Here is a 72,089-nt window from a genome sequence, read left to right as displayed (position 1 = left end):
TTGATAATTCTGCCTGTATGCTTTGAAGTTCGGGTTGCTGACCTCTTTCCCCTGAACAAGGTAAACGATATATGTCTGACTGATTAAAGTAAGCTTGTTAACCCATTTTGAGTTGCTTTCCTTTAACAAAGCAGATCCAAGAACCTGTGGTAGCTGCAAACCCTGAGGACGCTTGGGGTACTTGCTGCTACAATACATAAAAAATTCATGCACAGACCCTAGGTTAAAAGCATATGTAAATACTCTTCTAAATGCATAAAATCATGATTCTTTCTTGCTATTGTAAAGATCATTAATGGGAGAATTCCTTTGCCTAAGCTTTGGTCTAAAAAGTTCAAAAAATATGTAAGGGTTGTTGATGTTGGGATATACTTGTAAGACCCTGACAAAAGACCATTTATTTTCCCCTCTGTTCTTCTCCAGAAACTTTGGTCACTGGTCTCTGTCCTTCTATGAAGAGGAAGAATGATCTGGTAATTTTCTAGCAAAGCTAAAGCAAGCTTAAGGCATGCAAATGGGGAGGAAGAACAGTGTTGGGAGAAAGTGTTGGTTATGGGGGGAAGATGGGAACTGATTTTGCTAGACTGCTTAATTTATGCCCCATTCTGTGTTCAAGTGAGCCCAAAATGGATGTGTGGATTCAGTGCCTAAACCAAAAAAGGAAGCTACATATCCCTCTTTAAATCAATTTTTTCTCTTTTGCATTTAACACACCTCCAAAAGCTTCAGGAAACATGCATAAGACATGCATTTTATTTTAACTACCCATAATCTGGGTAATAAATGTTGCCCTCAGGAGGAAGAGCAAGAGACTGGAGGTCCAAAATTCATTCAGCTTAAAGATCATAAATTTAGAACTGGAATGGGCCTTAGAGATCACCTCCTTTCATTTTACAGATGAGGAAGTGACTTGCCCAAAGTTACACAGGGAGCAAGGAACAAGAAAACAAAGGAAAGATTTTATCCCAGATGTCTCTGACTCCAAAGCAAGACATCTTCATACTATATCACGTGGTCTCCCTAAGGTTAAAAACTCATGATTTCATGCTTGACAAAACGTGAGTCCTTAGTGGAAAGTGTCTGGGGAGGGATGGAGAGTATGCAGGTAGGAGTATGGGTGTCCTATTGGTTAAAACCTACAAGAGATTGGGGCAACTAGGTGGCACAGTGAATAGAGAACTGGCCCTGGAGTCAGAAGGACCTGAGTTCAAATTTGACCCCAGACACTTAACACTTACTAGCTGTGTGACCTTGGGCAAGTCACTTAGCCCCAACTGCCCTTCATTCTCCCCTCCAAAAAGAAAAAAAAACAACAAGAAGAAATTTACTAGTTAGTATGGCTTTGAGACAGATCAACTTGTATTCAATGAACCAATTGTATGCTTGTCTCTGCACCTGTCCCTGACTGACTGGTGTCTTAGAGATGGGTGGGGCAACTCTGACTGCTGGTGGACAAAGGACAGCTAGTATTTTATGATGTCAAGGACAACTCAGCTCCCTTACCTGGGATAGAGGCACCTAAAGGCTCAGTCTAACTATAAGTAACTGGGGAAGCCTCTTTCTCTTTCCTTGCACCCTAGGACCCAAACATCTTAGGAGACAGTGCTAGTATTTCTTCATTGACTGATTATACTTTTAGCTATTTTTGTATCAGGGGATGTAGTCCCTTTGCTTTCCTCTCTTGGGAAAGCTTATTGCCACCAAGGACCAAAAGCTGCAAAAAGGACCTAGTCTGTTTCTAGCTCTTCCTGAAGTTCTTAACTGGTAAGAGGTCTTGTGGTGCTTGCTCTATGTGCTGGGAAGAATTTTTTTTTTCAGGTGTAAAAGCGATAAAATTTTCTTGTAGCCAGAAATGGAAATAGGAAAGGACTGAAGGTCTATCTGTGCTCAACAGAGAAAAGAACATGCTTATCATCTTGGCAAACCTAGATCAGGAAGCCCCTGTTGATGATCCCTCAGCAGAGAAGCAGCTGAGAAGCAAATGCAAGGCTCTGTAGAGTTGGGAGGCTTTGAAAGGATGGATTAGGCACTGAAAAGAGCTCTGCCTGACTTTCTGGAGTCAAGGGGATAGCAGGTGGGTTCAAATCCTAAAGGGTTCAAATGGACCTTGGGCAAGTCACTTAACAGTTTCCTCAATGAACAATGAGGACAGTGTGTAGTGTAATAGAGACGATAGTTAAATTGGACAGGGAGTCACGAAGATCTGGGTTCTTAATAACGATGACAGTGAGCAAATCTGTTAACTTCTCTGTGCCTCAGTTTCCTCATCTGTAAAATGAGGATCTGAATTCAATGGCCTCTAATGTCCTTTCCTGCTCTAAACTGAGGTAATCAAGGTCATTGATCCTAATCCTGATTGTGGTATCCCAAAGTGGTTTCAACAGTTTTCCAAATAATTCTCTCCCCTGCCAGAAAATATCACCATCATGATATCTTTAAATACAAATGACAATTTTAAGTATCTTGAGAAGATAATGAATTGGCATCAGGGAATTCAGGTTGGGGAGGAGAGATTTGGTACAAGATAAACACAAACTCTCAAAGATGGCTTTAAGAATTATGTTTTCTGTCTTCATTCTCACTGAGATTGTGTGAAGACATTCAAGTAAGTGTTTAGTGAGAGATTGCTAAGCAGAGATCATAAGATAAAATCTGTTGAAGTTTATGTCTGACCCACACGGGCAGTCTTGGGTTTCCCAGAGATTGTCCCTGGGCACCATAAGCCAAGATTTGCTCAGATGATAAATGTTATATATATGAAGGCTCTTTGCCAGGGTAGATATCACAAATATCAGGGAAGCTTTCTGGGGTAGAAATGTCGAAAAGGAATAAACTCAACAAGCATTTACTACAATACAAAAGCAAAAAAAAAAAAAAAACAAATCCAAGCCCCAAACCAAATAGTTTCCTCAAGAAGTTTAAATTATATTGCAGGAGTTAATATCCTCGGACCTCTGAGTTTGGGTTTTTTTTTCTCAATATTCTGATAGCTGCATTTCAGTATAATTGGTTTCCCTCATGATCCTATGCATTATTTTACCGTTAAAGACATTATTCTGAGAAGGGGTCCATAGGTTTCACGGGACCACCAAAAAGAGGCACAGGCTACCAGAAAAGGAAGAGGAAGTAGACCTTCCTCAGGAGTCACATGATCCAGCCCTGAACTTTGGGTGTCATTTTGGTGGATGCATATTGCATAGACTAGAGGTGAGAGAAAAGCCCCTCTGTGTTGGGTCAGAACTCCTAGAGCAGCCATGCTATAGATGTCTATAAGAGGACATCTATTCTTCCAAGCTTTCCAGGCTATACTGCTCTCTGGAGGAGCTCGGGAAGAAAAAGAAACTGATTTATTTATTCAGTTCTTCTCCAGACTTATTCCCTTAGTCTCTACTAGGATCTTCTTTGGTTTTTCCATTACTTAAAGGTTCAACATCATTTTGGAGATCTCTTCATTTATGTCATTGTAGTTATTGTATGTGTTGGGGTTTTTTTTTCACTCAGGCTTATTTCATCAGTTCACATATATTTTCTTCCCACATTCCTCTGGTTTCTTCATATTCATGTTTTCTTTGTCCTCACATTCTGTTACATGCATAGACTGCATTTCTTTTTTCAGTCATTCCCTAGTTAATTGGCATCTACTTTATTTTTTGTTCTTTGGTACAACAAAGAGAATCACCATGAACGTTTTGGCAAATGTCAGAATGTTTGTTTCTTTCACTTTCTTGAGGTATTAATATGTCCATTAGTGGGATTTCCAGGTCAAAGAGACAGTTTTACTCACTTTTCCTTGAATAATGCCAAGCTGACCACTTTATAGCTTTATTGACAGTAAAACAGTGTGTGCTGCCTAAAGCAATAGTTCCTGCAGCACTAATTGCCCCTATCTTTGACTTCTCTTTGTCAATCTTCAGGAAATGAGGTGTAACCTTTTAAACAGTTTGGTTAAAGGAGACAAGCAACTAGTAATACACAGTTACAGTATTATTCCCTTAAAGCTAGAGAACTTGTACAAGGAGTTAGAAGTTAATTTCTAACTGATGAACAGAGAGATCAAAAGACTTAAATATGTTTTAGAGCCATCCCAATTCAGGGTAAAAATTATGATTACAAGGAATTGACGAGGTGTCAACCTAGGACATCTGTGTTTTCTTTATCATTAACATGCCATAACATAATACATGTCCCACTAAATATTTAGATAAGAAAAGGTCCCATTATTCAAGATAGTACCTTAGGTTCAAGGTCTTATTCTTAGAAGAAAGAATGCTCCCAAGTTAGCCCTGTCTGGGGGAAGAGATACTCTCTGAGTTTACCAGGAGAACAAAGAAGCTGTTGGGTCTGTTTGGCTGTTCCCGCAAGGAGTATGTCCCAAGATAAGGGGAAATCCCACTTTTAGCCTTATCTGGTCTCTAGAGTTGCTGACATAGAAAGAGGCATTTTAAAGTAAGGCAAAGCAGTCTATTTGATTATTTCAGACTGGTCGAAAATATGATATTAAATGATTATCAGTATAACCTGAGAGTTGTTTAAATTTGCATTTCTCTCACTATAAGTGATTTGAAACATATTCTTATAATTAATGACTTACAAAACATGTTTTATTATTCATGATTTATGGAACATATTTTCATAAATCACTTATAGTTTATTAATTCTTTTTTGAAAATTGTCTTTTGGAAATTTTTGTCTTGGGTGATGGCTACTGGCTTTAGATTGACCAGACCCGTGATTTTCAGCAAGCTAGATTGCTTACATTCTCAAAAAGGACCAATAACAACAGTAAGGTGGTGTCTTCACTTGCAAGTGAATGGGATTTCAGTGAGGCAGAGCTGTGCAAAGTCATCAACCTCACTCTCTCCTCCAGAAGTCATCAGAGACCAGTGGCAAGACATAGGTCAAGATAACTGATAGTGACCCAGGATACAATGGGGGACCTTGGCCTTTTAAGCTAAAAGCAAGGGTGGGAAACCTGCAGCCTCTAGGCCACATGCGACCCTCTACGTCCTCAAATGTGGCTCTTTGACTGAATCCAAACTTCACAGAAGAAATCCACACTTAAGGCCCTAGAGGGTCACATGTGGCCTTGAGGCTTCTTTCCCAGGTCTCAGTTTGTCTGAGTAATTAAAAGCTAGGTAAGAATTGAGGCAAAAGATGGCCTAGTTTGCATTAATAAGGAGTCAGTCTGGGAGAAGACTCTCATTGTTTCTAGTCAGAACAGAAACAGTTGCTGTCTATACTCACTCTGAGCAACATAGATAGGCCTGGTAAGAGGAAATTTCACTGTCTCTGTCTCTGTCTTTTTGACTCTGTCTCTGTCCCTATCTCTCTGTTTCTTTCTTCCTCCCTCTCTCTGTCTCTCTCCTCATTCCCTCCCTCCACCCCCCCTCTCCTTCCCCCACACACACATACAGACATACAAACACACACATACACACACACAGAGTAACCTAGCTTTAATAGCTTAAATATATCTATAATGGCTTAAATATACATATATTTAATATAAACCACATATGTGTACATACGTATATGCCAATCAGTTAGTAAACATTTACTAAGTTTCTACTACATACTAGGTACTATGCTAAGAACTGGGGACCAAAAAATATGCAAAGGGCAGACCCTGAAGGAACTCAGAATCCAGTAGAGGGGACCACATGCAAATAAATACATACAAAGCAAGCTATGCACAGAATAGATGGGAAATAATGAACAGAGGGAAGGCATTAGAATTAAGAGGGGCTTGTTTCCAGTAAAAGATGGGATTTTCATTGGGATTTAAGGGAAGTCAGTAGACAGAGTGAGAAAGGAGAGTGCCCCAGACAGGGGGATAGCCAGAGAAAACTCCCAGAGCCAAGAGATGGAGTGTTTTGTTCACTGAACTGCCAGGAGAGCAGTGTCACTATAATAGAGACTATGTGTCAGGACTAAAGTGTAAGAAGACTGGAGAGGGAGGAGGGATCTAGGTGTTGAAGGGCTTTGAATGCTAAACAAAGCATTTTGTATTTGTTCCTAAAAGCAATAGGAAGCCACTGGGGTTTTTCTAGTGGAAGAGGAGAATGACATGGTCAGACCTGTACTTTAGGAAAATCACTTTAATGGCTAAATGGAGGATGGATTGGGGTGAGGAGAGACTTGAGGCAGGCAGACCCACCAGTGGGCTATTGTGATAGTCCAGGAGAAAGATGATAAGGGCCTACACTAGAGTGGTGGCAGTGTCAGAGAGGAAAAGGGAATGTATTCAAGAGATAGGACAGAGGTGAAATCAACAGGCCTTGGCAACAAATTGGATGGGGAGGGAGGTGAGACAGTGAAGAGTCTGGGTTGCCTCCTGGGTTGTGAGCCTGAGTAACTAGAAGGATGGTGGCACTCTCTACAGTGACAGGGAAGGTGAGGGGTGGGGAGTGGAAGGGAAGGGAGAGTTTAGGCAGAGAGATAATGAGTTCTATTTTGTACAGAATGAGTTTAAGATGTCTGATGGACATCCAGTTTGAGATGTCTGAAAGGCAGTTGGAGATTGGAGGTCAGGATAGAGTTTGGGGTAGGAAAGGTACATTTGAGATTCATCAGCATAGAGATGGCAATTCAATCCATGGGAGCTGATAAGATCATCAACTGAAGTAGTATAGAGGGAGAAGAGAAGAGGACCCAGGATAGAGCCCTGAAGGACATCTGTGATTAGAAGGCATGATCTGGAGGAGAATCCAGCAAAGGAGACCAAGAAAGAGTGATCAGATAGGCAGGAGAAAAACCAAGAGAGAATGGTGTCCCAAATACCTGGAAAGAAGAATGTATCAGGGAGGAGAGAGTGATCAATAAGGTCAAAGGCCACAGAGAAGTCAAGGAGAATAAGGATTTACCGATTGAGAGATCATTAGTAACTTTGGAGAGAGCAGTTATGGTGGAATGATAAGGTAAGGAGGTAAGTGAGAGGAGAAAAAGTGGAGGCACCTATGGTAGACAGTCTTTTCCAGGGATAAAGCTACAAAGGGCAAAAGAGAAGTACAATGATAGTTAGCAGGGATGGAAAGATAAAGTAAGGACTTTTTGAGGATGGGGGAGACACGGCATGTTTGTAGGGAATGAGCCAGGAGATAAGGGAATGTTTGGAAATAAGTGAAAGAGTGGAGATAACGGAGAAGACAATCTGTTGGAATGAGATCACTTGTACAGATAGAGGGATTAGCCTTTGGAGGCTAATTAGAGGAGAAAACCTGCCTCATCATGTAAGACAAGGGTGATGGAGGAAAATGTGGTAGAAGGCACCTGAGTGACAGGAAATGAAGAAAAGGGGAGAAGAGGAAGTGCATGGTTAAACGACCTCATTTTTTTCCTGTAAAATATGAGGTGAGGATCTCAGCTAAAAGAGTAGGGAGAAGGGAAAGCCACAGGAGGTTTGAGGAGGGACAAAAAACTTTGGAAGAGATGTGGTGGAGAATGTGATAATGAGTTGATAAGGGAGGTATCATAGGATTTCCTAGCCATAGTGAGGGCCCAGTTGAGGTTGTGTAACATAAATTTGTACTGTACCCAATCAGAATGGCTGTATGATTTTCTCCACTTTCATTGTGCATCTGGTGTATAGAAGCAAAGGTGGCCAAGTATGGGAGTGATCCAAACCTAAGGCCTGAAGGAGAACAAGATAGAGTTAAATTGGTTCACCAAGGAGTCAATGTGAAAAGAAGAGGAAACAGTGGCTAGTGCAAGAGAGATGGCCTGGGAGAGACTCAGTACATACAGATGTGTGCATGTGTGTATGGAGTGTCCCAAAAATCATTACATTATTTTAAACTTTAATAACAAATATATAAATTTAATATATAATAACTTAAATACATTATATATATCCATGTATGTGCATATATATATATATGTATATACATGTGTGGGTATATATACACCAGGTTGTATTGGTCAGTCCCCTGTATGTGTGTCAATTCTCTGCAAAATTTTATATATCAGACTTTTACCAGTGATGTCACATGCAAATATCGCTCCTACTTTATTATTTCTCTTTTAATCAGTTCCTTTCTTTAGAATAGATTTTACCAATGTTAGCAGCTAGATGGCACAGTGAATAGAGCACTAGGCCTGGAATCAGAAAGATTCATCTTCCTGAGTTCAAATCTATCCTCAGACTCTTACTAGCTGTGTGACCCTGGGTAAGTCACTTAACCCTGTTTGGCTCGGTTTCCTGGAGAATGAGCCAGAGAAGGAAATGGCAAACTACTCCATTATCTTTGCCAAGAAAACCCCAAAATGGGGTTACAAAGAGTCATACATGACTGAAATGACTGAACATCCCTAAATATACCAATGTTATGAGCCAACATGGGGTAGGAAAAGGGGTAGAGAAGAGGGAAGGCCTGGAAGACAGCCACTAACCTCGATTTTATTTTTTAAAGAGGTTAACCCTAAGGTAAGGAGACAATTTATCCTTAGGTTATCAGTGACTGTAGAATGAGAAATTAGGTTTAGAAAAGAAATGACCCTGGCAGGTGTAATGTTAACGGAATAGGAAGATCTTCCTTGCCCGTTAATAGGCCTGTGTGACCTGCTTTGAGCTCTGGCCACAGATATCTGTATCACAGCTGTGATACAGCCTGAGTCACGTGGAACCCAATGTGTGGGAGGAGCTTGCCCAATCCAGCAGAGAGGGAGCCTGAAACAGAGAAGGAGAGGCAGAGCAGAGAGGGAGGAATGCACTTGCCTAGGGGGACTTGTTTGTGGGGAGGCCTGACACAGAGAATGCTTGAGATGTGGGCACTTCCTGGATTGGGGATGAGTACTTTGCTAAATCTTACCTCCTGGTATCCTAATGATGTTCCAAATAAATATTTTGGTTTCACCTTTGAGGAAGAGAGAGTTTATTATATTTTGCAAATCTAGCCTGGAAATATGCATGCATATTTATAGTAGCTGCTATGTCTATTGCACTGGTCTTACAGCAGGGGAGGGTCAATTTTCATGGCAGCCAATTATTTGATTGTTACTTTTCAAAGCCCATTGGGAGGGGAAAGGGACATTAAGAGCCAGAGTACTTGCCACTTATTTGTTAACAAATTATTCCCCCCCCCCAGGAAATCCTTTAGTACCCAAATGGGGAGAAGACACAGGATGTTTCCCAAAGGTGAGAACTTTGTTTTTCGATGATCTCAAATGCCCACTTCCACATTCCACACATACATATATGTATATATATATATATATATATATATATACACATATATATACAGTTACACACACAATCACAATCTCATCTCTCTTTTTTTTTTTATCATTTTGGGTAGCATTTCTCCATTCTGTCATGATTCTATGAATCCTGAGAACCAATGAGATATAGTGAGTAGAAAGAACATTCATCTAAAAATCAGAAGATTTTTGTTCTGGTCCTGCCATGTGCTCTGGTCTTACACATGTAAACTTGGGCTATGTCACTTTAAGATCTCTGAACTTCAATGTCCTATATTTCAGTTCTGGATGTCCATCTTTTGGGTAGCTTTTGGGTAAATCACTTAATCAACTATCTGTGCCTCATTTAGTCTCATCAGTAAAATAGGAATAATATTCACACTCTGCCTAAAAAGGTTGTTGTCAGCAAGACCTGAGTTCAAATCTGGCCTTAGACACTTACTAGTCATATGACACTGGGCAGTCTAGTGACACATAACTAGTGTCATAACCTCTGTTTATCTCAGTTTTCTTATCTGTAAAATGGAGAGAAAAATAGCCCCTGGCTCCCAGGACTATTGTGAGGATAAGATGAGATAATATTTGTACAACATTTTGGAACTCTTAAAGCACTATATAAACATTAGCTATTATATTTTTACTATTATTATTACTTTATGAAGGGTTTAAGGGCAACACTCTCATTATATACTATTATATTATAATTATAATTCATGTATAAAATATATTAATTAATATCAACAATTAATTATATACAATACAATTATAATTATACATAAATAATGCTATTATTATATAAATACAATCTCCTTCATTTATCACGTAGAGTTAATGATATCTCAGAAATCATGTGAGATCAAAGGAGGCAATATGTGTAGAAACAGTTTTAAAATTGTCAAGTACTTACAGAAATGTTAGTTGTTACTGTGCTTAGAAAAGCCCATTCATTTGGTCTATTCCTTCTCTCTCTCCATGCTTCTGCCCCAGATGTTGCATATGTAAGTAGTTTTTGGCTACCCTCACTCACGCAGTATCTTCTTCATCAGCAGAACTGGTCCAGTTCCCTCAAAATAGCCTCTATCACCAGGCCTCATCAGTGCTGTTACCATGTCCCCCACATCGGATTTCACCATTCTGGGAAAAAAAATACCAGTCAAGAGCTGAACGGATGTCCCTCCTCAACAAGTCCTCTAGTAACTCCCAGCCACCACACCTTCACTTCCACAAGAATGTACAAGAGCCTCCACCTTGGCTCAAACATCCAGCTATTGTTTCCAAGACACCCCAACTTGATCATAGAGCAATGGCGGTGCCATTGCCCCACCTTCATCACCTGGCCAAACCATCCCCTCATCACAAGCACCGTACAGTGGCTGCAGTCTTACCTTTATCCAGGACTGATATCCCAACCAAAAAAACTAGTGGGGCTTTGAGTACCATTGAACAATGCCTTATACCTCCTCTTGATCCCAAACACCAGCATGATTCTCCTTCAGATCCCGACCACCGGTTGGAGAATCCTTCCGGCTCCGATCACCTTCCCAAGATTTTTCCAGCCTGCGACCATCCAAGTATTGAAGATCTAACACTTATCAACCAAAAGGACCCAACTCCACCTTATCAGACTGAGGTTCCATTAGGTGAGACCCATAGGTCCAGGGCTACTACAGTAGGCAGAGTAGTTTCTGACACCCAGGCCAAGACCAATGGGCCCTTGGCAAGAACCACTACTCAGGGGACCAGAGCTTTGCCAAGACCCAGGCGCCGGATCAAGGCTACTAATGCACTGTTAGGACTTTTCAACTTGGACCCTGTACTCCATCCACTTATAAAATCAATACCTTGTACCCTCTGGACCAGGGTCCCACATTTCAGAACATCAGTCCTAAACTATTGGGTACAGACCCAAGCTCTGAAGGCATCGCGTTATGACGTCCAGCCCAAGGAAACAGTGTCCCTTGTACAATACTTTGACCGCCATCCTAGACCCTTAGCTGTACCTACATCACATCTGAATCAGAGAAAGAGGTCTACAGCTGTATGCAGGTACAATCCTCACCTGCTACCTGCACCATGCTCTACTGCCCATGTTTCAGTTCAAACAGAGGAAGACAACTGGGAAACCACGCTGCTGAGAAAGTACCTCCTGGAAACATGTTCATCCAGTAGTGATGCGGAGCCTTCAATTACACCACCAGAGCCTTCCATTTCAGTTAAAATTGACAAAGAGCCCTGGGAAACAATATCCCAAGGAACAGACATCCAGGACACACCTCCATCTAGTCCTGACCTGGAAATCGACATGACCCCAGAGCCTACTACTGTCCATGTGGCCATCCAAACAGAGCTGGACACCTGGGACAAAACATCCCCAACAACAGACCTCCAGGAAATACTTCCATCCACTCCTGACACAGAAATTGACTTGATCCCAGAGCCTACTGTCCATGTGGCCATCCAAACAGAGCCAGACCCCTGGGAAACAATATTCCCAGAGACAGAAATGAACGAAGTCTCTTCAGCAGGCCAGGATGATATGAGAATGCCACTGGCCTCAAACCCCCAGGACAAAACTCTATCTGCCCCTCCTCAGTGGACCCCACCTCCATCCAGCCCTGACCCCTGGGCTGAGCATATGCCAGACTCCAATGCCCTGATCACACTTCATCTAGGATTAGAACAAAGGGAAACAACGCCACAGGAAACAGATCACCTGGCTATACTTCCATCCAGCCCAGATCTAGACACTAAGAATATATCAGAACCTGTCATCCATGAGTCAGTTCCAATAACACAAGAGTATTGGGAAACAATACCGCCAATACTATCGGGAATATCCAATCAGCAGGAAATAAAATTAATAGATGGGGATCATGAGACAACACCTCCACTGGGCTTGGATGACCAGGAGAGAATACTTTCTAGCCCCGGTGAGATAATGACACCTCCATCCAGCCCTTACCACCATGCTGAGGATATATCAAATCCTAATGCCCAGGCTACACTTCAACAAAAACTGCAACAGTGGGCAACACTATCAGAGGAATCAAGCCTCTGGAATACATTAATACTTAGTGAAGAGTCAGAAACTGAGAATACTCCAGTCCTCACCGATCCTATCCCAGATGTGATAGAGCAAGAAAAATTTGAAATCATAGATATAATGCCACTGAGAATAGAGCACGAGGAATCAAATCAAATAGTCGAGGATGACTGGGCAACACCACTTTTCATGGGCAATGATGACCAAGAAAATGCTCTACCTGGGCCTGACCACCAGGTCACACCACCCCTCAGCCCTGACCAGAAGCAAGAGACTGAGTATACAGCACATGACCTTGCCCAAGATTTAATTCAAACAAGCCAAGAGTCTGGGGAAACGATACCACCCAGAACAGATCTAAAGACCACAGTTCTAACAGACCAGGATGAGGAGGTAATGCCTCCAGTGGACTTAGACCCTGAAGACCCAGCTCAACTTGTCCTCGAACCCCAGGTCACATCTCCACCCAGCCCTGACCAGCAGGCTGAGGATATACCAGACCCAAGTGCCCAGGTGTCACCTCAGCCAGAACCATCTGACCCCTCTGATATAATGTCAGCAGGAACAGAGTTTCAAGACAACATTCTAGGAGACCAGGGTCAAAGCGTAACACCACCATTGAGCTTAGACCATGAGGAAATGACTCTATCTAGCCCTGACCCAGTGGTAACACACCCATCCAGCCCTGACAGGCAGTCAGAAGCTGCTGAAGATCTCAATCCTCAGGCTGGGTCTCCAACAGATAGAGAACATTCATCAAAATTGTCCAAGGGTCAAGAGCAGGTCACATGCCCACCTAGTTCTAACCCTTCAGTTACTCTTCCATCCACCTCAAAAAACGAGACTGAAGCTGGAACAGAAGTCACCAACGTGCCAAGCATACCACCAGAAAATTTGGATGATGAGAAAGCAGTCCCTCTGAGCCCTGACAAGACCATATCGCCATCAAGTTCCCACCACCAGACTGAGGGTCCAACAGGTTGTGACCACCAGCCTGAGACTGAGCTGAGCTCCGACCACCAAGATGAGGTTGAATCTGGGCTCCCACATCAGCTCCTAGTGCAAAAGAGACAGAGTGAATTGCGTTTAAATTATATAGAACCATACACCATCGAGGCAGGAGCTGTCTCTGACAAAACTGTGCAATCCATCATCAATTCCATCCCTCAGGAGAAAATAAAAAATGACATCTGTGAGCAGATTCTCCTCCCTCCGAGTCTTGATGGTTATAGCCCATGTGATTATATGGTCTGCTTAATTTGTGCCTCTTGGATCCCAGATGGCTGCCCACATGAGGGGATGAAATATCCATGTGAAGCACAGCTGCTGGCCATTCCAATACCTATGCCCATGTCTGAGGAGGAGATGAATGTGAAATTTGTCCTCAAATGCCCCCAGGCAACAGTCTCCTCCCTTTTCAACTCCTCAAACACCCATAGCCATTTGAAAAAGTCATCAGAAGGTGCAGAATCATCTCACTCAGACCCTGTGGTCCCTGTTCTTTCAAGGCCAAAGTGGTTTCACTTCATACTAGGCAAGTCTCTCCCACAAGGGAAGAGGGACATCACCAGAAGCCCAGAGCTGTCCACAGACAAGGTCCTTGAGGAGGAAAGCAGCAGCAAAGATGGGGAGAAGGCCAAGGAACATCGGACGTCTTTCAGTTCTCTCCTGGAGAGATTTCAGTGGAGGCAAAAGGAAACTAAATGACTCTTTATTTTGAAAGGAATTGATCCCCCTGTGTATTTTTGATATTTGTGTCTTATTTTTATTGTTATTTGAGGTGTTGCAAAGGGAAATGATAAAACCTGTCTCTTCAGTTTAAGAGGGGACAGACTGCAGGGAGTAAATTTTCTATATCTGCTTCTCTTTCTCATTCCATAGTCTATGGGGCCCCCTGTCATATGCCTGGGAGGACATGAACAGTAGTCATATGGGATGGGCATGCATGGATGGATTGCAACCTGCATCTTTGGTAGAACTATTCAAATCAATGAAATCATATGTATAATTGAGTATTGAGCCAGACAAATTGTACTTAGAATTAATGGCTCCCCATAGGTCAGAAAAACTTCATTCTTTGCCTTCCTCACACTCTATCTTATAGCAATTTAGTGAATGTTTTCCTAGGTTAAACTATGACTGTATGTAAAATCTGTAAACCTCTTTATCCTAGATCACTTCTTCACCTAAGTCCCACCTTCAAAGGAAACACATACATTACAAAATCACAGGATTTTAGAGTTGGGAAAGGGACCTCAGTAACCACCTAATCTGATCCATTTCCACAAAATTCTCCACTATGATATACTCCAAAATTGATGGTCTTCTAGAAAGGAACTCATGACTTCATATGGCAGCCCATTCTATTTTGGGAGAGTTGTAACTATTAGAAAGTTTTTCCTTGCATCAAGACTCTCTCTGGCTCTGATCTACTCTTTACTCCTGTTTTTACCCACTTGGGGGTGAACAGAAAAAGTAAAATATCTTTTCAAATGTTTGAGGAAAGCTTCCCCCACTCACCCCTGCCCCACCCCCAGACCAAAGACTTTGTCTTCTCTTGTCCAGTCTAAACATTTTCAGTTCCTTGAAGGGGTCCTCAATGGCATAGATTCCAGCCTCTTCATCATCCTGGTTGCCTTCTTTTGGACATTCTCAAGGCCACCAATCTCCTTCCTTAAATTGAGATACCCCAACCTGAACCCTGTACTGCAGAATGTAGTATGACCAGAATAGGACTCAACAAAATTGATCAGATCTCTCTTTATTCATAGAAATTATACTTCTGAATGCAGTCCAAGATAATATTCATTTTTTGAATATCATACCATACTGTTGAATCATTTTGAGCTTGCAATCCCCTGAAATCCCACAGATCTTTTACATTTTTTTGACAAACTGATTTTTAACCATGCCTCTCCCATTCTGTGCTTCTAAAGTTGAATTATTTTTTTGAACCTAAGTATAAGGCTTTATTTTATTTGTCCCTATTAAATTTCATCTTGTTAGATTTTTGCACTAAGTCGTAGCTTGTCAAGCTCTTTTTGAACCCTGAAATGTCATCCAGTATGTCAGCCATCCCTCTCAGCTTCGGGTATTTGAAAATTTGATAAAAATGCCACCTATGCCTTTGTGTAAGTCATTGACAAAAATAGTGACCAGCACACACAAGCACAGATCCCTGGGACACTACACTAGAGACCCTTCAGGTTCAATTCCATTTCAATTCCATTCATTACAAGTGTCTACTATGGGCCACACACTGGGCTAAGAGCTAGAGATATAAATAAGGAAAAAGAAAGTTCTTCCCTTCAAGGAGCTTACGATTTAATACAGGAAGACAATACACAAAAGGAAGTAAAAAAGGCAAGAAAGGCCACCAGAGGTCCAGCTGCAAAGTAATGTCAAATTGACATTGGACCATTAGAGCCATTGTTTGAGTCCTACCATTCAACATCTGAATACATCTATTTGTACTATATTTCTCTACTGTTAACATAAGAAAAGTATGACATTTTATCAAAAATTTCACTTAGAATCAAGGTGATATCATGGCCATAGTTTCGTACTTCTAATGTATTAGTATTTCAAAAGATCTGTCATTTTATCAGTATGAATAATTCTTCAACCTTCTAATAAGATGAAAGACAAATTCATCCTGTTGTTAACCTTCTGGCGGGGAGCATGTCCGAACACAGGTCAACCAAGAATTTATTAAGCACCTACTATGTGCCAAGCACTGTGCTAGGCACTGGGGATACAAATACAAAGAAACAATCTCTTCACAAGAAATGTGTGTCCTATGCCTTCTAATGGAGAAGACAAGTACTATACACACACATTTATACATATAGACACACTATATATACATATGTGTGTGTGTGTATAAAACATAAAAAGAATAACTACAAATGCCAAGCTGGTTGGAAGGGCACTAAGCAGTTGGGATCAGGGAAGACAATGTAGACAGTGGTGCTTAAGCTACATCTTGAAGAAAAAGAGGGAGATGATGAGGTGGAGGTGAGGAAGGAAGGTATTTCAAACCTGGTGGATAGTATAAGAATGGGAGATGGAGCATCATATATAAGAAGTAATAAGGTGGTCGTTTTGGCCAGGTCATAAAGTACAGAATGAGGAGAAACCAATGAGGCTGGAGAAATGAGTTGGATTGGGTAGTAAAAAATTTTAAAAACTAAATACAGAAATATAAATTTTATCCTAAGGGCAAAAAGGAGTCACTGCAGTTTACTGACTCAGGGAATGACATGGTCAAATCTGAGCTTAAGGAAAATCACTATGTGACCACCCCAGCACTTAGCATAGTGTTGGGCACATAGTAGGCACTTAATAAATGTTTATTAATCGATTGATTGCCTAGAATGGGGAGAAACTTGAGCCAGGAAGACCAATTAGAAATCTGTTGCAAAAATTCAGGTCAGATTAGATGAGTGTTTGAACCAAGATGGTAGCTGTATGAATAGAAGGGATCAGATTCAAGAGATGCTATGAAGATAAAAATGGCAAGATTATCAATTAATTGGCTATGTGGAATGAGAGAAAGTAAAGAGTTGAGGATCTTTTGATGGAAATGAGGTTTGGGAAAGGGTAGGGTTTGGGGGGAAAGATAATGAGTTCAGTCTAGGATATATTGAGTGTGATATCTCTCTGGGATATTAAATTTATTTTTTAAATTATATATTTAGTATTTTTTTTCCTAATCACATATAAAAACAATTTTTAGCATTTATTTTTAAAATTTTGAGTTCCAAATTCTCTCCCTCCCCCCAGTCCCCATCATTGAGAAGGTAAGCAATTTGATATAGGTTATACATGTGTAGTCATGCAAAATATATTTCCATATTAGTTAGACTGTAAAAAAAAAATAGACCTCTTCCCCCCATCCCATCCCCCAAAATAAAACAAAAGAAAAAGAGTTTTTAAAAGTATGCTTCAGGGCAGCTAGGTGGCAGAGTGAATAGAGCACTGTCCCTGGAATCACGAGGACCTAAGTTCAAATCCAGCCTCAGACACTTTACACTTACTAGCTGTGTGACCTTGGGCAAGTCACTTAACCCTAATTGCCTGCCTTGCCCCTTCCAAAAAGACAAAAACCAAACAAAAAGTATGCTTCGATCTGTATTCAGACTCCATCAGTTCTTTCTCTGGGGATGGATAGCATTGTTCATCATAATTGGGACATTTAATTTAAAAAGTCCAATAGGCAACTTGCCACGAGCCGCTCAGTGTCCTGCACTAGGCATGGTCAGAGATGTTAATGAGAATGAACCAGGCCATATGGGTAGTTCAAGTTATGATAAATTGTTAACCTTCAATCTAAAAAGAACTACAATGCTCACATATGACTCAAAAAAATTAAATTTAAGTTTTAGATTCAAGAAAACTCAGCTTTCGTGTTCAAATTGCTTAGATCACAAATTGAAACTGAGCTTGATAATACTTATCTCACTCCAAATATCAGCATGTGCAAATTCTTATGATTGTAAATATTTGGTAGTTGATTTTCTCAATTCATGTTTAGCTTTAAACAGCAAAGATTATCCAGCCTTCCAAGTTACCAAAACAGAAGTGTATGATGAAAAAGTGTTTACTGTCACATGGACATATTGTAACTTTTTTAAAGGCAGGCTTATGAGTAACATCCATTTGCCAAAAACTATTAGATTATAAACTTCTAAGATTAATATCGGTGGAAGAGGGGGGAGGTATGTGAGGAAGGCATTTTGTGCACGATTTAACTATTTGCCTGGCCTGTTCTCGAGTAATGGGCCCAGGCCAAGATATATGAGAGTAAACATGAGAAATAGAAAAAGGATTTTTTCTATTGCTTGCCACTTGTTGCAACTGGAAAAGTTATAATAATACCTAATATTTTCAGTCTCAATGTTCTTTAAAGTATAAAAACAATATTTACTATCCAAAAAAACATTAAGGGATTGAGGCTGTTAAGAGACATACAATACCTAACATTTCATTTTTTTGGGTAGAGGAAAAAGGAGTAGAAATAACTCTTTTAGTTATCTTTATTTGAGGCATCAGTAAAAGCCTTATCCATTTTTAAAGGAGGAGAGAAGGATGTTATTTGTGGAATGAACCATTGTTGATAAGAAACTTTATCAGGAAGGGTCTTCTTAGATTAGCATTTCAATTTGGGTGTAACATAAGGTTGCTGAATATGGATAGGGGAGAGTCTGAGCTTGTACTTGCATGTTGTCTTATGTTAAGATTTAGGGAAATTGGGGGTTGGGTCTCCCCTTATAGTAGTGAGCTGGTGTGTAACAATCTTATTTATATCTCCTAATAATTTTTGAAAGTCATTTAAAGTTTTCAAGTTATCTCTTCGGATTACTATTTTTGAGGCTCAATAATTTAATCTCTCATTTTATGTCCTAAGTAATTGTATGGACATTACAAGTAAATTTTATCAGGGGCTATGACTAGCCTGTATTGAGATAAACTAACTTGAGTGGCTTGGAGTATTTGTTGAAAAACTTACTTTTGGGGGACGACTAGGTGGAGCAATGAGTAAAGCACTGGCCCGGAGTCAGGAGGACCTGAGTTCGGTTCCAGCCTCAGACACTTAACACCCACAAACACACACACACACACACACACACAAAAACTAGCCATGTAACCTTGGGCAAGTTACTTAATCCCAATTGCCCTCCAAAAGACAAAAAAAAAACCAACAACAAAAAAATCCTTACTTTTGAAGGATGTGCACACAAGGTGTCATTCATATAATGGATAAGATATGCACAGGGATATTGATCTCTTATAGGTTCTAATGCCTGTACAATTTTTTTGGCACATGAGAGGGCTATTTTTTTTTCATCCCTTGTGAAGGAATGGAAAAAGCAAAATACTCGGGTGGCTAGGTGGCGCAGTGAGTAAAGTGCCGGCCCTGGAGTCAGGAGGACCCAAGTTCGGTTCCGGCCTCAGACATTGTAAGGGTTATGGGATTTAAAGATCTTCCATGCCCCATTGGACTTGCTGACGTAGCAGGAAGGGGTGGAGCAAGAGGAAGCAGAAGCCAAGCTAGAGTTCCTGTGGTGGCTAACAGTAGTGGTGACAGGCAGCAGCAGCAGAGGCAGTGTCAGCACGAAACCCTTTTTGAGTCAGCCAGAATTTCTGCTAAGGACTCCTACTGAGGACTGCCAGGGGCCGGCGCTGCTGGGAGCACGCTTCCTGGGCGCTGCTGGGAGCACACTTCCTGGACACTGGATGGTTTCTGTGAGTGGGGAGAGGAGGACCTTTGCCTGAGGTAGCCTGTTCTGTTTTAAAGGCTTGAGAATGTGGGTGCATTCTTCTTTATCTACCTGTGCCAATTTCATAACTACTCTGATGGCTTTGACTTTCTGGTTTTGGGACTCAGTCTTTTGGTATTTTAATAAATATTCTCTCTTTATCCCCCATATTTTGTGATTGATAACTACATCAGAATATCTGTAATTTCCATAGGAATTGTGAATATTGGGGCAGAGCCAAGATGGCGGAGTAGAAGCACGGACCCTCCCACGGCTCCGGCTTCCACCCTCCCCAATCCATGTAAAAAGGGGACTCTAAACAAACTTTGGAGCTGCAGAACCCACAAAATGACACAGAGAAGCTAACCTCCCACTGAGAACAGCCCGGCAGGCCGGCAGGAATCGGCCAGCGCAAAGCTCTGGGAACCGAGCCCAGCCCCACGCCGAGGCATTAGCCCCAGGGCGGGCCTGACCAACCGCCAGCCAGAGGGACTCCAGATCAGCAGCAGCTGTGGCCGTTTCCAGATTTATCAATACATAGATGCGAAGGACAAGTTCTAATAAGGAATAATAGCAGGCGACGGCGCGGTGGCCTGCGCGGGAAGGTATGGCGGCAGTACGGTGGGCGCAGGCCGGGAAGGCGCAGCAGCCTGTGTGGGAAGGTATGGCGGACGCAAGTCTGGAAGGGGCCTGATCAACTCAGAGGGCAAGTCTTCCCACCAACCACAAGGTCCACTACCAGGCCTATCACCAAAGGGCTGGGACTGGAAAGAGCAAGGTAAGAAGCAAATACAGTGGCCCCTATACTGGACAGCAAACACTCCTGGGGCTACCACTTCATAGCCCAGAAATCCTTTTTTTTTTTTAAAGCCCCTTTCAGGACCTCCAAAGACAAGGATGGCAGAGTGAACCCCACTTGCTCCAAACCCCGCCTCTGACCCTGAAAATATAGTAACTCTTGCCCCAGGGCAAAACCCTCTACAGTAAAGGCTTGGGATCCTAGAGGAAGGGTGTGGCTAGGACACTGCCTCAAAATGGGTAGAAAGCAGACTACAAAGACAAAGACTCTAGAGTCCTACTATACTCAGAGGGAAGAACCAACCTCAGAGGGAGACACTGTGGACTCCACACCCACAGCTGAGACTTCAACAGGGAATGGATCCCAAGCACAGAAGCCTCTCCTAGATGAGATCAAAAGGAACTTTGAAAGCAAAATGAGAGAGATAGAAGACAAAATGAATAATTCTCTCAAAATGAAAATAGCAGAATTCGAAAAACATTATAATGAGGAAAACATCTCTCTAAAAAGAAAAGTGTATGATATGGAAAAGGAGCTTCAAAAATTAACCAAGGAAAATGATTTGCTAAAAACCAGAATTAAACAAACGGAAACAAATAACTCTATGAGGAACCAAGAACTAGCCAAGCAAAACAACAAAAATGAAAAATTAGAAAAAGAGGTAAAATACCTCAAAGAAAAAATAACTGACCTGGAAAACAGATCCAGGAGAGATAATCTGAGAATCATAGGCCTACCAGAAAATTATGATGAAAAAATGAGCCTGGACAACATTCTCCAAGAGCTCGTTAAGGAAAACTGCCCTGAGATACTAGAACCTGAGGGGAAAATAGAAATCGACAGAATCCACTGGACACCTGCTGTAAGAGATCCCAAACTGAAAAATCCTCGAAATGTTGTGGCCAAACTCCAGAACTACCAGATAAAAGAGAAAATACTTCAAGCGGCCAGAAAGAAACAATTCAAATATCGAGGGTCCACAGTGAGGATTGCACAGGATTTGTCAGCCTCCACACTGAAAGATCAGAGGCAGTGGAATACAATTTTCAGGAAGGCAAAACAGCTCAGATTACAACCAAGGATCACATACCCAGCAAGACTGAGCATATTCTTCCAGGCAAAGAGATGGTCATTCAATGATATAACAGAGTTCCAGACCTTCTTGATAAAAAAGCCAGAACTCAATGGAAAATTCAACCTCCAATTACGAGAAGCAACAGTGACTTAGAAAGGTAAACAAGGAGAAAATACATCATTTTAGAGGGAAAGAGGGGAGGGAGAGGAGCTTCCCATGAGATCTGTTCCTGTCATTGTTGATGCGAAGAAAAAATAGCATACCTCATTAAGTATAACAATATCCTACAGGCAGTAGGAGGGGGAAAGGGTTACAAAAGGGGGTGGTAGTGATTTGTAGGGAGGGAAGTAGTAAGGGGAAAAGGGGAGGAAAAGGGAGGGGGGGCCGAAAAGGGAACACTGAGGGAGGTGGTGGTCAAAAGGAAAACTATTAAGGGGAGGAAGGGAGAAGGGAAGGAAAATATGAACATTAACAGGGGCAGGAATAGGATGAGGGGAAAGAAACAGATAACAATCATAACTGTAAATGTGAATGGAATGAACTCTCCTTTAAAACGGAGATGGATAGCAGAATGGATTAGAAATCATAATCCTACAATATGCTGTTTAAAAGAAACACATTTGAAACAGAGGGATACACACAACGTAAAGGTAAAAGGTTGGAGTAAAATATATCATGCCACAGCTAAAGTAAAAAAAGCAGGGGTAGCAATCCTTATCTCAGATAAAGCAAATGCAAAAATTGACCTAATTAAAAGAGATAAGGAAGGAAACTATATCCTGTTAAAAGGCACCATCGAGAATGAAGCAATATCACTACTTAACATATATGCACCAAGTGGTGTAGCATCCAAATTCCTAGAGGTGAAGGTAAAGGAATTAGAGGAAGAAATAGATAGCAAAACTATACTAGTGGGAGACCTTAATCTCCCCCTATCTGAACTTGATAAATCCAACCTCAAAATAAACAAGAAAGAAGTTAAGGAGGTGAACGGGATTTTAGAGAGGATAGGTATGATAGATCTCTGGAGAAAACTGAATGGGGATAAAAATGAATATACTTTCTTCTCAGCAGTTCATGGCACATATTCAAAAATTGACCATGTTCTAGAGCATAAAAACCTCACAATTCTATGCAGTAAGGCAGAAATATTAAACACATCATTCTCAGATCATGATGCAATAAAAATTATATGCAATAAAGGGCCAGGGAAAGACAGACTAAAAACTAACTGGAAATTAAACAATTTGATCCTAAAGAATGAGTGGGTCAAACAAGAAATTATAGAAACAATCAGTAATTTCATTCAAGAGAATGATAATAATGAGACAACATACCAAAATCTGTGGGATGCATTAAAGGCAGTTCTTAGGGGAAGTTTTATATCCCTGAGTGCATACATGATTAAATTAGAGAAAAGGGAGCTCAACGAATTGGGCATGCAATTAAAAAACCTAGAAAAAGAACAAATTCAAAATCCCCAATTAAATATTAAACTAGAAATATTGAAGACTAAAGGAGAGATTAATAAAATCGAAATTAAGAAAACTATTGAACTAATAAATAAAACCAAGAGCTGGTTTTATGAAAAAACCAACAAAATTGATAGACCCTTAGTCAATATGATAAAAAAAAAAGAAAGAAGAAAACCAAATTATGAGTATCAAAAATGAAAAGGGTGAATCTACCTCCAATGAAGAGGAAATCAAAACAATAATTAGGAATTATTTTCCCAATTGTATGCACATAAATTTGACAATCTTAGGGAAATGGATGAATATTTAGAAACATACAAGTTGCCCAGATTAACTGAAGAGGAAGTAAATTACTTAAATAATCCCATCTCAGAAAAAGAAATTGAACAAGCCATCAGTCACCTCCCTAGGAAAAAAAACCTCCAGGGCCAGATGGATTCACTAGTGAATTCTATCAAACATTTAAAGAACAATTGATTCCAATACTCTACAAATTATTTGGAAAAATTAGTGAAGAAGGAGTCCTACCAAATTCTTTTTATGACACAAATATGGTACTGATACCTAAATCAGGAAGAGATAAAACAGAGAAAGAAAATTATAGACCAATCTCCCTCATGAATATAGATGCAAAAATTCTAAATAAAATACTAGCCAAAAGACTACAGCAACTTATCTCAAGAATAATACACTTTGATCAGGTAGGATTTATTCCAGGAATGCAAGGATGGTTTAATATTAGGAAAACCATCAGTATAATTGAGCATATCAACAATAAAACTAGCAGAAACCACATGATCATCTCAATAGATGCAGAAAAGGCTTTTGACAAAATACAACATCCATTCCTATTAAAAACATTAGAAAGTATAGGAATAAATGGAGCCTTCCTTAAAATAATAGGTAGCATCTATTTAAAGCCATCAGCAAGTATTATATGCAATGGGGAGAAGCTGGAAGCATTTCCCATAAGATCAGGGGTGAAACAAGGGTGTCCACTATCACCCCTCTTATTCAATCTGGTACTAGAAATCTTAGCAGTAGCAATTAGAGAAGAAAAAGAAATCAAAGGAATCAAGTTAGGCAAAGAAGAGACCAAGCTATCACTCTTCACAGATGATATGATGATATACTTAGAGAATCCTAGAGAATCAAGTAAAAAACTGCTTGAGACAATAAATAAATTTGGCAAAGTTGCAGGATATAAAATAAACCCACATAAATCCTCGGCATTCCTATATATTTCCAATGAAACTCAACAGCAAGAAGTAGAAAGAGAAATCCCATTTAAAGTTACTGTAGACATTATAAAATATTTGGGAATCTACCTGCCAAAACAAACCCAGGACCTGTATGATCATAACTACAAAACACTTTTCACACAAATAAAGTCAGATCTAACTAATTGGAAAAATATCAATTGTTCATGGCTGGGTCGAGCTAATATAATAAAAATGACAATTTTGCCTAAATTAAATTATATATTTAGTGCCATACCAATTAATTTACCAAAAAACTACTTTATAGAGTTAGAAAAAATAGTAACAAAATTCATCTGGAAGAATAAATGGTCCAGAATATCAAGGGAATTAATGAAAAAAAAAATGCTAGAGAAGGTGGACTAGCTTTACCAGATTTCAATCTGTACTATAAAGCAGCAGTCATCAAAACTACTTGGTACTGGCTTAGGAATAGAGGAGTGGATCCATGGAATAGATTAGGTACACGAGATTCAGAAGTCAGCGCCTACAGTAATGTATTGTTTGATAAACCCCCAGACCCTGGTTTTTGGGATAAGAACTCACTATTTGACAAAAACTGCTGGGAAAACTGGAATACAGTATGGCAGAAACTGGACATAGACCATTATCTAACACCATATACCAAAATCAAGTCTAAATGGGTTCATGATCTAGGTATAAAGGTTGATACTGTAAGCAGTTTGCTAAAACAAGGAATAGTTTACCTATCAGACTTGTGGAGAGGGAACTTTATGACGAAACAGGAATTAGAGAACATTATAAAATGTAAAATGGATAATTTTGACTACATGAAATTGAAAAGTTTCTGTACAAATAAAGCCAATGTAACCAAGATTAGGAGGGAGGTGGGAAATTGGGAAAGAATCTTTACAACCTATGTCTCTGACAAAGGACTCATCTCTAAAATATACAGAGAACTGAGTCAAATTTATAAGAATACAAGTCATTCCCCAATTGATAAATGGTCAAAGGATATGAACAGGCAGTTTTCAGAGAAAGAACTTAAAGCTATCTATAAGCACATGAAGAAATGCTCTAATTCACTATTGATTAGAGAAATGCAAATCAAAACAACTCTGAGGTACCACATCTCACCAGTTAGATTGGCTAAGATGACAAAACAGGAAAATGACAAATGCTGGAGAGGATGTGGGCAAACTGGAACACTAATGCATTGTTGGTGGAGTTGTGAACTGATCCAGCCTTTCTGGAAAGCAATCTGGAACTATGCCCAAAGGGCTATAAATACTTTCATACCCTTTGATCCAGCAATACCACTCCTAGGGTTATATCCCAAAGAGATCATAGAAATGGGAGAAAGACCCATATGTACAAAAATGTTTATAGCAGCTCTTTTTGTTGTGGCAAAGAATTGGAAATTAAGGGGGTGTCCATCAATTGGGGAATGGCTGAACAAGTTGTGGTATATGCATGTTATGGAATATTATTGCGCTATAAGAAACGGGGAGCAGGCGGTCTTCATATTTACCTGGAGAGGCTTAAAAGAACTGATGCTGAGTGAGAAGAGTAGAACCAGGAGGAATTTGTACACAATTACAGACACAACGTATGTGTTATGACCAACTTTGATAGACTGGACTCTTCTCAACAATGCAGGGATATAAGTCAATCCCAAAAGACGCATGATGGAGAGAAAAACGTGCATCCAGAGAAAGAACTAGAAAGAATGAAGTTTATATCCAGGTGGAAGCAAAATACCTGATCTTTTTCGTTCTCTTATTTGATTTTATGTCCTCTTTACCATTTTTCATTCCAGCTGGTACAATCCATCCTTATAACCTGACCATTGTATAATGTGAAAGTATTTACAGATCCTATACTTGATTATAAGACGCCATGGGGGGGAGGGGAAGGAGGGGGACAAAATGTGAAATTCAAGGAATTGTGGAATTGAATCCTGTAAACTAAAAGGAAACAAACAAATTAATAAATTAAAAATTGAATTAAAAAAAGGAATTGTGAATATTGCATTGCTGATACAGACACTTAATACCCACACACACACACAAAAAAAAAAACTAGCCATGTAACCTTGGGCAAGTTACTTAACCCCAAGTGACCTAAAAAAAAGGAAAATAACTGACAATTGTCTTTATGTAATGGTATAGTTTTAAAGCAATCTTTTAAATCAATTATCCATAAAGGCCATTCTTTTGAAATCATAGAGGGAGCAGGGAGACCTGGTTGAAGGGCTCCCATATCTACCCTTTCATTTATTGCTCAGAGAGTGAGCATTCTCTATTTTCCTGACTTTTTCTTTATAGTAAGAACAAACTTTTAAAATTGAGCTTTGTTTTAGCCAAAGAAAAAAATATATATTAATTGAATCTCAAACAGTTAAAAAGCTGATCACTATACTTTTAAAGCTATTAGTTCTAAAATTCCTTTAGTCAATGGGAATATCTTAAGGTGAGTTTTAAGTAGTTTATATAAATTTCTGTACATGTCCTAATTTTAGGTGAAAAATAATATTAGATTTCCTGGTAAGCTAACATAAAAGAGTTCATGTTCTTTATTGATTACTTAGTCTGATCATAGAAATTAGGTCTAAGAAGAAAAAAAAAAGTAGGAATATGTGAATATGGTCTTAAGTGCTTTTTATCTCAAATAGCCATTTTTAGCAATCACAGCTTAGAGCTAATTATAGCTAATTTTATTCCAATGGAATTGTAATAAACAGTAAAGATCTACTAGGTCTTTCAATACATAAAGGTTATCATTTAACATTTTTCTTTCTCAAATTTAAACTTATCCTGGTGTAAAAGCCAATGTTAGAAATCCTTATTAATCTTTTGTAACTTCTTAGCAAGTTAGGTTCATTATTTAAGAACTACATTCACTAAAACAAGTTCCTATCCCAGTCTGATGACTTTGCCTATAGAGATAGTTTCCAGGAGTCTTGACATTATTAAAAAATAAGAGGAATTGATAAAGATCATGGGGCTGAGAGTTATGCTCCTGCTTGTCTAAATCTCATACATGCAGGAGGAATATAATAAAGTTTTCACCCAGTTTTCTCTTTTCCACATACAGTAATCAATTAACAATTTTAGGTTTTAGGATTAAAACAGTAAATAATCAATTTTACAAGTTCCATTGGTGACAGCCAAATTATTTTAGCCGTAGCAAAAACAATAAGCTTCAGATAAAGTTAGTTGTAGTCCTAGATCACATAAAATTATTGCGAAAATAAAGAATTGTCTTACCCAGTACAAACAACTTCTGGCTTCTTATCTCATGGGAGGTACTTCTAGGCTTTCAGTGGCAGGGGCTCAGGACCATTACTGGAGGGGTAGCTGATGCCCCATCCCCCTCTTTCCTTTTGCCAGGTTGGGGGAGGTAAGTTTGCATGGGGAGGGGGGGAGAGGTCAAATTCTCTTTTCATAGTCTTATCTGGAATGAAAGGAGTTAGTAGAAAGAAAATGTGGTGCTATTTACAATTGTATTGAGGTACCCTCTTGACTCAAGGGGAAGGACTGTAACCTCCTTTTTCAACTACAGGAAAAGGTGTAAATACCTTGTTTTCTATATGGCAGTTATAAATATTATAACACAGAATAAAGCAAAACTCAAAAAGTGATATAACTTTTGACCCAATTTTTTTCCTCTATCTTTTTAGTTTCAACAAAAATCAGATTAAAAATCTGTTTTATCTAACACTATTTCTGTCTAATAACAAATATTCAATTTTTACCATATAATAGAATTGCACTACAATTTAGGAAGACCATAATAACACAATGACATTATGATATTAGCTGTACTTCCAAATCATCACATGCAAAAATTATTGATAGAGAATTTAGGCTTTTTTCTCCTCTTTTGAGAGTTGCAAAGTCTGAATTATGGATTCAGGTTGCCTAGGAGTGTGGGCTGCATGTTTACCCCAGGGCTGTCTCAGTAAAGCCCTTGATGTAATTTAGTATGCCTCCTTCCTTTATCCAGATTGGGGAGGGTGACTTAAGTAGCCTAATTATTCTTCAGCACTCTCTCTTTTAGTCTGATCTGGGATTAGAGACTTTAAAAAATATTTTGAGCTAATTTAACGTATACTTCAGTAAAATTCAGTGCTAATTCCTTAAAAATTTTCTTTGAAAGCAAAAGCTTTTAACTTGCCAGTTACAGGTGTGGAGATTCTGAACAAAGTTCAGTGGCACCAATCTCTGTCCTGTACTAGAATTGAAAAGCCTTTACTTCTGAAATATTTCTTTTTCAGATCTTTATATATTCTTAATTTGCCTTAATGTCAAATGAAATTAACTTTTGATTGTATCCTGATACACAAAACTTTTCTCTTTTTGATGAGGCAAGAGAATGCTTAAATGCTTGTTAGTCTGCCTCTTTTATCTGAGGGGGGAAATTCCCTTTGTATTTATTTATTGTTGTTGTTCTTGTTCTTGTTATTTTTAATGGCCTTTCCCAAAAACAAAATTGGCCAGAGTTGGATTGGGGGAAAGAAGATTTTTAAACCTTAAAACTTCTCTTCACATTTTTTTGTGCAAATAATTTATTTTTTCTAATTCTATCCTGATACTTCAAGTATACTTGTATACTTGACTTGCTATTACCATCATACTATAAATACTGTGGAAAGACAGCTGAATTACACTTAATTGTTTGTGCCACCTTTGGTACTTTCATTTCTTATGTTAAACATATCTTTAGTAATTCCATAGTAAAAAGGCAGAAATGGGGAAATGCTGGGTTCTTTCTTCTACTAGTTTCTCACATATATTTTCTTGCTGTTTACCATTTTATTGCATCACCCTTTGGAAACAAAGGGCAACAATGTTCTACACACACACTAAAAAACTCCTCTAACTGTTCCTTCATAATAACAAACCCTCTTTCTTTCACTACTTTCTTTAATACTTGAGGATATTGTTCCTGATCTTTTAACTATACCCCATGCATTTGACCCATGGTGATAGAAAGCTTGAAAATCCCTGTATCAGCCTGTTGGAATAGAATGGCTAAGAAAAGATTGATTGAAAAAAGTTTAATAGTAATGGCATTTAAAGATTCCCCTGTATTTGCTTGGTTTTTGGTTTGATTGTGTTAAAACCCAGAGCTTGTTAATCCTTGTAAAACTTGTGGCATGTACTTGTTGACATGAAAAGTGAGGGCTGAACTGGGAGGAGCTTGGAACCTTGCTGTTGGTTCAGAAGCCCTGAAGAAGGATTTTCTTGTTGTATGTTTACAGAAATACTGGAAGAGGGTTTTTGCTAATGTTTTCAGGGGTCCTAGGACTGTTCTGCAGACAGAGAATGAGTTAATGAAGAGACTGGCAATGTATCTTGTGGCCTTGCTAAGCTTTGCTCTCCAGGAAAGATTGCTGAGAACTTGCCTTGTGTCAAGAAGAAGAAAAGACCTCCATTTGGGTGTTAAATGATGTGCTTAAGCTTGTTGTAACTCTGGTGTAGATTCTACTGTGATCCAAAGGTGGGGAACTTTTCACCTAACTGTGCTCTGTGATTGAACTGAACAAAATGCACTATGCTTTGTAATCCTGCCGACTACGCCATTATGTAATGCCAGCCAAGGGAACTTCCCAAGGTTCAAAATACCAGCATAGGTGCTCTCCACTTTATTCAGTGACAAATTAAGAAGAGATAGAATCAAAATTTAACATCATTCAAAATACAGCATTTACTAAGTGTGATTCAAAAATTTCCAAGTATTAACCCCAAGTGTGATTTAATCAAGTATTACTCCACCTCTGGTTATTACATTCATTTAATCAATTAAAGAGTCCCTCTTCTAAATATTACTCTACTCCTAGGCTGTACAATCATTTAGTCCCTCTTGTCCATGTTCAACAACTGTCTCTCCTATCTGGAATTCTCTCCTATCTCATCTCTTCCTCCTGGATTCATTCCCTGACTTCCTTCAAATCCCAGATGAAATCCCACCTTCTATCAGAAGATCCCTTTAATTCTAAATTCTCCTGAATGTATTATCTACAGATGATTCCATACACAGCTATAGTAAGAATGGACACAGGGAAACCGATCAAGAGCTCTGGTGATAGACAGGGTAGACAACCAAAGGAATTCTGACTTTTGTTACAATAAATAGTTATATTACCTTGAGTCCAAGAGGGCATAAGTATAAAAAAAAAGACTACAGTATACACCCCCCCCAAAGAGATCGTTTTCTTCTCTCAAAATTCTCCATGAAAATTGTTAATGGCCTCTCCCTTTTTATTGAGAGGGTTTCAATAGGTAAGAAGTTGGTGATTGGGGTGGGGTAGGGATGAGGGTTGGGGAGGAAAAGAACAACCTTTAATAATCAACTACTCTGGGATCGGACAGTGGCTCAGAAAGTAAGAGCACCAGTTCCAGTGTCGGAATGACCTGGGAATCAAATCCAGGTCAGGGGCTTAGCACCACACCCAGAAATAATAACTGGCCATGTAACCTTGAGCAAGTTACTTAACCCTGATTTCTTTGAAAAAAAATCAACTGCTCTGTACCAAGCATTATGGTACTAAGGGCTTTAGAAATACTTTCTCACTTCACTCTCATAACAATCTTCCAGGTAGGTGCTATTATTATTTTCATTTCACAATTGAGGAAACTGAGGCTGACCAAGATTAAAGTAACTTACCCAGGCATGGTGGGTTGATGGGACCTGGACCCGTAAAAGGAAAAGCCCACACAATCCAGGCCCTGGCAGTTTACCTGAGCAATCTGGCCCATCACAGCCTACCTAGATACTCAATAATCCTTTTAATTGCCCTTTCACTGTGGCTCTCCAACCACTTAACTCCTTTCATTGTTTGCACCTGGCCCATCCCATACTATTTACCACTCCTTAATTCCATCTAGATCTTCTCACTATCTTTTCTTGTATATAAGTGCTAATTTTGTCCCCCCCCCATTAAATTACACAGATCCACTTAGAATATAGCCCATCTCTATGGGCATACAAAAAACCTTTGTTTGTTTGTTTTTTTACTTTGTCTTTGACTGAATGAAGGTTTGAGTGGTTGAATTCTTTCAAGGCACACACCATCCTGTACCCTTACATTTCAGGGTTCCCAGCACCCCACCCTGCATCAAGTCCAGCTTCAGCACTCTTTCCACTGTACCATCTAGTTGCTTCTTAGACAAAAATCAGGTTCAAGGGCATGAATAGGGGCAAAGGGTAGAGTGTTAGGGAAGAGGGAGAAGAAGAGATGGAGAGGGAGAAGGACATTTTCTTCTAAGTTGCTGTATTTGTATACCATTCTATATTCAAGATAGATATGTGAATTCAGAGCCCTACCACAAACGAAAGCCACATGTGTCCTTCAATCAATTTTCTTTTTCACTCTCTAATACATGTCCCAAAGCTTTAGAGAGAAACATGTCAAATTCATTTTATTAATCCATGCTAGGCACAAATATTTGTTGCCTTATCAAGGTGCAGTCACACAGAAAGTAGCAATAAAACCGAAAGACTTTTAAGGATTTTTTTTTAGTCTTCTGTTAAGATATTCTGTAGGTGGAAGAGTGATAAAATTATTTGGTGACAATCAGTAGGAAATTTAGTTTGAAACCACTTTAAGCCAGGGTGGCTGGTGTTCAGGGAACTAGCCAGCTTACAAATCATCTCTCTGTCTTTAATGCTCTGACCTGCAATGACACAGATGAGTGGGGGAAACTCTGACTGCTGCTGGACAAAGCACAAGTGGTGCTTTGTGATGTCATTGCCACCTCAGAGCACCTTAGTAGAATAAAAGGCCAGGAAGCAGGTCAGTCCTGTTCTGTAGAGAGAGAGACAGAGAGAGCGAGATAGTGATAGAGAGAGAGAAAGAGAGAGAGAGAGAGAGAGAGAGAGAGAGAGAGACAGAGAGAGAGAGAGAGAGAGAGAGAGAGAGAGAGAGAGAGAGAGAGAGAGAGAGAGAGAGAGAGAGAGAGAGAGAGAGAGAGAGAGAGAGAGAGAGAGAGAGAGAGAGAGAGAGAGAGAGAGAGAGAGAGAGAGAGAGAGAGAGAGAGAGAGATAGGGAGGGACGGAGACGGGAGAGAGAGAGAGAAAGGGAGAGAGGGAAAAGGAGAGGAGAGAGTGCGAAAGAGAGGGAGAGAGACAGGAGAGAGAGGGAGAGGAGAGGGAGAAGGGGGGAGATAGAAAGTGAGGAAGGGAGGAGAGAAGGAGAGAGAGAGGAAGGGAGAGGGAGAGAGGGAGGGAAGGAGGCAGGGAGAGAGAAAAAAAGAAGAACGAGCATTGGTAAGTAGACTTTCTTTTCTTCTGGGGAAGCAGTCCCTCTTGAGGAAGCTTGTAGCCACCAACATCCAAGTAGAAGCTAGAACTGGACCAGCTAACCTGCTGAACTTCAGTGCCTGGTTCCTGTTCTAGAAGGTCTGGTGGTACCTGCTTTGGGGGATGGGATACAAGAGTATGGGGGTGCGGGGGCAATAGGACAATCTGAGTGTATCTGTGGAGGAGGGGGATATTTTTGTGGGAGGAAAGGGTCTCTAGGGATAAATGTCATAGACATTCCTTGTGCCAGGAATAGGAGATGGAAATGATGCTTCTTCCTTTGTCCTCACTGTTGGGAGAAGGTAGGCTGCAATCATCTCCTTAGAGATAACCCTTTCCTATAAGCTCTGGGGAGAACACAAACCACCTGAGCCTTAGCTACATCCAAAACGGATGTTCTTGTTCCCTCCTTCTAAGCTATTAAGATCAGAGAGCTCAGTCTCAGAGTCAGGAAGACCTGAGTTCGTATTTGTTCTCAGACACTTCCTGTAGCTGAGTGACCCTGGGTAAGTCACTTAACCTCTGTTTGCCTCAGTTTCCTCAGCTGTAAAAGGAGGATAATAAGAACATCCTACCTACCTCACAGGGTTGTCATAAGGCGCAAATGAGAAAATATACTTTTCAAGGCCTTTTAGCACAGTGCAGGGGACAGAGTACCTCCTTGATGCTAACCTGAGACTGCCTCTAGGTTCCAATTGCTCAGACCTTCGAAGCACTTCCCCCCCTGGTTGCTGAACCAAACTGAACCATGGGAGACTCTGAATCCACATACTATGGGAGGAGATGGGGAAGCAGGCAGACTGTGGGAGGGTTTAGCGCAAGGTTCTTCTCCTTTTTGTGTCATGGACCCATCTGATACTGGTGGAGCCTATGTGGACTTTCTCAAAACCATGTTTTTAAGTTCATTTTGAAAAAATTCTTTCCAATTTCAAAATTAAATGCATTTCATTACCATTTTTTTTAAATTGGAGGTTGGGGAGTATGTTCAGTCTATAGGTAAGGAAAATCCCTTTATCACTGAAGATGGGTACCCAATCTGTAATTTCGTCTTAGAGAGCTGGTTTGCTGAAGAACACTGAAAGGGTTAAGAAAGAATCGAACTGTCAGAACTTTTCACCCCAGACATTTCGACTCTTTCGAGGCCAGCACTTTATTCACTCTACTGACCTTATCTCTTGTGGCATAAAGAATGGAAAATATATGTGAAAGAACTCTTTGGGTAAAGAAGAAGCAGGAATGGGAACCATTGGAGGTGATGAGCCTGGGTCCATAGGATTTTGCAAAATCAAAGAACGTTATAGAACTGGTCTGAGACAATTTGTGATTTGGGGAGTGTGGGAGAACCTACCCACCCTCCACTCAGAAAATGCCCCTTGAAACCACAGGAAACAAATGAACTGCTTTGAGGGATTCATCCTTTTTGCTTACAGTTTGCTAAAATGTTACTGGGAAGAGAGTTCTAATTTTCCTCCTCCATTGCTTATATGGCCATACAGGTGAGTTTCTCAACTCCTTTCTTTGGATTACTTTTAATGATGATGAGAGCCAATATGAGATGGAGGAAGGAGGAAGCAGAGAAAGTGACCTGAAGGCACTGACTAGTTTAATCAATTATTTTGAATCTGGTGCTAAGGTCGGAAAATATTAACTTGACATTGAAAAAGAAAACGCAGGAAGGAGATGAGAACTGGATGAAAAAGAAGTGTCCTAGGCAGTGTAAAAGTAGCTATTAGGAAAGTCTTGGGTTGCTACTCCTCTAGTTGGGAGAATGGGGTAAGTTCTGGAAACCAGAGCTCTTAGCACTCATTTGTTGACACATCATTTTCCCACAGGTAATCCTTTAAGAGCTGAATGGGGAAAAAGAAACCGCATATTTCCCGAGGGTAAGAATCAATCAACTAATCAACAAGCATGTATTAGGCACTTGCTCTTGTTTACTAAGTAAAAGCCAAAACTTCATTGTAACAGGGAAGGCAACAAATATATAAATCAGAATATACCCAATCAATACAGAGCAGATGGAAAGTCATCTCAGAGGGTGTCATCATCATGGACATCAGGGTCACAGAGTTGGTGGCTATGTGAGTGAAGAATAGAAAACCTATGGGGGAGAGGTGTTGTAGGGATAGGAATGAAAAGATGTGGTCACTAATGGGATATGTAGGGTAAGAGAAAAGACCTTTTGTGAATGACCTGAGTCTGTATACCTGAAGGACTGGAAGGATGATAGGTCATCTCTACAGTAATTGGGAAGGTCAAAAGAGGGGGAGAGTTTTGGGGGTAAAGAATGAGTTCTGGAGGTGGCTAGGTGGCGCAGCCAATAGAGCACTAGCCCTGAAGTCAGGAGGACCTGAGTTCCAATGGGGCTTAGACACTTGACACACTTATGAGCCATGTGACTTTGGGCAAGTCACTTAACCCCAATTGCCCTTCCTTCCCCACTCCAAAAAAACAAACAAAAAAAAGAACAAGTTCTGTTTTGACCATGATAAAAGTGAATTATAAGCGGGGGATCCAGTTCAAAATGTCCAACAGATATTTGGGGGTTTGGGAGTAGAGCTCAGGAGAGAGACTTGGACTGGATAAATAAATCTGGGCATAATTTGCATAGAGATGATAACTGGATGCCATGGAAGTTGGTGGAGTCACTAAGTAAGAGGGTAGAGAGAAAAGATGCTGACCAATGACAGAGCCTTGATTGCAGCCACCACATGAATTCAAACCTAGCAAAAGAGACAAAAAGCCCGTCACACAAGTTGGAAAAGAACCTCAAGAAAGCAGAATCCTGAAAACTCTGAAAAAGGAGTATCCAGAAGGAGAAGAAAGTGGCTTTAATGCCCAAATGGTGCAAGAAAGACCATGAAGGACTAGGTTTAAGAAGAGGTCATTAGATTTGGCAATTAAGAGGCTGTTAGTCACTTTCCATTTCAATGAGCAACATTGAATTGAATGATGAGGTGAGAAGCCCGATTGCAGAGAGTTTCAAGGAGAGTGAATGGAAAGCATAAGTCAGTCGATAAACATTGATAGTCTGCTATGTGCCAAATAGTGTAATAAGCACTGGGGATACAGAGAAAGGTAAAAGACAGTAGTCCCTGCCCTTGAGAAGCTCACAGTCCAAGGGCCTAACAACATCTGAACAGCTATGTATGTACAAATAAGCTATAGAGGGAAAAGTTGGAAATAACGAACAGACAAGGGAAGGCACTACTATGAAGGGGAGTAGGGGGTGGGGAAGGCTTTCTGGAGCAAGTGGAATTTTAGCTGGGACTTAAAAGAAGCCAGGAGAGCCAAAAGGCAGAGAGGTGAGGATGCAGAGAATTATGAGCATTAGGAAGAACCAATGAAAATACATTGAGGAAATATAGAGGTAGGCCAGGTTAGGAAGGTCTTTGAATGCCAAACAAAGGATTTTTTTTATTTGATCCTGGAGGTGATAGGGAGCCACACTGGAGTTTATTTAATTGGGGGAGAGAGGGATGTATGTGTGTGTGTGAGTGTGTGTGTGTGTGTATTTTAAGATCAATTCAAGAGCTGAGTAGAAGATGGTCTGGAATGAGGAGAGATTTGTGGCAGACATCTAGTCTATTAGTAGACAGTTTTTTTCCCTTAGGAATTGGTAAGAGTAAGAGAAGCAGGGATATAAGATTATCAATGGTTGGTATGGTCAGATTTAGTGAGGGTTTTCTAAAGAAAGAGGAGGCATGGACATGTTTGTAAGTAGAGGAGCCAATAGATCTAGGAGAGATTGGAGATTAGAGAGAAAATGGGGACAACAAAGGGCAATGTACTAGTGAATGTGGAAGGTGAGGACATCGAGGGTACATGTAGCAGAAGGGTAGGTTTTAGCAAGCAGATGTGCCATGTCACAGATGTGCCCATGTGGTGGGCAGGTAGGGGGGCACAATGGATGGAATGCTGGTCCTGGAGTCAGGAAGACTCATCTTCTTGAGTTCAAATCCAGCCTCAGACACTTATTAGCTCTGTGACCCTGGGCAAGTCACTGAATCCTGCTTGCCTCAGTTTCCTCAACTGTAAAATGAGCTAGAGAAGGAAATGGCAAATGACACCAGTATCTTTGCCAAGAAAGCCCCAAATGGGGTCGCAAAGACTCAGACACAACTGAACAACAACACAATGTCAGCATCAGAGACTGGAGTGAAGTAGGAAACAGTGAGGGACAATATTGGAGAGGGATATGAGATGAAGAAGAAGGGAGAAGAGAAAATTCTTTCAGAATGGCCGAAATTTTTCCAGCTAAGTATGCAGTTACATTCTGAGGACAGGGTGGACGGTGGAAAAGGGAGTGTCAGAGGAAACATGAAGAGAGAAGGAAAGGTTGGAACAATTGTGAAAGAGGATAGGGGGTTGGCTACAAAGAAGAGGAGTAGATCATTACTTGTAGGGAGTGCCCAGTTGAAATTAACTTGAATATTCATTTATAGCAGACCAAGTCAGCATGATTTCACGATTTCCCCTAATTCCATTCAAAAGCAGTCAATTCCATCCTTACCTTACTCCTTACCAATGAGTAGGAATGAAGATGGCAGACAGTGGGAAAACATCAATTTTCAGTCAATTGAAATCCATCATCTCTCTGCTTCTGAGCCCTGGTACGGCTTTACTCATTTCCTCTTGAACTTGCTGGTTCCCAGACCAATTCAGTCAATAAGCATTTATTAAAGGCCTCCTACATGCCAGACACTGTGCTAAATATTGGGAAGATGAAGAAAGGGAAAAGATCTCAAGTAGTTCCTGATCTCAAGAAATTTACAGGTTAACAGGGGATCCAATATCAAATAATTATGTACAAAACAGGTTCTATCAGGGGAGGCACAAATTAATGGGGGATCAGGAAAGGCTTCCTGTAGAAGTTGGGATTTTCATAGGGACTTTAAGGAAACTAGAGAAGCCAGGTAGGAAGTTGATAGGAGGAAGGAGAGAATTCCAGGCAGGAGGGAAAGCCAATGAAAATGCTCTGAAGAATAGCAAGGAAGCCAGTGTACCTGAATCTCAGCATATTGTGGCAATAGGGCATAAAGTGTAACGAGACTAGAAAGATTGCCATCATCACCTCCAGACTCCCCCCACCCCCCAAGCCCCGGACCAGGAGCAGCAGACTGGGTATTTTAGTGGCAGTGAGATCTGAGAGATGGTGGTCGTGTTTCTGCCTCTTACAAGACTCATACCAGTGGAAAGCACTGACGTACTGTTGAGGTTGAGGGGTGCTGGGAACCCTGAAATTCAAGGGCAAAAGACACAGGTCCTGCCTTGAAAGAATTCAGCTCAAGCCTTGTTCTAGTCAGAGACAATGCTGATTGTTTCACCAATAGAAGTGGTGAAGAACCAGCACATTTGGTGAAAAAGACTACTGACCTCCTTTATAAGGGAAAAAGATTTTGTGGGAAAATTTGAATGGGATCTAGGGGTGACCAATAGGCTAGGGTGACACAGGGATAACAGAACTGAGGTCTAGATGGGATGAAGGAGTGCTGGTCTAGGGTGGGGGCAGGTGTAGACAATGAGGGCCACAAGGAAAGGGCAGTTGAAAGATTATTAACTGAGAAGGACTGGGGGACCCAGGTGAACACCAGGGACCTGAGCCACATGTGAAAATCCAGGGTCTTTTAGGGGTCCATCATTCGTGCCCCATCGTTACTTAACCTTGCTTTCATAGCATGGAGGCCTAGCTACCCACCATTGACTACTAGTCCTCTGGAAATGCAATGGATAGAACACTATGGACAAGTGACCCTGGACAAGTCACTGAAACCTCCATGTGCCTCAGTTTTCTCACCTGTAAAAGGGGGATGATAATAGCACTTGCCTCTGCAGGGAAACTTTATATAAATGCTTTTTCCTTTCTTTTCCCCTCTGCCTTCAGGCAAGTCACTTAAGTAATCTGCTTTGTTCATCTGTGAAATAACAGGGCTTGTACTATTTCCTGGGGCCTAGCTGTCAGGAAAAGAAATCCTTTGGTCAAGGTCAAAGCTGTCCTGTGTACTTCCTCTGAAGGTGAAACGAGGCCCTCTGGAAATGGTCAGGTTCTAATCCAATGCCCAGGTATCCCTCTGAGCAGATCTCTGTTCCTTTTTCTGCTGCTGGCTTTCCCACCCACCCTGAATGCCTATGGATTCCTTAGCATTTATTCATCCATTTCCTTCCTCATCTGCAGACTTGGTGCCCGGCCGTCGGAAAAGCTACTTGGACAGGTTCCTGTCACTTCTATTACGATGTCTCCCTCAATGCATTGTCCCATTGCAGGAAAAAGACCACGTACCTAGCACTGAGCAGATGTCCCACCTCAACTGCCAGGCTGAAATTACCCCAACACCAGGGTTACAGGAGTGAACTAATGCCCTCCTCATGGCTCCAGCAGCACCTGGCCATGACCGGCCACACCTGACTTTCTGCAAGCCCAGAGCAATGGCTGTGCCATTATCTCACCTTCAACACCACAAGCATCAGGAAACCACCCCAGTCTTGCCCTTACATCATAGGCATGACACAAAGGGCAGGGTAACTTCGGTGGCCTTGAAACTGCTTAACTGGCTATATGCCTCCACTAAGCCCCAAACACCATCCTGAGTCCTTTGTGGAGTCAAATTCCTACCAGGCAGAAATGCCTTCAGGTCCTAACCACTTTCCCAAGATTTTCCCAAAAAATGATCTCTCAATGGCTGAGGCTCTGATACACTCCAAGCAACAGCCCCTATCTTCATCAATTTCTAAACACCAGAATGGTCTTTCCCAAATCCTGAATCAGAGAACGATTGTTTCTAGACACAGAACGTGCCCTGACGACCAGGCCAAAGACTTGCCATCATCTCTACTAAGGAACCCTGGTAATCAGGAGGAAATTTCACCAAGGCCCTGGAGCAAGGACAGGGCAGCAACTGCTGCCGCCATCGAATTCTTCCACCTACAACAAAAGACCATGGTTACACCAGCAACACCTTGCTTTGAATGTTGGTCTAGGGCTTCAGCAATGAAAACATTGAACTTGGACCACTGGGTCCAGACAAAGGCCTCCAACGTGTCCTATTCTAGTCTCCATTTCGAGGAAACAATATCTCTATTAAGATGTGTTGACCATCACTCCAGGAGGCTGGCTAAATATCCAATATCTCTGAATCAGAGGACTAGGCCTCCAAACTACCAGTCTAAGCTTAGACCTAGCCCCCTGAGCAGTGGAATATCTGGTCGCTGGAGAAAGGCCCCGTCAGTGGCCTTCTCATGACCTCACCACACACCAGATGTTCTACCTCAACATGACCGTGATGACCGAGTCAAAGACGTACCAGCACAACTAGACCAACAGGAAACAGTGCCACCTAAAGGAGATGCAGACACAGCTCTAACGGATCATGTTCACTGGACAAAACCCCTAGGCAGCATAGAATACCAAGAGATAGTTCCACTTGGTCCCTGCCATCAGGCGACACTTTCTCACAGCCACCACCACCAAGCTGAGGATCTACCAGTCCCAAATACCCAGATCGTACTCCAGAAAGATCTAGAGAAGTGGAAAGCAGGACTACATCAGGAGGTGACAAACCCCATAATGCTGGAACCGCAGGCAATGCTTCCAAAGAGCTTACTAGACCTCCAGGATACAACTGCACCTAATTCCAAAACCCAGACCACATCTTTAGCCATCAGTGACCATCAGGTGGACGATATGCCAAATTCCAGTGTCCTAGTCAAACCCCAAGAGGAAGCAAACCACTGGGAAATAGGAACAATTGCACAAGATCAACAGACCATGACTCCAACGAGCCAGAGTAATAGGATAGCCCTTCTTCCACTGGATGCAGGACACCACAACACGATTCTACCTACTGCCTCTGACTCCCAGGTCATACATATCTCCTCCCAAGCTTGACTTCCAGGCTGAGGATACATCAGGCAAAAATACCCAAAGCATCTGTCCTATTACAGAAGACCCCTGGGAAACAAGGCTACCAGAAAGAGAACTCCAGACCACAGTTATCATAGATCAGGGTCATAATGTCATTTCTTCACTGGGAAAAGTCTGTCAGGACACAGGTCTCCTGGACTCGGACAATGCAGATACACCTCCACCCAACTATAACTACCTGAGTCGGAATGCACCAGAACGCATTGACTTGGTCTGATGACCAAGACATGCTTCCATCCAACTTTGACTACCAGGGTCAGGATATGACAGATCCAAAAGAACCAGTCACATGCCAACAAAAGCTGGAATTCTGGGAAACATCACCAGGACTGGGCTACCAGATAACAGCTCACACAAGTCAGCAACAGAGTGCAAAATCTCCACCAGGCATTATAGACCCTGATGATGTCATTCTATCAGGTCATAAATACCAGGCTCCACATCCACATACCCCTGAATAACAATTGCATACACCAGAGGAGATATTAGCCTGGAATGACCAGGTCTTACTCCAACGAGAGCAAGATCAATGGAAAGCAATGCCACTGACATTAAACTACCAGGTCCCGGCGCCAGGCCAGGCTCCCCAGGGAGTACTCCTGCTGAAGCCCGAACAGCAGGACATAACTCCATCTGGCCCTGATCCCAGGGCAATGTCTTCAACCAGTCATGACGCCCAAACTAGGAATATAACCTACTCCCTGGCCCAACCCACAATCCAACCAGAGCAAGCACATGGGGAAACAGCATAACCAGGAGTTGAAAATGGGAAAACAGCTCTCATATGTCAGGGTCATCGAGAAATGGCTCCTCTGCTGGGCAGAGAATACCGCAATACCACGTTATCTCATCTTGCCCACTGGATAATACTTTCACCCAGTCCTAGCAACCAGAATGAGGATTTGTTAGACTCCAGTGCCCAGGTCACATTCCAAGAAAATAACTGGGAAACACGACCACCAGCACTAGACTTCTGGGACATATCACCAAACAGCCCTGACCCTGAGGCCAAAGACAAACAGGACACTACTAATATCCAGTTTATACTTCAAAGAGAACAAGATCACTGGGAAATAGTGCAGCAGAGTGAAGTCTACCCCTGCATAACTCTACCAGGACCTGAAGATCAGACCTTGACTCCACTATCCCCTGACCACCACGAGGAGGAAACACCAGACTACAATGCCCAGACTACAATGTCCCTCCTGCTAGGACAGTACTATTGGGAAACAGGCCCAGCCAGGACACACCAGCCAGCCATCCTCATTCTTCCAACCCAGCATCATGGTGAAATACATCCTCTGAGCTTAGACCACAAGGACATGTCTCTTTGTCCACCCAGCCCTGAAGACCTGACCTCTTCTCCACTGGCTATTGACCCCAAGACTAATAGTATTCCAGACACCAATGGCCAGATAACAGTTCAACTCCACCTAGATTCCTGTGAAACAATGCCATTAGAAACCATCTACAGGCCTGAAATTCCAATGACTACAGATCATGAAACAATAGCTACACTGGGCATGAACCCTGAGGATACATCTTTCCCTGGACCACAAAACCAGGCTATGCCTTTACTTGGCTCTGACCAAAACAGTAAAGAGAAACCAGATGTCAATGACCAAGATATACTTCCATCTGAACAAGATCCCTGGAGAACAAGGCTACCCAGAGCAGAACAGCAGACGACGACTTTCATAGGTCCGGTTTCTGAAACAACACTCTCATTGGGCTTAGATTGCCATGAAGGAACTCTCCTTCAGCCTGAGCAGACCACAGCTCTGCCATGCCCTCACCACCAGGCCACCAGAACAAGACTCTCGGGCCATCCCTGTGCCCCAAGACTCTCAGGCAAACACTTTCATAGGCCAGGATCATCCAACTCCTCTTCCTCCAGACTTAGGCCCCCAAACTCCATTCAAACCTGAAACTCAGACCACAATCCCCAGTCCTTCCCACCAGGTCGAGGATGTGCCAGACTAGAACGCCAAGATGTCATTTCTAACAGAACAAGGACCCTGGCAAATAAGGCCAGTTCTAGGAACAGATCAGCAGGCCGCAGCTCTCACAGGCCATGTGGAGACAATACCTCCACCAGAGTTAGACAACCAGGACACAGCTTCACCTGAACCTAAGCCCATCTCCACACTTCCAGCAAACCCTGACCACTGGAGCACTCCTTCCCTGAGCATTCACCATAAGGCAAGGGACAGTCCAGACAACAATGCCCAGGCCTCAGTTCAACCACAACTAGACCACCGGGAAACTATACCACTGGACACAGAACAACAGGTCTCAATACCAGAAGGTCAAGATCATAATGAAAGACCTCTAATGGGCACTGACCCCATTTACGCAAGTTTCTCTGACCCCAACTACTATAAAACACGTCCATTCAACCCCAACCTCCAGTCAGAAACGACTCCAGAACCCCAAACTCAGAAAATGTCTCCAATAAATGTACCTCAGTCAGTGAAAATACCAGTGAGACTGCACTATCAAGTCACACCTCCACACTTGCATACTTCTATGCTTCCTTATCCTCTATCCACTCCTGAATACCAAGCTGAGACTAAATCAGATTTCACCACCACCCTTCTGGAAATACCTCCCCTAAAGCTGATGATTAATCAGGAAACCAACCCACCTACTCCAAAATATAAGACTATACTTGGACTTCCATCAGATCCTAGGTATAAAATTGAAATTCTAACAGGTGGTGTTGGCCACAAGCCTGGGGCTGGACTGACTTCTGACCCTGCAGATGAAGTGAAATCTGAACTCCTAGACCATACCCAAACTAAGCAGAATAGGCAAGTGGCAAGACTTTTACATTATATTAAAACATACATCATCGAAGGAGGGGAAAGCGTCCCTACTATGACTGTTCATGCCATCATCAACTCCATCCCTCAGCAGACAATCAAAAATGACATCTGTAAGCAGATTTTCCTGCAGAGACTCAAGAAATTCTTCACTCGATGTCCTGGTGGACAAATCTCGTGTCAATACATGGTCTGTCTAGCCTGTGCCTCCTGGATTCCAAATGCTGTCCTCATAATAATGGAATAGTTTCATACACATGTGGGGCACAATTGGTAGCCAGACCAATAATTGGGCTTTCTTCTGAGAAAGAGATGGCCGTGGAGTTTGTCCTCAAATGTCCCCAGACATTGACATACCCCTTTTCTGATCTCCCAAACACTTTTTTATACAGGTCTTCACACAATCACCCATCCACATTTTCAGCATCTTCCCATGTATCTCCTGGGTCTCCTCAGCCTGAAAAGGCAAAAAAGCTTGGCAATCAATTCCAGCCTCAGGAGAGAGTCAGGAAAACTGAATGCCAACAGTCACTCAAAAAGAATAATAGGAACAGAGATGAGGAGGAACCAAGAAGAGGACTCCAGAGATATTTCAGTTCTCTGCTTGAGAGGTTTCAAAGGAGACAAAGGAGAAATTAAGTTATTATATTTTCTAAAGGAACTGATCCGATCCTTCATGTGACTTCAAAACTTGAATCTTATTTTGAATCTCATTTTTAAATTTTGTGTAGAGAGATACAGGCATATACGGGAAAAAATAAGTTTGGATTTTCCCCCCTTTCTCAATATTTTTTTAAATGGGGATTTTTTGCTCAGAAAAATTTGAATCATCTAGGTTTCTTCTTTCATATCTCTTCCCCTTCACCACCCCCAGCCCTTTATAAAAAACATTTTTTTAAAGAAGGAGAATTATTCAGCACAACCAATCAACATATGGGAAAAAAACCAAATCAGTGTACTATACCTGTGGACCTTCCACTTCTGCAAAATAGCGGGGAGAGAGGTCTTCTCATATCTCATCTCTGGAGCCTAACTTTTTCTTTGCAATATTAAGATAGTTTTAATTGTTTGGTGTTTACTTTTATTTCTAAATTGTTTAGTGTTTATTTTTCTTTCTAATTAGATTGTTTTGATCATTGTTTAAATTGTTTTATTGACTCTGCTTATTTCCATTTTGCATCAGACCATGTAAACTTTTCCATGCTTCTCAAATTCTACAATGCTTGTCATTTTCTACAGCATATTATTCTGTTACAATGAATGTCTCCTTCATGACAAGATCTAGTCAAATATGCCTTTATTATCTATCCACAAACCTCTTTATTCTGAGCTACGACCCCAGGTTTTTACTTCCTCACTTTAATATTTAAATGATTCAAAAGCTTTATGATTTCATCATTCAACACATTATAAAGCTGCAAGAACTTAGTAGACAGCCACTCTTATTTTATATAAATATATATGTATGTATAAATATTTATATTAAATATATATGTATAAATATTTGTATTAAATATATATATATGGCAGGTCATACAAAGACCCTAACCCAAACTGACTACTCGGAGACCTCTCCAAGTGAAGGTAGAAAGATTTAGTAGAATCTCGTGAGAAGTGGGCAGTCCAGTCACTTGGAACAATGCCCAGGAGAGGAGACCACCTTACAGAAGCTAAAGCTGCATTAGAGATTCAAAGGAAAACAATAACAAACATTTGTCCCTTCCAAAGTCCAAAAGTCTCTGTTCACACTGTTGTTTGGCACGGGTTACACCATCTGATGGAAGTCCTCTGGTTGTTTTACATCCATCCATCCTCGGCATCGCATTCCATGCTCTTTCTCTTCTTCCTTCTTTCATTCACTTTCCTACAAAAGGAACTTTAGAACCAATTTAAATTACCCATCCTTAACCCTTATCATTCTTACAAAATTAAAATTGGAGTCTTGGTCAATTGTCTTGATCACACATTAAAACCAGTGTCTTATATTTTTACCTTAATCCATTATCGATTCCTCCACCAGGAGGATGAGATTTCACTAAAGGATTTACATTATACTCACAATTACAACAATTCAAATATTTACCAAGTACAAAAACTATCCTCCTTTTAATATTAACTAATTATGAGAAAGGTGAGATAAGTGTAATACTAACTAAATAACAGAATAATATTCCCACAACCCCTTGACCTACTTGTCCTCACATTATTACAAAGAACTAAAGGACCCTGACTTATACAGGAATACCTATGCTAAATCCTAAGCCTAATAGCTTTATGTTATCGTAACTTAAGATGTTCCAGAATCAAGTATTTAATAGATTTGTTGAAACTTGCCACCAAGAATAGGGACAAATTTGTAATCAGGGAGCATTTTTCCCCAACTTCAGAATATCAATTCCAGGCAAATTGTATACCAAGCTGCAATCTGCATTGAGCGAAGCCGAGTGTCTGCTAGGTGTCACTGGGCGGAGGGGGGGGGGGTTAGTCAGGAGAATCCTACCTCAGCTCATGTGGAACAGTCTTTCTCCCGACCTTCCATACCCATACTTCACAGGCCTTCCGTATCTGTACCTCATAGGGTCTGGCATCATTGATCAGTAGCTCAGATAGCTTGGATAGCCTTTCTCAATATCCATACCTGTCATTCGACTCAGAGGTAATAGTTAATAGTCCCATCAAATCTTGAAATAACCAGCTCCAACAATCAGTATAAGATATGATTATAATCTCACATTAACATTAAAGAACATCTCTAAAGTGAGCCTCAAATAACCTGTCTTCCTTTCTATGTTTATTCTTGTTCATAAAAATCAAATTTTTCATCAGGATTATAAAGTATTGCTCTAATAGATTTGCATCTACTACCCCAGCTTCCCTATCTTCCTGGAACTATCCTTAATCTGATCTCACACTAAAATTTCTTTTCTCTCAACGAAAAATGTCTCTGATTTAATCCCAACAATTAATTCAGTCAATTGCATTAATACCCAATTACACTTTGAAATACACTGGTACCCCATTCCATACATATACAAAGATATAACTTTTCTACAGTAACTTTATAATCCCAATCTCAGTCCGTGGGGTAATGATTCAATATTGCATTTGTATCCTTATGTCCTTTTCTTCTGAAATATGATTGAGCTATTAACTATAAAATCAAATTACAAATCTTTCTGCCTTCCATATTTTTCATCAAATTTTCAATTATCTTCTCAATCCTCTGATCTCTATTACTAACTATTCTGAACTGAAATCCTAGAGTAAATAAACAGAGAAGTTAATGTCTACCTCACAAGCCAATTAATTATGTATCCAATTATTCTCCAAAATATTCTGGAAGGATGTCCTTAAAACCGCAAGATTTCATAATTTGCCTTATGTCTTACTTGCCATTGAATTGCCCTAAGGATGAAAAATAGGGACCAGATTGGACAAACATTCACATGCACTTAATCCCAAAACCTTTTTACCTTAACCTACAACAAAGATTTACCAGGACTCACATACGTAAGGGATTGCCTTTACAATTTTTGAACTCGTCCTTGTATAGCTAATTGTTAGAGATCCTTTTTACTCTTTTGGACATAGACTTGCTACTTCTCATCAAGTCAAATATTTTGTTTAGGAGCTTCATAACTAAAACAAGCTCACTTTTCCAGGTTGAAAGACCTTGCCTAATTGCGACAATTTCTAGGGACATTGGCAGTTTTACAACATCATACAGGAGCAGGAGGACTGTTCTGAATGAACAAAACAAGTCAAAATAAAGTTTTTTCCAGTCTTCACCTTTCCACATGCAGTAAACAATTAACAATTTTCATTTTTAGCATTAAAACAAATTCCCACAGTTTCGTCAAATCATTCTGATTATAAACAATTCACTACAGATAATATTCAATACACTAATGGGCAGATTTCTCTACCTGCTGTTCCTCTGTCCCTGCTTGCTTTCCCACGACTAATGAGATGGCTTCCCCATGGTGGAGTATAAAATTTTCCTTGTCTCTTTCATCTTGTGTCTCCCATCTTGTTCTCAGTTTTTTCCATAATACTTTTGAAACTACTTCACTATTCTGGAACCCATAAACAATGCTCTAAATCTCAGGCTCTGTCTTTCCTAGCTTTTCTGCCAGGAGACTCACACTGCTTTCTTTATACCCTTTGGTTTACTTCCTTGCATATAAGACACTTCACAGATGTGTTGATTGCCCATTTCTCTCCCATCAAGCAATAACCAATAGCCTTGCTCATTTCAGTCTTCCTGAACTTAAAAATGTTCCCTTTCAGCTTCTATGAACACAAGTATTGCTTTTGTCTTAGGGACTTGGGGATTCAACACATCCCTCTTCATAGATTCTATGGAGAGGGCATCCTCCTTAACTTTCTTGTCTGCTAATCTGTTCCCCATCATCTCATACCAAAGATCTTACAAAACATTTCTTCATAAGAATGTTTCCCGTTTTCAAAAACAGTTTATCCTGATGTCATTAACTACTATACAATTCCTAAATTCTCTGGTCATAAAATCTTTCCCAAATACTTAACAAAATTTATACAAGGAGGTTTAACAGGTCTTTTCTTCACATAATTACCTTTCATGAGCATACTTTTGTAAATAAACTTTTTTTTAATACAACTATTTACCAGTAACAATATCATCAATAAGTATCATGTACCTAAATTTAGACTTTGAAGCCAAAATCATGTAATTACCGATCTGGTGATCTCAATTTAGTCATTTCCAAATTGCTTTGCACAGAAAATCATTCATCCCCTTACCACTGGCATAAAATTCACAATTAAGGAAAATTTCACATGACATTAACATACATGAAACAATTAATTTTAGCTTACACAGTTTACACTCATATAGCACTGTTGTTTGGTACCAGGCATTGTACCAAGCAGCTTTACAATTATATCAGTCCCATAACAATCCCTAGGATGTGGATTCCACTACCATCCCCTTACTAAAAAGGAAACTAAGGTGTATAAAACTTTCAAGGGGGGCACAGGTGGATATACAGTGAATCACTTTTTTTTTTAATGCTTTATTAACTTCTGATTTAAATCGTTCGTTTCCGCCAGATTTTGAGTTACAAATTTTCTCCCCATTTTTCCCCCACCCATCCCCCCAAAACAGCAGTCCCACAGGATATCCCCACCTCTGATCTGCTCTCTCCCATATTTTCTCCCATACCCATTTCAACTTTTCCAGTAGGGCATGGTGGATCTCTATATTTCCCAATTACATGTAAAACAATATTGGTAATATATATATATATATATATATTTAAACATTTGATTTTAAAACTTTGAATTCCAGATTCATTCCCTTCCTCCCTTATCACCCACCCTTACTGGGAAGATAAGCAGTTCAGTATAGGTTGTACATGTGTGGCTAATGCAAAACAATAACATAGCAGATATATTGTAAAAGGCTGACTATATTTCCCTCCCTCCTATCCCACATCCCACTTGTTCTATTCTCTACTTTGATCCTGTCCCTTTTCAAAAGTGGGTGCTTCCAACTTCCCTCCCCCCCAGCCTGCCCTCCCTTCCATCATCCTCCCTCACATCCCCTCCCCCCTATTCTCCTGGAGGGTGAGATCCCCTATTTAGTGTGTATTTCCCTCCCTCCTCAAGCCAGATTCAATAGGAATAAGGTTGACCCATTCCCTTTTGCCTTCCTATTCTTCCCCTCCATTGTAACCATTTTCCCTTGCCTCTTCTGTATGAGATAGTTGCCCCACTCTGTCTCTCCCCATCTCCTCTCATTATATCCCTCTCACCTCTTAATGAATCACTTTCTTAATGCCAGATAACACTATGTAACTTTTGATCATGCAACTATGTATTTCTAAGTTCTAATACACTTGGTCCTAAGAAAGGAAATATATCTGTAAATTTATTTCTTTCCTTACTATTCCAATTACCCATTCATATTCATATCTTCTAAGAAGTTTATTATTATTATTATTACTACCTGTTTCTATCCTAAATGTAACAGTTTTAAATTATCAGATTTTATAAAATAAAAATCCAATTCAAATGAAATAAACGTTATAAAATAGGGTTAATAGAATTGATAAAGTAACATAGCTGGTTTACACAACTTCCTTCCTTGATGTTACATCAGATGATATATTTGTTGTTGGTTCTCTCCCTTTCCTACCCTTCTATAGGCTCAATATTTCTTAGCAAGCCCATAATAACTGAGTTTTTATCCCAGTCTCTGCCTTTGTTCTTAGGCAACATTTATATGCAGCCCATGGGTAAGTCAAAGCTATTTCTTGGAGCTTTGGGATATGTACTAGTTATAAAACGCTGATCCAAGGACATGTGTGCTTTCTTTTCTTGGCAAGACATTGCATTATTACCATTCTTGCATTTCCATTTGGAACTAATGGAATAAATAGCCCGGTGAAAATTTTCTTCCTTTGTGTTCCTCTTTGGGGGTAACTAGGATAGTACAATACATAGCATGCCAAGACCTGGAGTCTGGAAGACCTGAGTTCAAACCTGGCCTCAGATACACACTAACTGTGTGATCTTGGGCAAGTCACTTAACCCTGTTTGTCTCAGTTTCCTCATCTGTAAAATGAGCTCAAGAAGGAAATGACAAACCGCTTCTGTGTCTTTGCCAAGAAAACCCCAAATGGGGTCATGAAGAGTTTGCACAGGACTGAAACGACTGAACAACAGCAACAAAAATTCCTTCTCTATCACCTTCTCCTCCTCTCTTCCTCACAACTCTGTCTTTTGTCTTCTTCCAAGACCCCTAAGCCTGACTTGTCCTAACTAGAAAACTATTCACTCCTCACTGCCTGAATCTCAACCAACAGAAATTTAAAGGCTAATCACAAATTTCCTGGGAAGCATTAGGAAAAAGACAATCTCTTGTTGAGACCTTCCATTCCACCCTGACATCAGATCTTGTATGCGTCTGGACCTCTCAGACTAAGGGTCATGGGCAAAGTAATACTTCCTTTAATCGTCACAAGAGCTAGTTTACAGTTACAAATTATAGCTCTGGCTCCTCCAGCAAAACCAAAAGAATCTCTTTAACTTTTCCTTCTGTTTCATTAACAAACCTGATGATTTCCCTGTGTCTTCAACTTTTTCCTTCCTAATCACAAAGTAACCTTGAAATCCTATTTCATCATCGGTCTTTCATTCGTGTGTGATTGGGTTCAATGTGTCTTTCCTATTTCCTCTATTACCAGTCTATATTTCTAAACAATAGGTTCTTTAGTTGGAAAAAATCAAGTTTGATGGCAGCTGCTCAGGAAGCTATCACCACATATTTAGTGAGTAGCATTATTAGTGTATTGTGCATTCACTGTTTTCCTCTAGAGAGCTGGTTGTTAAACATTTGCCAACACACCACTTTCATGGAACTCTATTTTTATACACTGATTAACTATTCAAATAAAAATGTTTAGAAAGCTACAGAGGAAAGGAAGAGGGAAGCTCATTCTCTGTGTGAACCTGGGAATTCTATAGGAAGTAAGAATGGATGACCAGTTGGGTGTGGGTAGGCACTCCTGTAATTTCTTCTCTGAGGGAAGCTGAGACTGATGGATCACTTGATTTCAGGAGTCCTGGGATGCATATGATAGGCCAAGCCAACTGGAACTCTGCAGAAAATTAGGCATTAATATGGTGAGCAGTAAATTGGGCATTAATATGGTGAGCAATAAATTAGGCACTAATATGGTCAGCTCCTGGAGCTGTGGTTGGGAAGAGCCAATCAGGTAATCTAAGGAGGAATGACCTAGCCCAGGTCAGAAAGGGGGCAGGTTAAAGCTCCCACGCTGATTAGAGTGGACCCATGACATGGGTAGCACCTGTACTTCTAACCTCGAAGAGCCAGGGACACCCGATTATTAAAAATAATAATAATAAAAGAGTGGGTGAACAGAATTTGAAAGACTGAAAAAAACAGATTGAAAGATTGTTCAGTGAGACTCCAGTGAAAAATCCAGTGTTCCCTGAGTGACTGTTGTTCAGAAGTTTTGTGAATCTGCCTAGAAAAATCCCTTGTGTGAACTTCAGTTTGGATCAGGTGGGGACTTTCAATGATAGCACACCCAATCTTGGCTTCATTGCCCCACCCACTTCCAAAACTGGGAAATTCTAAAATTAACTGAGGCCTCTGTTTTCAGATGCTCATTGTAGATCATAGTTCCTCCTCCCTCCCCACCAAAAAAAAAAAATCCAGTTGTTCCTAATGCATAGCTATAGGTTATAGGTACTCATTATTTAATATCTAATAATTTAAAATAGCATTGTCACAGCCAAATTGTCCCACATTCCAATATAGATTACAAGTGGGCATATAGAATATAACGTACATGTTAGAGCAGCGTTGTAGACCAAATACATAGGTTTCTTGTAAACACATAGTATATAGATAGCATCCAAGTTAAAAGTTGCATATAATCAATGAAATACATAGGTTACATGTAGTAATGTAGTCTAGAACATCAATCAATCAGTCATCAAGCATGTAAGCACCTATTTTATGCCTGGAGTGGTGGATATAAATATAAAGAATAAAACAATCACTACTCTCAAGGAACATACATTCTAATGGGGAAGGCAATCAGTACATATACAGAAGCATGCACAGAATAAATAAAAAAATAATGAATGAAAATAAATCCAAGGTTGTTTGGGAGAGAGAGCACTAGTCATTAGGGGCAACAAAAAAGGTGTCATAGAGAAGGTGGAGCCCACTCATGATTGATTTTTTCCTCTCCTCTCTTCTTCGCTCCCCTCCCCTCCCCCATTCCCTTATTCCTTCCCACTCTTCTCCTTCCTCTTCCTCCCCTCCCATCCTTCCCTCTCCTTACCTCCTGTAATGGGAATGTAAATTTTAAAGATCTTCCCTGCCCCTAGGCTAAAATGCACCTGAAGCCTGGGGAGGGAGGCTTGTTTTTCAGTAGATACGTCTTGATTGGCCAGTGAGTCAATAAGGTTGTTACATTCTCTGAGCCAGGAGAAGGCTATATAAGCCCTGATGTGTAGCTTTGTTTTGGGACTCACTTTGAGAAGTGTTCTGTGATTTGATCTGAATTCTGGGAAGCCGTTTTGAGAGTCCCCCGGCTTTGAAAAACCCAGAATGTGGAAACCCAGATGTTGACTGGGTATGGATGTAATGGTTGGACAGTTTGGAAATCTGTCTACTTGATGTTTCTGTCTTGATAATTATGCCTGTATACTTTGAGGTTCAGGGTGCTGACCTTTTCTCCTGAACAAGGTAAACGGTATATGTCTGACTGATTAAAGTAAGCTTGTTAACCCATTTCGAGTTGCTTTCCTTTAACAAAGCAGATCCAAGAACCTGTATGGGCAGCAAACCCTGAGGACGCGCTTGGGGTGCTTGCTGCTACACCTCCTCCCCTCTCCTCCTATGCCCTCCTGGAGGTGAGGTGTTTGAGCTGTGTTTTCTTGCAACAGCATTACCTGAGGAGAGCACAGGACACTGCACAGACCCCAAGAGTGGGCACCATCTGGCTTCATAAAAGCTTAATTGTCCCACTCATGTTTCCAGTTGTATGCTGTCAATTTGGTCACTGGTAGGACAGTCATGGCACTTTTTCAGTGACCTGTTATATCAGCAATGCAATATTCACAATGCCTATGGAAATTACAGATATACTAATGTAGTTATCAATCACAAAATATATCAGGCTTGCTATATGGGGGATAAAGAGAGAACATTTATTAAAATAACAAAAGACTGAATCCCAAAACCAGAAAGTGAAAGCCATCAGAGTAGTTATGAAATTGGCACAGGTAGATAAAGTAGAAAGCACCCATATTCTCAAGCCTTTAAAACAGAACAGGCTACCTCAGGCAAAGGTCTTCCTCTCTCCACTCACAGCAACCACCCAGCATCCAGGAAGCATGCTCCTAGCAGCTCTGGCCCCTGGCAGTCCTCAGCAGGAGTCCTTAGCAGAAATTCTGGCCAACTCAAAAAGGGGTTCACGCTTCCGCTGCCTCTGCTGCTTCGTCCGCTGTCGCCGCCACTGCTAGCCACCGCAGGAACTCTAGCTTGGCCTCCGCTTCCTCTTGCTCTACCCCATCCTGCTACGTCAGCAAGTCCAATGGGGCATGGAAGATCTTTAAATCCCATAACCCTTACATTCGGCCCCAAGATCTTTCATTTCCCTTAACTTGGCAAAAATACATTAGGAATAACTGGTGTCAACTGAATTTCACAATATAACAAGGATAGCACACAATAAACACAGAAAATCATATTTTAGGGTGGGACTTGAGCACAAGCCCCCCATCACCTGTCTATCACTTCTGCAGCCCCAGTTACTACATGCACTGCCCAGTGGATGGCCCAGAATGAATGCTGTCTCCAGTCCCTAATGTCTGGTCAGTATCTATAGGGGGTTTCTATTCCTCAGGCCCTCAAGCCACAGTTGTAGCATCAGATGAGAATGGGATAACCCTCTGGATTGAGCCCTCCCATACAAGCAGACCGGGATAGTACAGGTACACTTTTCCAACTCCAGAGATACCATCAACATACTGTTACCTTCTCCCTCAGTATCAGATGATGGACCAAATGTAGAGAATCGAGGTAAAGATCGGGATTCCTCACATTTGGTCCCTCATCTGGCACCTATGTTCATATGTGAAACCTACATCTTTAACTCTCCATCATTCCTACCCTATTTGCTAGGGAATCCTCCTACATCATATAAAGGTATTAGGTGGTTACAATTATCCTTGTGGGGACTCAACCATTCTCCCCCATTCCACCATGTGGGAACTTAGACTAAGAGATCACCAAATCTCTCAGCCATTAAGTATAAGAACTATCAACAAAATCTATTTATAAAAAATTAAAAATAATTATAGGTCTTTAAGAAAAGAACAAGACATTTAGATGGCACAGTAGATGGAGTGCTAGATCTGAAGTCCAGAAACTCTTCTCCCCGAGTTCAAATCTAGCCTCAAATACTTCCTAGCTGTGTGACCTTGGGCAAGTCACTTAACCCTGTTTACCTCAGTTCCTCATCTGCAAAATGAGCTAAAGAAGGAAACAGCAAACCACTTCAGTATTTTTGTCAAGAAAACCCTAAATGGGGTCACAAAGAGTCAGACATGACTGAAATGACTGAACAACAATAAGAAAAGAACAATGAAATAAAAACTCTAGAAAACTTATTTGAGGAAATTTTAAAGAAAAATGCCCAGAAATTTGAAAACAGGATAAATTTCATAATGGTAGAACTCACAGGACATCAAAAAAGAAAAAATTCTAAATATAAAACAAAAATATCATGGTCTAGCTATAGAATTTCAATACCACACAAAAAATATTACAGGCATCTGGGAGAAAGAACTTCACATAAAAAGGAAAATCAATCTGGATCATTCAAGACTCCCCAGTTGGAAAAAATCAAAGGAAGTAATGGAAAATGATCTTCAGAAAACTGAATGACATTGGTTTATATCTCCAAACAGTGTGTCCCATAAAAATGAAATTTATTATCAATTGAAGAGATGATCGTACACCAAAAGGGAGAGGGCTTTGAGAGAGACCTTAAAAAAACAAACTAATAGAGGACAGTAGAGCATTTGACAAGCAAAATTAGTGAAAGAAACATTAGAAAAGTAAGTAAGCAAATTTGGAAATAAAAGATTAATAAATACAATCAGTACTTTTATGTGTGTAGGTAAAGACAAGGCTATTGACCTTTATTTTTAAAACCTTCATACTTTGGGGGGGAGTCAAGGAGACAAAAACAGCATATCTGTAAGCAAACTTTAAAGGGGGGATTAAAAGTATCAGAAGGAGAGAAGGGAGGAAATGTGAATGAAGATTTCATGGGGTAGAATCTAGGTGTCCATATTGATGGGGGATGGGGGGGAGAACAAGAGCAAGAAGAGAGAGAGAGGAGAGGAGAAGAGAGGAAGACAGGACAGGACAGGAAAGAACACAGATGAGGTTGGGTTTTTTTTGATGAGTAGCACAGAGAAAAGAGACAAAGGGGATCCTGAGTCACTCCCGCTTGGTCTAGGTTTGAAAAGGAGAAGGGGAGGAGATAGGTGGTAGGTGGCTAGGTGTTGCAGTGAATAGAGCACCGGCCCTGGAATCAAGAGGACCTGAGTTCAAATCCAGCCTCAGACACTTAACACAAAACTAGCCATGTGACCTTGGGCAAGTCACTTAACCCCAGTTGCCTGCCTTGCCCCTCCAAAATGCAAAAAAAAAAAAAAAAGAAGAAAGAAAAAGGAAAGGGGAGGATGATGTTGTCCAGGGTACTCTGAGATAATAGGATTGAAACACTGGTATACACCTTAGGGGAGAATGGGAGTCAGTCTCCATCCCTAGAAAAGGATCATTCTGAGGATGTCATGATGTGTTCTCCCAAAAGATAAAGGAAGGCAATCATGACCTTGCAATTAATTTTGATCAGACTGAGTGGGACACCAGGGAATCTCTGTTTCTGGACAGTCTCTTTCAGAACCAACCCCCAGACCAGAGAAAGAAATGTCAGTGTCTGGAAAAACGCAAAATAAGGATTTGTGGAGAAAGACAGTTTCAGAAGAATGAGGGAGCTAGATGGTAAAATTCAGAGATTCAGTAGCTGAATCTGGATTCAGGAAAACCCCAAGTTCAATTCCAGCTGTATGACCTTGGGCAAGTCATTTAACCTCTGTTTGCTTCAGTTTCTTCAACTCAAAAATGAGGATAATAACAGCACCTACCTAGAAGGATTATTGTGAGCATCTGTAGCAGCAAGCACCCCAGCATCCGCAGGGTGTCTGCCAACACAGGTTATTGGATCTGCTTTGATAAAGGAAAGCAACTCAAAATGGGTTAACAAGCTTACTTTAATCGGTCAGACATATGTATTTATAAAATGATTAGCACAGTGCCTGACACCAAATAGGTACTACATAAATGTTTATTCTTTTCCTTTTCCCCTTCTCCAACAGCCTCCGAATGAGCAGATGAGTGAAAGAGCTTGGGGTTGGCTTGAACTCATTGGCTCAGGATGAAGACCTCTTTTTTCTACTCCTTCGTGAGTATTTCTGAGACTAATGTTCCTAAGTTGTCTTACCAGATTTAAATACAACATTTTTTACAAACCAGATTTAATTAATTAGAGTTATTCCAATTTAAATTTTAAAATAAAGTATGACTTTCCCATTCCAAATGTTAGTCATCATTAGAAATCTCAGAAGTCAAGTCAAATCAAGAAGCATTTATTAAGAGCTTACTAGGTGCCAGGAACTACACTGAGCACTGAGAATACAAGGACAAGCAATCCCTGCTCTCAAGGAGCTTACATTCTAACTGGGGAATATGGCACATAAAATGAAACTCAAATGGGAATGGGGGAAGTATCCAATGGAGGCTTGGTGGAGAAAATCTGTAGAATGAGGGGTGGAACCTGGAGAAGAATGAAGACATGACTAGTTGGGACACTTTCCTTAAGAAGGAGTTTCTGCCAGTCACTTAGATGAAGGAAGCAGAGGAATGTACTTCTAGTGTGAGTAGTCCAAGGATGGAATGAATGTGTAGGAGGAGAAGACTTTTGGGCACAGGAGAGAAAGTTTGTTGAGTCTGAAGTGGGAGGGTATCTCCTCCTTCAATAATCCTTTCCCCTCATTCACAGTCCATCCTTCCTTCTCTGGACAGTAGAGGGGTATAGTAACCAACTTCCAGAAACTCTTTCCTAGGGATCTCTCTTGGGAGTTGAAAAAGCCTTCCCATTCTGGGAAACTCCTAACAATCCAGCCACTACCTTACTGAGCCTACTTCAGGATGGAACATCTTGCCAAGTGCGCCCTTTCAGTGGCATTCTCCTCCCACTCTTCTGGGAAGGAAAACTCACTACGGTATCGCTCATTCATGCTCAGTGAGCTTTTCTCCCTCCTAAAGAAATAGAGCTGAGGCACAGGACACACAAAGTCTAGCCCCTTGAGGTGGTACCACCTATATAAGATGATTTGATTCAGGAATTGAATTGGGGTGTCTTTCACAGCACTCTGTTACATCAGTTGATAAGCCTTTATTGTGGCAACCTTGGGTCAAGCAAGTCCATCAGGGCCATTTCCCCAACAGCATGTGCTCACATTGTATCTCTGCATCACATTTTGGACATTCTCACAATGTTTCAGTCCTTTTCATTATTATTCTATCTCTCATGATGATCTATGATCAGTGATCTTTGATGTTTCTGTTGAAATTGCTCCGAAGTGCCATGAACAATGTCCATATAAGACATGAACTTAATTGATAAACATTGTATGTGTTCTGACTACTCCACTGACCAGCTGGTCCCCCATCTCTCTCCCTCTCTGGGGGCCTCCCTATTCCTTGAGACACAGCAAATATTGAAATCAGGCCACTTAATAACCCTACAATGGCCTCTAAGTGTTCAAGTGTGGGAACATGTGCTCTGTAATGCTTGTACCAACCGATTAAATATGCAAGAGCTTCCCTTTTTCACAAGGAAACTAGACAATGGAGTAGCACAACAGTTATCCAATCAGGAGGACTTCTGATGCCCAGGGCTGCTTGACATACCCGGGATCCTTTGTGAAGTAAACTTCAGCTAAACCTGGAGATGCCTACAACTGCTGAAACCAGCCTTGATCAGCTCAGAGAGCAAAGCAAACATCTTGCTTTCTGACTTGTCTGAAGAACAGCAATCCTCCTGCTTTGATTTATTGTATTTACAGATGTCTTCTGCCTAGACTCCCACTTCCCACATGACTTCCCAATTTATTTATTTTTTATTTATCATTTTATTTATTTATTATTTAGCCCTGATTTAGCCATGCATACCTCAAAAAACACAAAGTACCTCAAATACATATAAATACCTCACTCTTTCTCATTCCCCTTTAAACATATGAGAACATTGTTCCAACTTGTAAGCTTCTTCTTCTCAGGCAGTAAATTCAGTAACAATGTTTGTAAACTGTGATCAGACCCTGGTTCATTCCGTGTTCTAATTTTGGACCCAGGATTTCTTCTGTTTTAGTAGTTCACGTGGTAGGGTTGGGGTGGGGGTGGGGGTTATTGTAACAAGTGAAAGGCAGATTCAATCAATGTGGCAAACTTCATTGTTGTCTCATTTTAAGAAACTGCCCCAGCCACCCCAGCCTTCAGCAACCACTAGCCCTTTCATTCAGCAGTCATCAACATCAAGGCAAGACCAAGCAAAAAGATTACAACTCTCTGAAGGTTCAGATGATGGTTAACATTTTTTTAAGCAAGTAAGTATTTAAAACTAAGGCATATATATTGTTGTTTTTTTTAAGACAGAATACTGTTGTATGTTTAGGCTACAGTATAATGTAAACATAATTTTTGTATGCATTAGGAAACCAAAAAATTCACTCACTTTATTGTGATAATTCATTTTATTTTGATGCTCTGGAACCAAATTCACAATATCCCTGAGTTACTCCTGTACAGTTTTTATCAGGTATTATGCTAGGCACAACTGGTACCTCCCTCAAGCAGATAACTGTCCATGGGAGTAACACATTGTATACATAAAATTAAAAAAAGAAAATGAGAAATAGAAAATTATTGGTTGTGGGTAGGAGAGAGTAGAAGGTAGGGAAAGGTGTCCAGAAAGGCCTCAAGTAGAGTTTGGCATTTAAACTGAATTTTGAAGGGAGCTAGAAGATTCTGAGAGGCAGAGTTGGGAAAGGAGAGCATCCCACCTTTTGCAGAATCTGCCAGGCTAGAAGCTTCCAGGGGACCGATCCATGGAATTGGTGTGGTGATGTACTGAGTCCAAAGGGTGGCCAATCATAGGCCCATTGTGGACTCCTTCCCACTTATGCCATGGCCTGCAGACCATCAAGTCTGAGTCTTTGGTAACATCCCTAAAGATACCCTTTCCCTGTTCTTCCATGTCCCATTTCATTGGTGTCCTCTGTTGCTCTGATGAGGGATGGCTCCCAGTAGGTTCAGCAGGAGCTCTGATCTTATCTAAGACCAGAGAGCCTGTGATTCAGTCTGGAAAGAATTCAGTAGGCCTAAGCAGACATGGAGTCAGAGTTGTAAAAGTTTATTATAAGCCTTACAGCGGGCAAGGATCCTTAGGGGACCTGCAACCTTAAAGCAGTAGAATTAGGATTTATATAGAATCATTCATAGTAGAACTTGTGCCAATTATGCTAACTAGGTGATTAAGGGTGGGATTAGGGAGGAGTTAAGGTGGGGCCAGTGTAATGTAACTGCTCAGGTGTATTGCCCATGATTCACTGGGAAAAAGCCCAAGGAGGGGTTACCTAGAGGTGTGGTTTTAGGCTTGAAAACGTCACTAAGTCAGCGAGCGGTCAAGAGCTAATAGAGAAGTGCCCAGTCTGCTACCCATCAGTGTCATGTTTGACAAGATTAATGTTTGGGAACCAAGGCTAACCTGAGACTCAGTGTGTGGATAATAGGCTGAAGAGTTAACGCAGAGGTAGGGCCCTGAAGGATTCATTTAGGCAGCCAAGGAGTCAACCTAGAGATAGGGTACCGAAGGATTCATGGGGGCAGCGGGACACTATACAAGGGGGAGATAATAGTTGCCTAAGCTGAAATGTTTATAGATACTTTGGTGAAGGATTGATAAGTATAGCTTGTTAGTGTTCCAAGGCTGAGATAAACAATTCATGAGTTGTTGCTGGGCACAATTAATGCTTGGAAGCTACGAGCGGGGGGAGAAGGGACAGATGCTCTGAGACTGGGGAGGGGTGTGATTTACAAACTGGTTTTACAAATTGATGGTACAAAGTTTTACAGACTGATGTTACAAATATAGATCCCAAGCACCCCATCATTCCTGATGTTACAAATTGGTATTACACACTGAGTTTCCAAATAGATTTTACAGACATAGATCCCAAGCACCCCATCAGCTCTACGATGGGAGGAGAAATGATGCTGCCCTCGTCCCTTTCCCTTGTTATCTCTGGTCTCTTCATTCCATGCTTCCAGTCTTGGTTATCTCCAGTAAAGCCACGTAGCCTACTCTTGTGATCCAAAACATTCCAAATAAAAGTTAATTGCTTTCAGCACCGCCAAGTTCATCTAATTTTTTTTATCAAACCTCCCTTTAAGTCCTGGCAATGAATTGCCTCACACCATTAGTGAAACCATGAGCTCATCATCAAAAGGGTAGGATGGTTTTGGCCTTAGTAAAATGCCCATCTATCTTTTCCTCAGGTTTGAACAGAGTTCTAATGAACTCATGGAATTTGAAATGCTGAAATATTCAATTATAGAATTTTAATTGCAATTGCACTCGAGGTGAGGATTGGGTGAGGAAGTAAGTCAAAATAAAGAGGTTTCTGGGTAATATGGTGTGTTTTACCAAGCATCATTGGGAGAAGAACTTATTCGCTAAAGTTATATAAAATAGGGCATGAGGGAAAAGTAGAGAATGAGGCTAATCTCTATGGGGAGAGAAAAATTTGCTTTCCTGGAAGCTAAAATATAGAATGAAAAGGAAGGAAAAGGATGAAGATTTTCTCTTTTCATTCCTCTATAAAATTCTCTAACTGGCTCTCCCTGCCCACAATGAAAAGGAAATGTAAGTTTTGTGATCTCCCCATCAAGGTATGTAGCATGATAAAGTGAGACACAAAATCAGAAACAAGTTTCAAAAGTATTCAGGGGAGTCCATTCATTTAATGCCTCTTCTCCTTTTTCTGGAACATGTCTCGTATAGATCTGAAAAATGTCCTGTGTTCTTTTGATGTTGCTTGCTCTGTGTCACTGTCCCTTTTTATGGCCATTTCCCCATTGCATGGCCATTTGCTTGTAGGTAGGGGTCCTTCCCTTTGGCTGGGGGTCCTTGCCAAGTATAAAGCTGATCCATTTCCCCTTGGTCTAGGGATACCCAGGTCTGAGCAGGAAGATACTGAAGAAGTCAATGGATGGACTGAGGGTCCCTGCAAATTGTAATAGGGGTGTGGGAGGGAGAAAATGGAATCTTTGTTTGAGATTTGAAGGACAAATCTCACATTTATTTCCTGCTCTGAATTGGACAGCGGCATTGGTATGGCCAACAGTTGTGTTTCACAAGAATATTTCATCCCCCAAACATGGGGACAGCCATTTGGGATCCAGGAGACACAAATTAGGCACACTGGATAATCCAGTGGGATGCTCTGGTCACCACAATGAGGTGTGGACACCCTCTTCATCTTCTGCAAGATAGTCTGTCTACAGATGTCATTTTTTATTTCATTCTGAGGGATGGAACGAATGATGTCATCAATAGTTTCTTCAGGGACATCACCACCCTCAATGGTGTATGGCTTGATGTAATTTAAATGCCATAAACTTTGTCTTTTTTTCCCAGGAAAGGTCCGGTGTTGAAGCCCGGGGTGAACCTCCTCAGAGTGCTCAGAGCTCAGTTCAGCTTCAGGATGGTGGTTGCAAACTATTGGAGCCTCAGTTGGCTGTTTAGGACCTGATGGGGTTTGGGCCCTATATATTGGGCTTGGTGGAATTGTTTCCTCCTCGTCTAGACGTGGAGTTGTGCCTTTGGGGTTAGGGACATCTGGTTTAGCCTCAGTCTCGTTTTCAGGACTGGATAGAACAACAGATGGGGGTTTGGGACTAGATGGAGGTGTGACCTGCCCTGGACTCCCTAACATTTTTGCTGAGTGGTGTAGGTCTAATGCAGTTGCGACCTGGCTGTTGGGGTCTGGGACAGCCCTTGATTGATGGTCAGAGATGGACTGACGTTCATTTGGAGAACTGAGACCGAATAGAGTTACTTCATACAGCTCTATGCTTAGTGAAGATTCTGCCTCCTGATCCTGGCTTGGGAGAGTTGTGTCTTCTGGTAGGGTTGCTCCCTGTGGACCTCGCTCCAGCTGAACCTCTGAGAAGTCACCATTGGCATCTGAAACCAAGTCTCCTTGGTGGCCATTTGTCAGAGGAGAAGTGACCCAGAAGTCTGGACTGAGTGGATGTGTGTTCCTGTGGTCAGGGTTAGGTAGAGCTGTGTCCATTAGGTCTAGGCCCAGTGTGGGTTTTGCTTCATGATCCCAGATGTCTGTAGTTGTGATTCTATTATCTGTTCCAGGTGGCATTGCTTGCCAATGATCCTGTTCTGTCTGAAGTGAGACCTGGGTGTTGCTGTCCTCAGTCTGTTGGTGAATGTGTAGTGGCATTAGGGTTTGGTCTTCTGGCTCAGATGGAGCCATGTCCCGGGAATCTAAGTCTGGGAGAGTCACTGCTTTGTGTGATAAGTCTTCCATGGTCATGACCTGATGGCTCATTCCTGGTGGCGATACTTCACTCTTTTGTTCATCTTGAAATGTGAACACATCTTGTTTAGGTTCAAGTATGCCCTGGGCATTGGCGTCTGAGGTGTCCTCAGCTTGGTGGTAAAGGCTGTGTGGGACTATGACCCTTGGATTAAGACTACCAGGAGGTATTGTCTGGTGTTCAGGACCAGGGGGCACCAGGTTCTCAGGGTGTCTCATGTTCAGTGGAGATGTTTTCCGTTCTGCCTGGTCTGTGGGAGCTGACCCCTGGTGGTCTACTTCTGGTGCCATTATTGCCTGCCATTCTTTTTCTGCACGGACCAGGGCACCAGGACCTGGTACAGCTGTGTCCTTGTTATCATGCCTGGGTGGAAGTGTAACCTGGGGGTGAGGAGCAGATGCATTCCTATCCCTTTGTTCTATGGCCAGTGAGGGTATTCCCCAACGAACCTGGTCTGCTTTCTCTTGGGGTTTTCTAACTATTGAGAGTTTACCCTCCTGATCCCGGTCTGTGAGAGTTGTCGCCTGGGGGCCTGGTTGTGCTAGTTTTGTTTCCTCTAGGTCTAATTTATCTTGAAGTGTGACCTTTTTATGACAGTTGTGTACATTTTCAGTCTGGTGGCCATCAAGATTGAGTGAACATGTGATTCTGCAGTCAGGGTTCAGTTGAGTTAAAATCTGGGCTGAGTCTGGACCTAGTTGTGATAGTTCTTGGTTGTCATGGTCTATCAACAGTATGGTCTGTGGGTCATTTGGGTCTGATGCCGCAGGTTCAGTTGTGTCTTCATTTCTAGGTAGAGCTATGGCCTTGAGTTCATAGCTGAGTGGTAGTGTGGCTCTGTATTCTGGCTTGGGTGGTGACATTGTCGAAGGGTCCAAGTCAACTGGATTTATGGCCAGATGGTACAGACCCTTAGGAGTTGGTGCCTCTGGGTTCTGGTCTGGTAGAACTTCAACCTGGTGGTCCTGATTTCCTATCACTGCTGTGTCCTGTTGACTTACTAAGGATAGTGATGTCTGCACATCCAAGCCTGGGGCACGCTGTGAATGTGTGACTTGTGCATCACAGACTGAGGAGGCACTTTTCTGGCAGTTCGGGAAGAGCAAGGTTGTGGCCTCAAGTTGAGAGTCCTTTGATGCCTTGCTATAATGGTTTAAACAGACTGGAATTATGATTGGTTCAGGGTAGTGTCCAGAGAGTCGGGATAGCCCAGGTGTGTCCTTGGCCTTGTAATCAGGGCCCAATGGAGCCTCAGTGAAAGGTGAAGAAGTGCTTTTAGCACAGAGATCTTCCAGGCATGATGCAGGAACTTCCAGTGGCTCAAAATCTTGGGAAGGTATAAGTGTTGTACTAGCCTGGTGATTTGAACCTGGTGAGGGCAAAGCTGTGGCTGCAGTCCAGTGCTGTGGGCATGGTGGACATGCAGTTGTGGCCCTGGTTTTCCCATTCAGATGTGATAAAAGCATAGATGGATCTTTGGAACTGTAGTCAATGCATCGTACTAGTGATACCGTCTCCCTTGGGCCGTGCTTAGGTTGTAAAACTTTGCAAGTTTTGGCCTGGACCCAGTGGTCCAAGTCAGATACCTTAAATGTTATGGTCTTGGACCAATGGTCAAGACAAGACGATGAGGGCCTACCTACGGGACGCTGCTTAGTGGCGAGAGCTCTGTCTTGGGGTCTGGCCTTTTGAAAAGCTTCAAATGAGTGATTGGATTTCACTGGTTTATGTGCGGCCCTGCCTTGGCACTTAGGAAATGATTTCGTTCCAGTTCCTACCATGCTCCTGTTGCCCATGAATGGAAACTCAGCCTGGTGGTAAAAGAATTTTGAAGATGGTGAATGCTGGCTGACGCGAGTTAGGTCCTCAGGTATATGGTCATAGGCAGCAAAAATATTGGGAAGGTGTTTAAGACCTGAAGCAGCCTCCATCCTATGGCTGGAGTCCAGTGGACCCTCCTGTTGGTATTTGGAGTCAAGCAGAGTAGGTATGAGGTGTTGTTTGGCAGATGTCAGAGGCACAGTGGTTGCCATGGATCTGAAGTCAGGCTTAGGTCTTGTCAAGATTGAGTTGGCCATATGGGGTTTACGGGGTAGGGATGCTTTAGCCACACCCTGGCGATTCAGAAAGGGTAAGGGAACAGCCCTATGATCCTTGTAGAGCATCTGTGTGGCTAGGCCTGGCTTTCTGGGCCATTGAGCAGGGACAGATTTGGTCTTGGGGCAGGGATGGGCTAATGGTTGTCTGGTTCTGGCCTCATGTTTGAGGTAGGACATCTGCTCAGCTTTGGGCCGGTATTCTTGTTCCCACAATGGTGAAATCCAGTGCGGGGGACAGGGGACTAGCACTGGTGTTGACTGGTTAAAGAAGGCTTTCCGAGGGAAATGGACCAAATCTGCAGCTAAAGGAGAGACCATGTGAGTGATAGAAAGGAAATACAACATATAGCAAGTACAGGAAAGGCACTTATGGATTAGAAAGCCAGGACATATTTCTAGTAAACAAATATTTTTATGATTTTTTATATAATTTTTCAATTTTTCTCATTTCATCCACATTTGGCAAATGACAGATCAAAATTATAGTAAGTGTTTCCCCTCTTTATTAAAAAAGACTTGTTCTAACACTTTTGAAAATGGACAGGGTCAAAGAAGAAAACAGAATAAGTGGGGGGCAGGAGAGGATGGAGAGAAATATAGTTAGTCTTTCACAACATGACAACTGTGGAAATTTTTTCCATAACTACACATATATAACCTATATTGAATTGCTTGTCTTCCCAGTGGGTGGGTGAGAAGGGAGAGAATCTGGAACTCAAAGTGTTAAAAGCAAATGTTTAAAAAAATTGTTGTTACATGCAACTGGGAAATAAGATATACAGGGACTGGGGCATAGAAATCCATCTTGCCCTGTAAGAGAGTAAGGGGGGCATAGGGCAGGATATAGATTGGGGGAGATTGAGAGGAAGAGAGCAGATTGGGGGAAGGAGTATTCAATATGCTTGCCATCTTGGGGTGGGGGTAGGGGAGAGATGGGGAGAAAATTTGTAACTCAGAATCTTGTAGAAATGAATGTTGAAAACTAAAAATAAATTGTGAAAGATTTTTTAAAAAGACTTGCTTTTCTGAGAGCAAGGAGTATGATAAATATGTATCATTCCCATCTTACCAAAGAGGGTTACTTAGGTACAGAGAGGTTAAAGGTCTTGCTGAAAGGCTGGCAAATAGCAGATAGGACTCAAACTTAGGAAACTGAGACTAAGACTGAGCTTTCCTAAGGTCACATATTGAGCAAGAATTCGTTCTGAGTAACAGAGTATTAGGTGCACAGGGATGATGAACACAAGAAGAGGTGGTCCAAAAGGAGAGAGGAAATGGTTCCCATCTGAGATTATTGAAAGCCAAAATTCTCACCGTTAGGAAATAATCCATGCCGTCTTTTCCCCATCTGATGTCTATAGGAGTTCCTTGGGGGGAAAAATATGCTAACAAGTAAGTACTAACAGTTTTGGTTCCACTAAGCCCCAAAGAAAGGCTCCCAAAAGGTCAATAGTGAAATGACTATGACAGCTAGAGGACTGTCCTTATAGCCAGGATTATGTTGCCTGAGTTAATTCTTTTTAAGACAATTTTTCCGTTTGTTTCTGATTTCACTCTAACAGTTGTCGTACAGTCATTTCACTCATTTCTGACTCTTTGTGACCCCATTTGGGGTTTTCTTGGAAGATACTGGAGTGATTTGCCAGTTCCTTTTCCAGCTCATTTTACACATGAAGAAACTGAGGCAAACAGAATTAAGTGACTTGCCCAGGGTCATACAGCTTAGTAAGTGTCTGAGGCCAAATTTGAACTGAGGAACATGAGTCTTCCAGACTCCAGACCTGGTGCTCTTTGTACTTTGGTGCCACCTAGCTGCCATTCTCTAGCAAGGGATTAGTCATAATCTTACTTTACCACAGGTGAGACTCAACATGTCAGCTTGGGTCTCCTCCCTTTTTCCACTTCGTTTCCCATCATTTATTCCCCACCTTTTTGGCTATCACTTTTATAAAAACCTGCTTTAAAGAAAGGAATGGAGAAACGCAGTAACATGGAGGTGCAAACAGCTGGTTAAATATAGTACGATTTTAGCATTTTGGGACATTTTAGCAGGCTTAAACTAAAAGCTGTCCCAAGCTTCTACATGGTGCAGTGACTCTGAAGTCAGGAGGACCTGAGCTTAAATCCTGCCCCCTATACTTAATTAGTTCTATAATCTGGCAAGTCAGCTGATTCACGGTGCCTCAATTTTCTTTATCTGTAAAATGGGGATAATAATGGTACCTTCCTCATGGGGCTGGTGGTGAGGATCAAACAAGATAACAACATATGCAAAGGCGTTACTATGTAAGTGCTATTATTATTATTAAAATTATGCATCATTTGGGCTTCCCCAATATCATCCTGTCATATCAGGGCATATTTCTTTCATGGGAGGTATCTTTTCTCAGTCTCAGTGACAAACAAGTTCCCTAAGACATTCTTTGATTTTGTAAAAAAAAAAAAAAAAACTTTGTAATTTGTTGATTTTGTCATTTGTAATTTTTGTAATGGACTTTGTAAAATGATGCTACAAATTCTCGGGTTTAGTCCCCAAATATACACACATATATGTGTATGTATGTACACACATATGCATACATATACACATATACACGTACATATATGTACAGAAAAAGCAGGGGCAGCTGGGTGGCACAGTGGATAGAACATCGGGCTTGGAATCTGGAAGATTCATCTTCATGAGTTCAAATCAGGCCTCATACATTTTCTAGTTGTGTGACCCTGGGCAAGTCACTTAACCCTGTTTGCCTCAGTTCTTTATCTGTAAAATGAGCTAGAAAAGGAAATGGCAAATCACTAGCTGGTATCTTTGCCAAGAAAACCCCAAATGGGGTCATGAATAGTCAGACACAACTTAAATGACTGAACAATAACTGAACATATAAAGCATACATGTATATATTCTTTTATCCTCTGGTGATAAAACTTATTTTGAGATCATATAGAATTTCATGATAATACTTCAGGAAATTAGAAACATACTGTCCTATATGCTGGGAAATAGTACCTAGATCACTTCTTAGACTTCTTCTAACCCTGCTTTTTCTCCTTTTCATTCACAAGGATTCATCTTAGTGACATATCTCAGTTGAAGGGTTTGATTAAAAATGCAATCTAAGAACTTTCCTTGGATTTTCAGCAAATAAAAGTAGACAAATCTGTGACTTTCATTATAATAGAAACTCCCAGATGGGGTTCTTTCATTTTAAATCAAATAAGAGTTGATCTTGGGCATGCCTGAGAGGGACACCAGCAGGTTACCTCACAATCTCTCTTCCCAAGAGGAATTACAAGGTGATCAATAACTTAAAGTATCTCAAATGTTCCAAAATCAAGACACTGGAACAATATCAATTCCAAATGGCTTTAGTTCTAAGTTTCCCTCATCACCTGAGATGAAATGAATGCATCTCCAGTAGAAACAAAATAAATGAGGAAGTAAATCCATTTAATAGCTTCTGCTAAGAGGTGGAGAAAACAACATGGGCTCTCTCAAACGTGCCTAGAACAAGAGTGAGTCTTGTTATTCTGACCCATGCCTGAGTTCACCTTCACTTCACAGAACAAGGTGGGAATTGTTTACCTTGACCCATTTCATGTAAGAGAGCCTTAAGAGAGGATACTTTTCCTAGGGACTCTAATGATAAACAGAACACCAATAGCCTGGGCTTGTAATTACATTAAAAATGGAATTCCCCAGTTCTTATGGTGTTAGAGCTAGAAGGGAAAGTCACCTACCCTTTATTTTCCAGATTAGGAAACTGAGGTCCACAGATAAGAGGCGATATGCCCAAGATGGCACAGGAAGAGTGGGCACAGCTGGAGTCAATGGTGAGATACAGCTAGCTCTTTTAATGACCCTCAAAAACTGACATAAAATTTTCAGTGTGAATATTCATGTACACCTCAGAAACTAGCAAACACTATAGACTAGGCCCTGATTGTTTTGTTGATTGTCTTTAAAAAATATATTGGGAAAAAAAGTGTCATGCTAATTTTTTTTTCCTGAATAGGTGGTTGTTAAACATTCACCATTGGCTGATGCCCTCTGACTCCAAAGTTAATGCCAACTTGTTCCATGTACCTGACCCCTGCCAACTGTTTGTCTTCTTATACCCTTTCAAAACAGAACCCAGTACTCCTTTTAACAATCACAAGGCATAAGTTTCTGTCCCTCTTGAGGTCATTCCTGCTGGACGAGGAGGACAGACAGTACCTCTTTTTTCCATTATTATATTTTCTGTATAGCACTGTGTCTGAAAAGTAGGCACTCAGTCAAGTATATTTTACATAAAGGAGATAATTATTGACACGTTTTCTCATTCTATGAGAAATAAAACATTTTCATCTTTGATTCTGGGACCCTAAGGGAGTGAAAGAAAAGAAAATTTTCTCTTTTTACTTGTCAATATAAGAATGCATTTGTCTTTGCATTAGAAATCCATGCAATAAGGCCCTTGGAGCCATAAAAGTTCTTAAGTAGAAACATTGAAGGTGGTAATCACTTGAAGGAGCCCTCACATCTCCACATTAATGAGCCTCCAGGACCAAAAAAGCCCCAAGAGTACTTGTCTTGAAGACTGAACCATTGCAACAGTCATCTGCAATGTAAACACTTTCAGCAAAAGACCATCCAGACATTGAGAAATTCAGTCAACCAAATAGCCCACTGTGGTTGCAAGATCAAACATCAGAATAAATATTGTCTTATGTGTTCAGGGGCTTAGAATTCTCATTAGTCAACATCAGCCTCTGTGAAATCCAGAAGCACTTAATGATGGAAATTTGACATAAAGAATTTTATTATTTTATTTATTGTTATTTTATTATTCCTGCTTTCTGTTTTCTTAATAAATGCTTATTGTTGTTTGTCCTTCGTTCTTGAAGAGGAGCAATGATATTACGAGGGTGATGTCTTGACTTGAATGTGAATTGGATTGAAGTGAGGCATAATTGTGAGCCCCAAAAGTCAAGACAACTACAGTGGATGACCTTGGCTTTTTAAATTTTAAGGGCTTTTCCCAGACCTCACTTTGTCCAAGGCACCACCCATTCCATGACTAAGGGCTAGATAAGAGTTATGATAAAAGGTGGCTTAATTTACCATTACAAAAATATTTATCTGGGAGTTTTTGACCAGAAGAGAAAACAGTTACTCTTTATGATTGGTTGTTATCCTTCCTTCTCCAAGAGGACCAAAATGACATCACTACACTCAAGTTTCCATGTGTCAGACTGTGGCTGATCATACAGATTAGAGTTTGGAAATCACACTCATTCTAAGCCATCAAAACCCAAGCAATGAGCCAAAGAGGCTGGGACTGGGGGCTATTATTGTCCATTCAACAAGAGCCAGAGTGATTTAGTCAAGTAGCTCCATTTGAAACACAAGGGCCTTTACAAGTCTGTTTTTTCAGAGCTATATTTTAAATCACAAATTAAAACTGCACAAGACAAAAAGTAAATTGTCCCAGTTTGAGGGGGTAAAAAATAAATTTAAAAATAGATACTGAATTAGTGAATGAATTTTCCGCAATCTCAATGCATATGGAAGCAATAAATGCCCTCATTTTTAGTTTTAGTTCCCAAAAGTTTATTTCATTTTTTGATCTAGTTTGTCATTATCATCCCCTCCTTTCCATTTACTCTACAATCAAGAAGACCTGACTTCAAATCGAGCCTCAGATACTTACTAGCTATATGACCCTGGGGTAAGTCACTTAAACCTATTTGCCTCAGTTTCCTGATCTATAAAATGAGCTGGAGAAGGAAATGGCAAAACACTCCAGTCTCTTTGATAAGAAAACTCCAAATGTGGTCACAAAGAGTCAGACATGACTGAAACGTCTCAACAACAACATATATTTATTGATTGCCTATTATGTTCCAGGTGCTATGCTAGACATTGGAAAAAAACAAGTACAAAGAAAGAAAATCTCTACTTGCAAAGAGCTTACATTCTAATGGGTAAAAAAAAGTACATATAAAGTATGTACAACATAAATTTAAAAATGACTATATACAAAGTAGTTTGGGAGAGATTAGTGGTCTATGCCATCTAGATACCCTAATGCACAATCTTCCCTGTTTTCCAGCTCTCTCCCATTATGGGGTCTGATTCATCTGTTCCTCTGGTTCAGTTTTCCAAGGAAGCCAGAAGAGAGGCAGCTCCAAGGAAATCCAACCTGAGCCCTACCTCTGGGCTGACTTAAAGACTATTTTCACTATTGAGCACAGACCCTCAAAGATCTTTCATTTCTCCCACTTTGGGACTCAAGAACATATCTCTATCACATTTGTCTCTAGAGATAGTCCCCCACCCCCATCCTCCAAAATTTCTCAACATTAAGAATTTAAAGAACAGGAAATAGGATATATATCACATACTCTGATGATCAGCGGTCTCTGCCAGTTCAATTCTAGCTGGTGGATCTTGGTGGTTACAAATTTCCCCAAAAGGAGAATGCTATGACTTCTTACTAAGTCCTCAGTAAGAAAAAAAAATATTTTAGAGTAAAATTGACTGAGTTTAGAAAACAATGACAATTGTTCCTGCCAACTCAGGCACTAGTAGCCAGACTGAGCCTTCAGGTCCCTTTATCTCCCCCCCTCCCCCACCAAGGGATCTGAGTTGTCCTTGACATCATAAAATACTATTTGTCCTTTGTCCATCAGCAGTCAGAGTTGCCTCACCCTTCTTTGCGTATCAGCTCCAACTACTAACTCCCCTCTCAATTTTACACTCTAAAAAATCATTAGATTATCACTCCCTAAAATTTACCCCCAAATTAAAAAAATTTTAAATTTTAAAAAAAATTTTAAAAATTAAAAAGTTTCCTGAAAAAATAAAAGCAATCTCTTGTTGGATTCCTTTATGGCATATTAAACCCAGTGGTCTTTGTCTATTGATCCAAGGACCAGAGAGGCAAAGTAATATCCCACTGAGTCTCATAGAAGCAGCCAGTTTGGATGTTATAACAAAAATTTCCTTAGTTATCCATCTGGCAATCTTGTATTGTCTTTCCATTTCTTACCACTATGTGACTTCAAAGTCTATTTTTCTTCATTATCAGTCTTTTATTCTTGCTCTGTTGGGCTCAGCTCACCTTTCTTTCTTCCTCTGATCATCCTTATTTCTAAACAATAGTATCTTTGGTTGGAAAAGAATATTCAGGGTAACTCTTCAGGAAGAAGTCATCTTACTTCTTCCTGGAACATTGGCAAGACAACAGAACCTGGACCCATGGTACATTCCCAGATGTGGCAAGCCCCAAATAATTCATTAGCAGTCATTATAAAAAGTCTAGGATGCTTCTTGAAGCAAAAAAAAAATTACCCTTGTGTACATGCATAACCCCAATAAGTCATTCTATTGGTTGAACCCCACACCAGAATCTAAATAGTATTGGCTGATCCCAAGATAAAAAGTCTTCATTTTTTCCTACTGAGATTTGATGAAAAAATGAAACCTCCAACCTGATTCCCTTTCATATACCCTTATTATTCTGAGAATAATAATAATAATTCACCAGCCCAGAAAACTTAATCCTTTTCTACTGTCTACACCTGGGTAAACCCACACTATTTAC

At 40.9% G+C, this 72,089-nt stretch overlaps 1 protein-coding gene and 1 long non-coding RNA gene across 3 annotated transcripts in view; one reads left to right on the top strand and one right to left on the bottom strand.

Annotated features, from left to right (window-relative positions):
• Nucleotides 1-22,432, top strand: part of LOC138143761 (uncharacterized) — a 25,703-nt gene extending 3,271 nt beyond the window's left edge. Inside the window, exons 1-3 of one of the 2 annotated variants that reach the window (XM_069065040.1) lie at nt 1-473; nt 9,084-9,133; nt 10,245-22,432. The exon at nt 1-473 is cut by the window's left edge and continues 788 nt beyond it. In XM_069065040.1, coding sequence (XP_068921141.1) covers nt 466-473; nt 9,084-9,133; nt 10,245-13,945 — 3,759 coding nt within the window. In that variant the 5' untranslated portion in view covers nt 1-465 and the 3' untranslated portion in view covers nt 13,946-22,432. The remainder of the gene's footprint in view (nt 474-9,083; nt 9,134-10,244) is intronic. The other variant, XM_069065041.1, reaches the window with a different exon arrangement.
• Nucleotides 22,433-44,768: 22,336 nt separating this feature from the next.
• Nucleotides 44,769-48,131, bottom strand: LOC138143760 (uncharacterized). The gene is made up of 3 exons (XR_011163791.1): nt 46,167-48,131; nt 45,623-45,980; nt 44,769-44,986 (listed from the first exon to the last, which is right to left on the bottom strand). It is a non-coding gene; the product is annotated as an uncharacterized lncRNA (long non-coding RNA).
• Nucleotides 48,132-72,089: the final 23,958 nt, after the last annotated feature.

Source organism: Petaurus breviceps, unplaced genomic scaffold, assembly GCF_028583685.1.
Source record: "Petaurus breviceps papuanus isolate PSGF00001 unplaced genomic scaffold, PetGlider_PUasm1.0 90654, whole genome shotgun sequence".
Classification (NCBI taxonomy): Eukaryota; Metazoa; Chordata; class Mammalia; order Diprotodontia; family Petauridae; genus Petaurus; species Petaurus breviceps.
Note: the sequence above shows the minus strand (reverse complement) of the source record. Positions and strands in the feature narration are given on the sequence as shown.